Source organism: Lygodium microphyllum, chromosome 9 (genome assembly GCF_053477565.2).
Source record: "Lygodium microphyllum isolate KBCC chromosome 9, Lygodium_microphyllum_v1.1.10, whole genome shotgun sequence".
NCBI classification, from domain to species: Eukaryota; Viridiplantae; Streptophyta; class Polypodiopsida; order Schizaeales; family Lygodiaceae; genus Lygodium; species Lygodium microphyllum.
This window is the reverse complement of record NC_141143.1, coordinates 54,694,439-54,766,527: the sequence shown is the minus strand read 5'-3', so window position 1 is coordinate 54,766,527 and position 72,089 is coordinate 54,694,439.

The following is a 72,089-nucleotide window of genomic DNA, read 5'->3' as shown; positions in this document are numbered from 1 at the left end:
AAATATCTCAGGATATTAAAAAGTCCATGACAGCTGGAAGGATCTCAAGAAGAATACGTTTATCATGGTTTGTACCCCTCCATATCTTCGTGGCTTGCTTCAAAACAGCAAATTTACAAAGAACGAAGGTATCCTGGCTAAGTAGAAACTTTTCGGAAGAGGATTTGGACAACACTATAGGGATGCATTGGAAATCTAGAGAGTGCGACCATAAGGGTGATATCTTGAGGTGCAGTGCATGCCCTCAATCCTTGGCTTTGGCTTACAGTATCCCTCGCCAAACTCTTGCTTTGGGCTTTGATTACAGGAGATACAAACTAAGATTGGGTATTTGGGTTCCCTTGGATTCCAATACAGATTACACACCATATAAACTTGTGGTGCACGTTTTGCCGCATGAAGAAGTAAAGAAGGTGAATGTTACTTCCAATTGGAGTCTGAAAGATGTGAGGGATACCTTGGAATTGCTAGACAATACATCCCCTAGATATAAGTTCAAAGTGAATGGTGTAACAATTGGTAAAAGAGCCGAGCGCTCTTTCTTTTGTACGAGTTGTTTGTCTCCCACAATTGTGAGTTTTGAGCCTTGAGAATGAAAACTTGGCAGGAATTTATCTTAATAGACTGTCCTTAAGATATTTTTTAATGGGAACTCATAAGCTATCATGAAGCAAGTTGCCTTTCGAATGTGTATAAATAAAATGTACATTACATTCGATTTACAAGTGAAAATTTTCATTACACAATGAGGTACAAAAATTTCATATAAATGTACAAAGCCAAAATAATAAGGCTCGTGTATGCTTATGTTTGCTATTTTGATTCTTTATCGATTTCTTCAAAGATATTTTTTCTCACAGGGCCTTTCTTTGATTGTTGAAAAAATTTCACCTTTACAGGTAGTCTCTTTTCTTGGGGCTTAAGAGGGGATGGATCAAATTTCAGAGGAGAGAGCATTGGCATTCCTTTTTTCTTAGACTCTGCAGCAGTGGTCCCATTGCCTTTGCCCTTGCCCTTGCCTTTACCATTGCCATTGTCCTTACCCTTTCCCTTGCCCTTTCCCTTGTTTGTGCCCTTGGCCATTGAAGTTTTGGGAGGAAGAGGGGAGTCAGGATCATATGGTGTGATTGCCTTGTCCAGAATCAGCTCAATGCATCTCTCCCTTATCCACCAAACATATGATTTAGGATAGTCTCTACACTGTAAGAATAAATGTTATAAGTTAGTGAAAAGAAATCATGATAAGGGTTACACAAACATCAAATGAAATTAACTTACATTCACTCCTTCTATTTGTAACAACTTTGAATCCACTGTTCTGCAAATGTTTGAGATAACTCTCCATCCACAAGAATGCGCATCGCTTTGCAATGGAACTTCTTGTAGAAGAAAAGTATAAGGCCTTTGAGGATCAGCAAGATCCTCGTATGTTGTATCCAAAAATGTAGAAACGAGTCTACCAGCACTGCAAAAGGAAGCTATGTAAGTTCAAAATATTTTTTATAAATAAAATCAAAGTAAGTAATTTTCTTTCAACATACATTCATGCTTGACCATGAACACCGCTGAGAGAATTCATAAAGATAATTTCCCTTGAAAGACAATTAATGTAGATGAGACTCCAATGCCCTCTGCAAATTCATAAAAGAGGTGAATAGAAGGGTGAAAGCAAATGAATATAAATTTTCCTCTACAGAAAAAGAAAAATACCTTTCTACATAAGGGAAAAATATGTGGTAATTTGTAACACTATCGAAGCTACGAAAAAACGGTGAAATATTAGAACCAAATTTTGCAAATAGTTCCACAGAGAGAAGTGGATCAACAATATATATGGTTCTTCGGATATCGAGAGCGAGAGAGGAGACCAATGCCCTGCAGTCAATAGCAAAAGCTATTCAATACAAATTTCATCCAAAATATACTTGAACCTATAAGACTTAACTTACGCAAAAAAAAAATATATAAGCCTTACCTTATGCAACAAAAAACCACGGAGTCAGATAGTTGGACATCCCTTTTTTCCAACATGGGCTTGTCCTCGGGAGATATACTAAGATATTCCTCCTCAGGTTCCGCAGAAACATTCACAAGAATCTGCCCATACACTTTGCCCATCCTCTCGCTGTTGACGGGAGCAAGTGATGCGGCTTTCCTCTTGTAAACATCGTCTTCAGTTTCAAACACCTCCTGATTTTTTTCACTCAAGAAAGACTCCTGCTGGGTGGCACCCCTTGTAGAGTAAAGGTGAGTAACATCCTCAACATTTAGCTTTTTCTCTTTCCTGGACAATTTTGGGGGAATGTTAAGGATTTCAAGGGCTTTTTGATCGTTGGAAGGCAAGGGCCTCAGCACTTTGTCAAACCTATACCTGACTCTGCTGATGATGCTGAAATCTTTATTCATAAGGGTGATCCTATGAGCATGGGCGGCAGCAATGTAAGCATCGTTCATGAAATCAATAACAAAATCTTCTGCGGCCTCTTGCAGGGCAAGAATGGCTGAGAGTTGCCACTTCTTATTTAGACCAGAGACAGTTGCCACTTGAGACAATCTATCAGAGATCTCTTTAACGACCCTTATAAAAGCAGCTTTTGGAATGACATGCTGTGTAGCTCTCTGGGCTTTCTTGATCTCACTGAAACATCTCTGCATATAGAAGAACCTGGACTTCCTCTTTCTCTTTTGTGGCTTGGGAGGTTCAGTGGCTTCAGCAGATGTAGGCTCAGGTGCAATTGTAGGGGATGAATCTTTCACAGGGCAAGCCTCACCCTTTGCTTCCTCAACTTCAGGAGAAGAAACATTCATGGAAGATGTTAGGCCAACACCTGGTGTAGGGGGGATTTCTGTGGTAAAATGCTCTGGGGCCTGTGATGGCCCAGCTTCAGGAAACTTGGAAGAGGGCTCCTCCTCAGATTCATCAAATTTTAACTTTCTTCTACCCCCACTATCCTTCCCATCCAGATACACTCTTCTTGCAGTTTGCTTTGTCCTTGCCATCCAGAAAAGTAAAAATAACAACCAGAAGGACAATAACTGAAATAGCAAAAATCTGTAAACCCAACAGGCTAATTGGCGCGAAAAGGGATGAAATGAGCAATTCCGATACGGCGCGATATGAACAAAACGATGAGAATGGAACAGCGCCCTCGCTCCGTATTGGAGACCAGAATGCTGATACGGCGCGATATGGAGGAAACGAAGATAGCGTATGGACGCCCTCGCTCCGTATTGGCAATGACACAAGGGGGAGCTTACAAAACCTGCTCCGTATTGGCAATGACACAAGGGTGAGACCAAAATGCTGATACGGCGCGATATGGAGGAAAGGAAGATAACGTATGGACGCCCTCGCTCCGTATTGGCAATGACACAAGGGGGAGGTTACGAAACTTGCTCTGTATTGGCAATGACATAAGGGTGAGACCAAAATGCTGATACGGCGCGATATGGAGGAAACGACGACAGCATATGGACGCCCTCGCTCCGTATTGGCCGATATGACGCGAGGAGGAGGTTACAAAAGCCTGGAACGATGGTATTCGCTCCGTATTGGCACACCTCGTTTTGACTAGCGAATAAAGGACTCAGCCAAAAGACCACCAATACAACGCGAGAGATTAGAAACGGAGAAGACGCAAGACTTGTATCGCACCGTATCGGCAAGCAAGGCGGGAGAGCTCGAGAAATGAAAAGTGTACACGTAGGAAAAATAACCACGTATATACCCACGTCAATCATGACACGTGTCGGACACGTGTCCGACGCTGATTGTGCCACGTGTCTGCATTTATGGTCCGTATGCTACGTGCCAAGTAACGACCGGTCCACTTGTTTGCCACGTGGTTATCGGCCACGTGTTGGCCAACGGCTACTGCCACGTGTCGAAGACCAACGGATAGTGCCAGGTGGCATAATTCCGCGCCTACATAAGGGTGTGTCCCTTATCCGTACGGCTTTTTTCGGTTTTCTCGGGACCTCTGTTTCTTATCCTAATACAGCGCGAGAGCGACTGTTTGCCTTCTTCACTTTCCTCTCTTCGCGTCGTTTTGGAGGTTTTGCAGAGTCTTCTTTCAGCTTTCCTCCCAAGCTCATAGTGCCCAAGCTCGTGTGACCACCGTTGTGGCTCTCTCGCTTCTTGCTGGAATCACCGATACGGCGCGAGGGGGCACATCCATCTGAATCGTTTCTCTCTTATCGCGCCGTATCGGCAGAAGTTGTAAACATGTCTGAACCCATAGAATTCCTAGGATCCAAGGTTCCTCCAGGAACTGGTAAAAGAAAAAGGCTTTCAAAAGGCTCAAGGGCATCAACATGTGATGAGCCTGTGCATTCTTTTTCTTCTCCATCCTCTGCCACCAGTGTGAGAATGCCAAGTACATCTCCAAGGAAGCGAATGTCGGTAATGAGAGGTCAAGGAGTATCAGAGCTCACTGATATCACTCCATCAGAGAGGCTACTTGATTTTATCCTTCAGAATGGAATGGATCTCTCATTCTATGGAGTTGTGAAAAATGTGTTTAATCCTGATTGGGACCTTGACAAAGTTCTGAAATCTTGTGAAAAATATATTTTGGAGGACTTTTTGGAGTTTGAAAATCTTGCAGGTCCTTCTGTTGAAGTTGGCACAATTGAATATGTCCATGTTCCCATTGGGTCAACAGGAAATGAAAAGTCAGTATTTACTAAAAAGTGCAGTGCCCACTCTCTGGAGAGGTTTTATTCAAGAGACATATTTTGCTCCACTCGTTCCAAAAACTGCAAGATGATGAGAAAATTTGCTGCTTTTATTGTTTTCACCCTTGTCAAATACCCTGTGAAAGCTGAGGAGCAACAATTGGAAGGAGCAAAGTTTGCCAGCTTTTGCATGTTAGATGATCTGGTATATGAAAAGGAAACAGAGGAGGTTGTAGATACAAATTTTGAGGCTTCTATTGCTGAGAATTTGGATGTTGCTCACTTCAAAGCTGAGACTATCATTGAGGAGAGCCAAGGAGATACAAACCCTCAACCTGATGAGAGTTCTCACCATATTGTTTCTTCCCTACCATCTATACCTTTCAAGGACAAGGAGTACATTTTACTGTCAAATATTCAAAAACTTTTTAATCTCAGGGAAGATTATTGTCTAGCAATTATTGCAGAGGCTTCTGATGCTGCAAATGGGATAATTGACACAGAAAATGAATCAAAGGAAGAGATTCTCAAACTTGATAAAGAAACTCTAGACGATAAGTTTATTGATGCTGGTGAGGCCCTCTCTCTTTGTTTTGAAAAGGCCAAAGAAGCTGAGAAAGAGTTGAGTATTACTGATGAGGACTTCGATCGCATTCAAAGCGAACTCGGGATTTCCAATTTTGGAAGAGAGGAGTCTGAATATGTTAAAGAATTGACTAACACCAATGAGACAGCATCATCAATTAATTTATGGAATCCATTTAAATTGGAGTACGGTGAAAATCAAGTGGTAAGATAATTTTGAATTTGCTTTTACACATTGGTAGGTTTACATTTCATGCTCATTCAGTATGGGTTTTATTTGCAGTTGGAGATTGCTGATACAGATAACTTCTTGGGGCGTGGCAAAGGATCGAGAGCTGCTAGTAACACATTCAAAGACATTGCACTCGGCCACTACTTGGCTAGGATTGACCCTAATTCCTTTTTTGTACTTCATAGTAGTTTCTTAGAGGATGCAGCATGGCCCATACTTTGTATTAAAGCTCTTACAAGGCTTCTAGGTTTCTCAGGATTACAATATAATGCCCACAAAGTAATGTTTTTGGAAAAGACTGCAGCAATTAGGATTTTTGGCTACGGTCCAGGTTACTCTGCTTCTAGAGCAGGATACTTTTTGGCATTTTCATCCTACGCCTTAGCTGCAGACGGAACTGATGTAAAATCTATAGCTGGCTACAAGAGAAAAAAATTCTACGTTATAGAGGAAAGATTCCTGAGGAGGAAGAGAATGTGAGAGTTTTGGAAAACTAGCTTTGTATATATTCTTTCTTATATATAAAAGTGCGATTGCTCATGTGTCATTGCCATCTTTTATTTGCATTCTTTGAAGTTGTCGTCGAAAAAACCAGTTGAATAGCTCCTCCAAAGCATTGCTTTTTGTAACTCCTCCCCCATGCCTTGTGCTTCGAAAATAACTTGTGCTGCTTGATAGTGGGATTTTTCCATGCCTTGGTTACTATAAGTTGCTAAGGGGCCATGCTCCTCCACAAAGAAAGGTCCATGAATATGAAGAATATGCTGCAATACAAAGTAACACAAATTTTATACCAATTGAAAAACCTATCAAAATAAGCCCATATTAAATAATTATTACTTTACCAGATAAAAAGTGATATCTTTTTCTCCCCATGCCTCTTTTATCGCCTGAACAAGCTTTGTGATTGATCTTTTGAACTCTTCCACATATGTATATGTTGTCATATGTTGCCTGAGGAGTTTCAGAAAAACATCAAGGTGTATCTAGACCTCCATTCTAAGAAACGCAAGCCTCAGCGTGCTTGCAACATTTGTTGTGATCTCACATAGCTCTCTCCAACACTCCCAAGCCGCATTCACCTGCCTTCCTGAATGGTTTCCTAAGAATCATCTAGCTTTTGAGCATCCCATAGAGACATTGGCCAAGATATCTCTTGTTTTTCCTGAAAGTATTGGATCCTTTCTCAAGTGAACTTGGCCCCCATGAAATCCCATTTTCGATAGCAATGCCTCGCATTTATCAATACACTCATCTGATAAAGATAATGGCTTAATGGAATATGCGTAGTCAAGATGCAACCTGAGAAGCTTATCGATTATTCTAATCTCTGCATGCAAAGTACAAATATGAACATTCTTAAGAGAGATGGAAAGAATGGGATCCCAGATGTCTTCTATGTTTTTAAATTTACTCAAATCTATAGAGTCTCTATTTGGGGCTCTTCTTACTGGTCGCAAACTACTCCAATCTTTGGATCCAATACTTTCCATACAATAAATGCAAGGATATTTTGCATTTGCACCATTACATATTCCAAGCATACATTTGATAGTTTTCAAATCAGCACTCATATGCCATTCCACATTAAATTTACCAACCCCATCAACTACCAACATTTCGCCTTCACTTTGAGACTTAATGATATTTGGAATACCTGTATAGTTGAACAACCATTTCAACGTTTGATGATTTTCAATTGGTACCTGGGCTGCACCAATCCACCAAATCTCCATCTCGGATTGGATCTTATGCAATGGAGCTTTTCCCTCACCATTGCCATGGTCCAATGCCATGTTCATGAGACAAATGCTAATTCTTTCCATCTTCTGTCCCTTTTGAATCTGTGCTTCATCCAACTTCAAGGCAAACTTTAGAACACCATAACTTTCTTCTACTGTGATTTTATACATGTGAACCATTGCAATTTGCACCTTTTTTAGATCAACCCATATATTGTTAAACTCATTGTAATAAAAAATTGTCTGTTTTTTTGTTTTTCATAGGACATAGACCTTTCGATGTGAATGTAATCTCCAAAAACATGTGGAACCATAATCCAGAGATAGCATGATAACCTTTTCGACTTATACCCACAGTATCACATGTCTCTATGATTTCATTTGCTTTCACTGTGCCTTTTAAATCCTTCACTAACTCTCTCAGAGTTGGACCTCTCAAATCCACATTTTCTGGTGACTTAAGAATCCTCAAAATATCTTTCTTATTCATGGTTTCCTTCAAAAGTTTGATTCTTTCCTCATTCTCTCGGATATTTATGCCTAGTATGTTAGAGACATATTTCTTTGTAAGATTTAGTCTCCTTTTCTTTGCTCTCTCACACAAGCTGGTTATATTTTTTAATGGTCTCTTCCTCTCTCTAAATCCTACTGGAGTTTCTCTCATCCTGCAATGAATTGTTAACATTTTTCAAAATATCAATCTGACTTGTCAACTCTAAAATATTTGTTTGTGTAGTTTCTAGTGCTTTTTTCATTTCGTGCACTTGAGCTATATATGTGTAAGATGCAGAGTATAACCTCATACAATAGCCAAGCATTCCATTGTAACCTTCTCCAGCATATCTTATATAGCGAAGTTCGTACGAAAATCTCGAAAATACAAAATCTCTCGAGTTCCAAGACAATAAACGGCCGAAAAGGTGACCCCTGACCTGGATTAAAAGATGAGGGCAATTAATGGCCGACCTCTTCAATGAACCAAATATTCTCTCATTAATCACATCTGGACAACCAAATTTAGAGGTTTTATTCTTCCTAAACCTTAACTAATTAGCAACTTAATCATTTTCTTACAAGTGCCATTTTTGAAGCGTTTTTGGCCCTAATGAGAGAAGCAGTGTATGGAGCTATGCCATCCTTAGGTGAGCTCTGATACCATGTCAAAAACAAGGATCTAGAGCATGGCAAGATCTATGGAGGATGGAAGATGAATACACAACTCATGATGACATAGACTTAGATAGACTAACTATTTTACAAGTGAATTAGGTTCCAAGATGGAAGCTTGGACTCATAAACACATTCTTGTGTAAGATGGACAATGACATTGACAATGACTCAAACTGATAGTACTATTACTTGAAATGAGTGTCAACAAGTACATGCCTTTATAGTTTTTGGATAGTACCATTGTATCTCATTGTGCTTATGGGATTCTGTCATCTCTTCCTAGAGCATACATCATATGTCTATCTTCCATACAAAGCTACTTATGGGCAAGCCTCTTTTGAGCACACATTTAGCCTCTACGGGCATACAAATCAAGCATCATTTGCTATTCTCAACATCTAACTCCTTACAAAGTTAAATAAATGCTTTGAGAAATAGTAATTTTGATATTAAAATCTTTTATAAGCATGCATGTGAACGTTCTTTGTGCTTTGGTAATAATCAATAAATATAATCATGTAAATTTTATTAAATAAAGTGCCCTTTCCTCTAAGCTCATGTGGTATTTTATATGTTATATAAGGTGCACCCCCGAGCACTAATGCCTCCCCTTCTCTTCTTGTTTTATATATGCACATTGTCTCGCAGCTCCTTGATCTCTTGCATGTCCACCTACTCCCCTAATAATTAATGTCAAGTTACAGGAAATGCCCATACCATCATTTTGCATGTTTGAAGCTTCCTCTCAACCCTCACTAGAAAAAAACATCGTCTTCAAAACCAAAAGAACTATTAACACCTTTAGTATTTAGTTTGAGTGAGCCCCATTGTGCATTTAGGGGAGGCAAAGGTTGCAAAGATGTGGCAAATACCATGAAATTCTTTAATAAAGGGTCTTTAAGCCCACCAATAGTCAATAAATACCCACTTTCCATGACCTTCACTATATCTCATCCCAAAGTTAAATGATTATATGGAAATAAGAATCTCTCGTAGTTGAGAAGTCATGAAAGCTTCAAAATATTTGGAAAAAATAAATGGAAAAGGTGCGACATTAATCTCTTAAAGTAATTGGGTGGTCCTACATATGTTTGGATTCCAAGTTGAAAGACGAGGAATGTTGAGCATAAAGTTATAAATTATGTGCTCATTGCCTAGGCACATGAAAGGAAATCATGTAGATGCTACAACTCCATAATAGAGACGTTAAATTTTAGAAGACCTAGTGTTTTAAATTATTTAATGTCTTTATATGGATTTGATGATTTTGGTGTCGTGATATGGACCTCAACATGTTGCTATTTGTTAATGATAGAAATCATTGGCGATACACTCGATAGGAAGCGTGTTCTATATTAATTAAGCATTTTTTCCTAATAGGAAATATGTTATATATTGATCAATCATTTAATCTTCTAACGTCATTTGCAATATTGTGGACACAAAATGATATGTGTTTGCACATGACTTATGTGACTGGATATGCATAGATAGTGGTCTAGGCCATACATGGCCCCTAGGTTTTGTGGATTCTCAAGTATCAACTTGAACAATGCAAAAGGGTGGATAGATGTAGAGTTGATTACTAGAATGTGTGTGAACATGTGAGTCCTTGGAGAGAGGCTATTAAAAGAACCAATATGCTAACTTTGGTATGCCAAAGGAGAGACAAGAAAATGAAGTGGGTGATATTCAACAAAGATGTAGTAGAAGTTGAAAACATGTTATGGAAGGATCTTGAGTAATTGAAGTCCTTTTTGGTTGCCATTGACATGGTGAAGATACTAAATGGCATTTGGATGATGAAAAATGGTATGATGTGAGCATGTTGTCCAAATGTAGTTTGACAAAAAAAAAAGCTCATGATATATACCTTAGAAGTTTATGGTTGATATTTCCTTGACAAATATAATGTTTTTGTGTAATGTGAAATGGTATATTATCACTAGACTAAAGTATACTTATTTAAATTTGATTTAAGTCACTCACAAAAGCATAGAGAGTAAGGAATACTCATACTACACTTGGTGACAAAAATCATGAGATATACCACAACCACGATTCAAAATGTAATCTTATGAGTATAGGAAGAAGTTGGCATGTTATAGAGATGTTGATTGGGCAAGATGTGCCTACAACTAGAGGTGTGATGCAATGGCCTTGAAAATGGTGTATCCATTGGAGTAGTAAGGAGAAACTTAGATTTTTTTCCTACTATAGAAACTATATTTAAAAGAGCAACATTGAATCAATGTGTGGTATGATGGTTTAAAGAGGCTATTTCTTCATTTTGGAATATAGGTGGACATGCCACTCACACTAGTCATCATGAAGAAAAGATAATTAGTAATTCTGAACCATGTTGAGGTCACTATCAGTTTATCATAGAGAGGGTCCTTATTGAGAAGTAATACCTTGTTCATGTGAAGAATAAATACCACAAGTAGTAGATATATTTACTAAATCACTCCTAGATAATTAAGTAGGGATAGTTTCATGCATAAATTCTAGCTTTGATGCCTAGCCCCCAAATGTTCATATGGATTGGTCCTACTCAATTAGTATATGCCATGGGATAATAATGTGCCGCTAAAGGGTTACACTTCTAGAGCTATCACAACATTATTATAGGAAAATTTAGAAGCCTAGATCCTTTGGATGTATATGCAATTTGAGGGAGAGTGAAATGTATCCTCCATGTATCAAGAGTTTACTTAATGAAATAATATGTGTACATTAGATGTGAAATTAGTATGCCATATTTATATGTACTTTGCATTGGATCCTTCAGGGGTTTACTATATATGCATAGACTCTATATCACATCCATTCAAGGCCTACTTATAAATATCCTTATCTATAAAATTTCCCAGATTAAAAGATACCCCTTTCTATTCAATATGCAAATAAGCCCTTTATATGGGACCCTTTTGTATATAAAACATGGTATTTGAAAAACCCTTATATTGAACCTACACAATATGCATATATTTATGAGTGACCCAGTTGAGATCAGATCTTGAGGGATGCACCTTAAAACTTGTAAATGTACCACATACAAGAACAAAATGGATTTTTTTTTGAAACAAATTGAGAAATTTATAGGATATATTTACATAAGTGTATGTTTTATGATAATTTGGAAAAAAACCTATAAGTTTATTAAGAAAAATGAGTCATTTTATTGCCTTATATGATCTTGCACTAAAAGAAATAAAATACAATAGAAATGATTTTTTGATAAAATTCTAATAAATCTATAGGATACATTTATTGAATGGTATTTTTATTATAATTTGAAAAAAACCACAAGTTTTTAGGAAAATGAATCATTTTATTGCCTCATATAATCTCCCTTCATATTGTATGTGTTCAAAATATCCCTTAGAACACATGCTCAATATTGTATGTCTCTCTCAATCCCTCCCAAATTAAAAAATGGCTACCACCTCACTCCTCTCTTGCTATTTATCATGAAATTTCATCACATTTTTTAGAACTTCATAGAAAAATGAAGAACATTTCATTTACTCACATGTTTTGTTTATGTTCCAATGTGACATGAAGAAGAAGAGTATCTTTATTCTCACAATACAACTCAATGATGAGACTTGTGAATTGGGAGATTCACGATATGAAGTATCTTCTATTGCTAATTTTCTAAAATTTGGGAACATGCATTTGAATTTATCCTTTAAAATGATTCTAATTTTTCTTGAACTTTTGTTGATGCTCAACATTATTCTAACCTGGCCTTGGTTGTTTTATGGTTACATCAAATTGCAAAAGTGCATAACTAGACATACTGTCATAACAACATATATGAGATCTTGCACTACAAATACATAGGCCTATTGATGGGCTAAATTATGTGTTTTTTGAACTTAAAAATATCTATATGCGTCTCTATCAAAACATCTAGAGACCCACATTTCTATATATGTCAAGATAGTAGAGTAGACATACACATAGGTACACTATTTTCTAAGACTAAAAACATGGAGTTGCCAACTCCATTTTTAGTTACAAGTATGCAACTAGTAGCTCCTTGGTTTTATTTAATCCTAAAAATAATTATATCAACCACAAATGAGATATTAGAAATTCATTCATTGATGTCCACACACAGATTTTACACCCAACCTTTGCCTTGAATTGCAAAAAGAGAGAATTTACAATAGTAAAGTGTATCAAACACTTACATAGAACATTTAATTTAGGATATATAATGCATAAATTGAAGGGCTAGAGGAGAGGCATCATGAATGCACATGCCTTGTTAGTGCACATGGGGTTTACTCTCCAAGAAGAACATGTCGTAAAAGAGCATGTGGATCTCCTTATCAAGGGCTTTGCATAGTGTATGGTGCCGAGAAAACCTCCTCCCCATCAAAGTCAATTGTCCGTCACTAAAGTCATTTTGAGAAGAGTACTATGGAAAGAGAAGATATATAAGACTCAAGGAAGTTACTATATGTATATCCTCTACATCACATGCATTCAAGGCCTATTTATAAATATCCTTATATGTGAAATTCTTTTGAATAAAACATAACCCTTTTCTATTAAATCTATAAATAACCCCTTTATATTGCATCCTTATATATGTAAAAAAATATAAAAATGGTATTTAAAAAATAACTTATTTTGAACCCACGTGATGCACACATATATTCATGTAACTTACCCAAGATATAGATCTTGGAGGAGAATCACAAAGGTACATGTGGAGCTTGTAAAATATGGTTAAAATGATTTTAAAGTATATACTTAGAAGTTCTATTTTTACACATGATATTTTTGAGATGTGGGAAGTTGATGCTACTATAGCCAAGAAGACATGTACATTGTAATGGATTACCTTTCTAGGTGGATAGAGGCTACAGATGTCTATATGGGGAGTTGCATAAGGGAAATTAAAAGAAAGTAGGTTGAAAAAGTGTGAGTCCAAGATCATGACTATGGTGAAGGACACATTGATGGAAGAAGAGGACATTATAGAGGCACCTTGTTTGAAAAATGAGGAGGATTCCCTTGGCAATCTATTAGGTCTTTTTTCCCAATAAGAATGAATGCTCTTTTGGACCAAGGAAATGGCTACCTATTTGAGGGAATTTTCTTAAGGTTCTAAAATGGGACAGTAAAACTTAGGCTAGCGATGACAAGAAAAAACAAGCATAGCTTTTTTTTTCCCTAATGTATATAGGATATGGGTAGGAATTAGCTACTAGGATTTTTTGCTTTTCTAGGGCCCTATGAAAAAGTCTTTCCTATCCACCACTTAAGGTATTACCTAGCACCTTAAGGTTTTCTAAGGCCCTATGAGAGACACAGAGCCAATTGGTTGGCTCAATATTTCAGGACTAATAAATTGGCCTCAAATATAGGTATATGATCAATGTTTAGGATTATGTAGCATGAAGACCTATTGAGAAAAATGCTTTTGGTTTGGTTAGAACTAGTTAAAATGAATGCATGCATGATCTCTCAAAGTATGTTTCTTTCTTGGATGGAACCTCAGATGGAACATGTGGATTTTGAAGGACACACAAATTTATGAGGCCAAGCCATTAACACTAATAGGAGAATGAGATTTAAGAGATGATTCTTCTTAATGATGGCCAATCTTTATGCCAATATGATAGGGGTCCTACAAGCTTTGATGAGGTGGTAGAGTTATAACTATGATGGCATAGGCATCCACATGGTAAGAGGATGGTAAGCTAAAAGTCACATGCTAATAGTGCTTCTATGATAATAACACTAATAAAAATAGAGGTGGTTTTGTTGGATCAATTTTGACATCATGGTGGAATTCTAAAAACAACCAAATGTAGCATAGATGCAAGAAAGACATTCTTGCATATTGAGTTGCTTACAAAAATGTGTGGGTTCATTAATGCTACCAAGGTACATATAAATATGGTGGAGGTATTGTGGGGAAAGAGAGATGATTAGGCATCACCAATTGTGGAGGAAAAGGGTATTGCTAAAGATGATAGTAATATGAAGCTAAGGAGATATTGAGTAAGGCAAAGGAGCATAGACGCTATGATGTTGTATGGATGAGTTGGAGTGGGGTTGAATTTGAGTTGGTGTTCAGGTAGTAGAGCTAAAGTGGTATATCGTGTGTAGAAGAGGAGGTTGAGTTTGTTGAGGTGGACGTAGTGCAAGTCAACTGTGTTGGATAAGAAGGTGGTGGAAGCGAAGAAGAATGCACATATGCTTGTGTCAAAGACCCAATAACTTCAAGTGTATTCATGGAGGTGTGGAGGTAGTTTGTGGATGGGTAGCTACCTTTGCACCGCTACGAGATTTTAGAGTTTGAATCTCCTTAGGGGATTGTTTGAGAGCTTCTACTTGCCTACTAACTTTGAAGATTACAGAGGATGGTGATATTGATGCTATTAATTGGTAACTCTTGTATTGAAGCTTTCTCAAGATCAATGCTAGACTTGATTGAGTATCTATTATTTCAAGTGATTCTCTTGTTTTGGAAATGGTTGTCTCTCGCATAAACAATTTGTCTCTCGCACTTATCAATCTATCCATCCTTCTCTTAACCCCCATGAAATCAAGAAAAAACAAATGGATAAGATTGTAGTGACTTGCAAGCTCATCATCTTACCTTCTCCTTGATCCCACGATGCAATTCAAAAGTGGCTCTATGATCCATGTGGTGGTCCTTATCCATCTCCACTACTCCATAGCTCCCAACTTGATCTATAAGTTCTCAATCTAGGAAATGAGAAGAAGTAGAGAAGAAACCCAACCACTCCTCCAATCTAGCTCTCACCCAAAAAGAAGGGGGAAGAAGAGAATATTGTGAAGTAAGCGAGAAGCTTCACTTCCCAACAAGTGCCTCACACACACACACACACACACACACACACACACACACACACACACACACACACACACACACACACACACACACACACACACACACACACACACACACACACACACACACACACACACACACACACACACACACACACACACACACACACACACACACACACACACACACACACACACACACACACACACACACACACACACACACACACACACACACACACACACACACACACACACACACACACACACACACACACACACACACACACACACACACACACACACACACACACACACTCTCTCTCTCTCTCTCTCTCTCTCTCTCTCTCTCTCTCTCTCTCTCTCTCTCTCTCTCTCTCTAGATAAAGCACAAGTAGATGGAATATAGGCAAGAAGAAAAAAAGATATCTCAAGATTACATACCATAATAATGAGCTTATCCATTCACTTTCCAAAATTTATACATATAGATTTGGATTTGGGCTTCCACTCAAAATTGGGTGCCCATATCTCTTTTTTAGTTCTTGACCAATCTTTCTTGCTTTGCACATATGCTTTTTAATTATATTAATTGATTTGGAAAAGAAAATAGAAGCTACTATCCACACCCTTACCAATCTATAGATATTTCTTTTGGACATCAGAAAATATTACAATTTGCATGGGTATTGAATTCAACTCTCAAAACATTATTACAAATAATTATATGATCATGAAAGTTTATAAGAAGTTATCACATACACATCATGAATGATCTGGAAGGATTAAGTTTCAAAATAATTTTGGCATATTATACATTTGCTGGATTTACACTCTGATTTTTTTTTGTCTCCTTGTAATACTCTCCTTTGTTAGTTCTATTACTTTTCCATAGTATGCTTTAGCTTGCACTATAGATGAAAAACATCAAGACATTGGTGTGCTTATTGTGAGGAGAGTATTGTTTGTCATTGGAGCTTGATGTGGTTGTTAGAGTTGCATTACTAGATGTCAAGTAGGAGTGGTTATTGAGATTAGGTGGGGCCTTTTGAGTTTGGATTCTTCTATTGCTAGACTAGCCAAAACTAAATGGGATGGTTAAAGCTAGTTGCTATGGAAATTTTCATTTGGGAAAGAAGTTGCAAGCCACCATATGCACTTGTGGTTACAAGGGAAAACCTCTTGTGCTCACTTTTTAGGGGAGTGCTAGTTTTTTTTTGTATGCATAAGTCAATTTGATGGATGGGAGATGGGTCAAATTTCAAGTGAGCCTAGAGTATATCCTACACTTGAGGGACCAATCCATGTATAGATTGTGGTGTAATTACTACATGAGTGCACGTGCTTATATAGGGTACTACATAGTTATAAGACAAATTTATGGTTCTAGTTTTTGATCATGGATGAGTTAAAGCATCAATCCTTGAGCAACACGATCATGGACATAGTCTGTGAAGTTCACTTATGATTCCTAAATGAGTAAAACTTGTAGTCTCGAGTGAAACTATAGCATTGGGTGATTTTCAATGACTTCTTAGTCGTTTTTCTTCTAATATTGGTTGCTATGGTAGTGAGAGATTCACAAATGAACGAAAAACATTATGCCAAGTGATGACTGAAGGAGACAAGTCTCACCATAGGCAAGGCAAAACTCCTCGGTGGTTCCTATCCTTGATGTGCCCCGAGTTTTCATGGGGGAGACTAGGAAGGAGGGAGAGGGGGTTCGAGGTGAATTTGGCCTACCAAAGCCACCAAACATATCTAAGTTGAGGACCCCTAGGTGCCATGTTATGTTTGTGACTACACTTTTCTTTATGTGTTACAAATGTAGTACAAGATGGATTTCAACATCCATGAATATGATATGATTGTGGAAGTGAGGCAGGCTTAAGGGTCTCATAGTAAAGACATTAACCTTGGCTAGTGTTGAAAACGTAGTTTTATGGTAGTCCTTGGGATTGAAGGCTAGGCACCTTGAAAATTGATGCTTGGTCATGAAATATTTGAATGTCTTCATGGGAAGAGAGATGATAGCTGAGGGACATGCTTGCCAATGCCTACTTGCATGTAGATGATGATCTTTGTAGATGTGATCTTTGACGTCTTGTTTTCGGTGAGGTGTTTCACTTCAATACTTTTTTTAAAAAAGTGTAATAATTTATAGTCATCGCAACAATTGCTTTATGTCCGTGCAATTGGGCATTAGGATCTTCTTTCTTAATGGATCGAGTTTTGTCTACAATTGAAGGTAAATGTTGCTTGGAATACTTAAAGCCCTTAAACCTTATCCTTAGGCTTATTGTTTTTAGTAGAAGTGGTGTGGAGATATTCATGGTTTGGATTTGTGATATGTTTACTAACCTCTTGCTTTTATCCATGGGCTCCATTTTAGTGGTCCTTGTAGTTACTTGTATAGCTAATGTTGTTTCTTCATTTGCTTCCTCTTCTTTCTTTTTAGACAATGAAGCCTTAGACTTTGAAGATTTAAGGTCCTTAATTGGTATAATAGTTGCATTGCTCAATGTCTCGTTTGCATTACCTTTTAATTTTGTCTCATGATAGGATTGTTCTAGGTCATGCTAAGTAATATTGTTAGGTTGTGATGATTCAATAGCCTCTTGATTTGGAGGGTCGATTTTTCAGCCATTTATATTTTGTTAAGCACTTCATCCCTTGGTGTTGGCACTTGCAATTACTTATTTGTCAGCTCCAAGGCTTTTTCCTAGTTGGTCAAAATTTGCTTGTTCTTGGGCTTGGGGGGATCACTCATGAATACATGTATGTATCACGTGGGTTCAAAATAAGAGATTTTTAAAGTACCATTTTTATATATTTTTAACATAGAAAAGGATGTCATGCTCGGGGAAGCTACTATATGTATATTCTTTACATCACATACCTTCAAGGATTGCATCATTTAAAGAGCAAATTTTTTGTGTTCTTTTCTTATAAAAAATAGAAAAATGAAATTTAACATGAAGACACATCTAAACTGAGGCTTATCCCTCATGCTATAGCCATGACATACATTCACGAACATAAACCTTATTTTTTCCTAATTTTCTAGCGCAAAAAACTAAAATTTCTCTTTTTTTGCTACTAATCTTTATTTATTTCTTCATAAAAGTGTTATATTTTAGAATTATGATTTCTCACTGATCAAGGACACTCAGCATCATTTTCATATCAATTTTTATCCCATATGACCCTAAAACACTTAACAAAAACCCCAAATTCTATTATTTTTATCAAAACAACTTATGGGTTTCGCATGTTTTGCAAGAAATTATTATATCATCATATTTTCTAGTTTTCTTTCATATTTCAGAGAGAATGCAACATGGAAATCAAGAACAATCAAAATCAAGCACTTTCTTCAATCATTTTTTATAAAACACAAGAACTGCTCACTTAAGCATAGAAACCGCAATTCCAAGACTCGTATCTCGTAGAGGGGAGGTCGTTGATGCTTCTTATTTGCCACTGATGCACTCTCTCAACTCTATCTACGTACTCCATCGCTCCAATATCATCATTTGTTCTAGATTCATCATCACAACCCTCCCCCTTCTCTATTGAATTGATGCATATGAACAGTCGCTAAGAGGAGAGAGGAGAGAGAAAGAATAAATAACTCATATTTTTAAATCCTCCACTAAAATCAGCAAACTCACAGTCATCTTGTTCCTCTCTCTGTCCTAATCTCTCTCTCTCTCTCTCTCTCTCTCTCTCTCTCTCTCTCTCTCTCTCTCTCTCTCTCTCTCTCTCTCTCTCTCCAAACGGATGTGTATGGGAGAGGCACCAAGCGATTTGGAAGGGGTGCAAAAAAATTTGCGCCCCCCTTAGTTCGTCAAATTTTCATGAGTTTGTTAGAATTTTTTAAGCCTAAGGTTAAAACTTCAAAATAATCAGTTCAGCTTTTTTTGTGTTCACACTGTGCCTACAAGTGGATATTTTGATTTTGAGGGGGCAAACAGACTCAGATTCGAGATCCATCTAGACAAGTAGCCTCAAGCATCGAAATCTATAAAGATAGCCTTCATCGCGCAGTTTTCGGCTCTCGAATCTAGTAGCTACTTTATAACACCAAACCTTGTGGGGACTAAATGGGGGGTCAAACGACCTCCAATCGACAAACCGAGACTTGCGTTGGATTCTTGACATCGAAATGCATCTAGCAAAACTCAAGCTCAGCTATCTCCCATTGTTCGATTTTTCATGAAAATTTGGTCTTTGGTGCTTATTGGGTACTTCTTATTCAAAAAATGGCCTCAAATGCTTCAATCACGGCTCACAATTGGCTCCTAAAATCCAACTCTCAGCTTGTCATCTTCATGTTTGTATTTTGAGAGTGTTGTATCTTGCTTAGATTCATAACAAGGTGCACGTGCATTTCTACATAGTCTACTTGCCCTTGATAGTTAATGAGGACCTTTAAAACTTCAAGAAATCTATTTTCCTCTATTTGGGTCTGGGGTTCTCTTTTTTCTCAAATCCTATTGGCCTACATGTTTGTTTGACTTGCTTAAAATTTTCTCAATTTTTTAAACTCTATGAGGCCTAATTCTTGATTTTCTTACTTCATAGTAGCCCCTTAGATGTTTCTATGAGCTTGGCTTGCCTTTTCCTCACTTGCTTTTGGTGATGTGTTGGATCCTCATTTGGATATGTACTTTTCAATGTTTTTTCCTCACTAATGATTTGCAATTTAGTCCTTGTTTCTCTTATTTATTTTTCTAGTTATAGCCTAAAATTGTTTCTCTAATAGATGTTTTTTGATGCCGAGAAGTGCTTAAAAATAGCCAAAAATTTCAAATTTCAGGAGGAAAATAGACTTAATCGAAGGCGGTGGTGGCAATCGGTACGATTTTAAGCGGTAATGCCTGAAAGTGCTTAAAAGACCCACTAGGTGAATTTTCACAATTTTTTGACATGTCAGACGAGACTTGGGAGATGCCCTCGAGATGCCCAATAGTGCGGGACTTCAGGACGGATGCCCAGGATTTTTCGGAGTGCGAATTGGACATCGGACGTGGTAGAGGGAGTGCTTGGGAGGCCTGTCAAGATTGTGGGAGAGAAGGAAGGAGTCTCACTTGTAGCTTTCTTGCTTGCACAATGGGGGAATACACACAAGGGTGGAGGCTGAAAATAGTTTTCCTCTTCTTAGTTGTGTAAGCCAAAAGAACTCTAATACAAAGAAATAGAAGAACCCTATATATGGGTCTCAAACCAAACTCAACTAACTAAGGTGGCATACTAACTGAGCCACGAACTAGAGTAGATAAGGATACCTGTCATGTAGCTATTATTCATGGGCGGTGTACCAACCGTGTTTGCAACTGACAAGTCGGTGACATAAATACACAACGGTCACCCTGGCGTATCACGAGTGGAGCTCGATATCTCAACACTCCCCCTCGAGCTCAATCCCAATTCCTGCACACCAAGCAGGTCTCTGAACTTGCGCAACTTCTTTGCGCCCAATGCCTTAGTGAATATGTCAGCTACCTGATCCTCTGTGCTGACATAAACTAGATCAATAAGACCTAGTAAAACCCTCTCCCGCACATAGTGATAATGCACCTCAATGTGCTTTGTTCTAGCATGATAGACTGGGTTATTTGCCAAGTGTATACTACTCATGTTGTCACAATAAATGACAACTGGCCCATCTGTAGACTGATGCATATCATAAAGTAGCTTATGCAACCAAGCTACCTCACATGCAGCCATTGCTGCACCCCTGTACTCAGCCTCTATGCTCGACAAGGCAACTGTAGGCTGTTTCTTGCTGCTCCAAGTGACTGCAACACTCCCAAAAGAGAACACATATCCACTAGTAGATCGTCTATCAGAAATACTACCAGCCCAATCAGCATCAGTGTATCCATGCAACTGTATCTGAACCCCAGTCTCATAAAATAGTCCATACTGCAATGTGGACTTCACATACCTGAGTATGCGTCTAGCCGCATCCAAATGCGGTTTCCTTGGAGCCTGCATAAACTGACTTACCAATCCAACAACATAGCTTAAATCTGGCCTGGTAATAGTCATATAAATCAAGCTTCCTACTATGCGTCTGTACATAGTAGGGTCTTCCAGAAGCTCACTTGCATCTGCGCTCAGCTTCACATTCTGCTCCAAAGGAACTGAAATAGGCTTACAGCCTATCATCCCATATTTGGACAGCATGTCCAATCCATACTGCCTCTGCAAGAGCTGTATCCCACTTGGTGATCTAATCACCTCAATGCCCAAGAAATAACGCAGCTCTCCCAAATCCTTCATCTCAAACTTTTTTTTCAATAGCATTTTCACATGAAGGATATCTTCATCACTGTCACCTGTCATAATCAAATCATTAACATAAATGACAAGTAGCATAATACCTTTCTCTGTTTTTCTCACATAAAGTGAGAAATCTGCCTTGGAAATCTGAAAGCCAATAGTGACAAGATACTGTCCTATCTTGTCAGACCATGCTCTAGGTGCTTGCTTCAAGCCATACAAGGCTTTCTTCAACCTGCAAACAAACTCAGGATGAACAGCATGCACATAACCTGGTGGTTGCTCCATATAGACCTCTTCTTGCAAATCACCATGCAAGAAGGCATTCTTTACATCCATCTGATGTAAAGACCATCCCTTTGATGCAGCCATAGCAATGACTGCTCTTACGGTTGCCATCCTTGCAACCAGACTGAATGTTTCTTCATAGTCAATGCCATATGTTTGTGCATACCCCTTGACTACTAATCTTGCCTTGTATCTGTTCACAGAACCATCTGCATTGTGCTTCACCTTATAAACCCACTTACAGCCAATTGCATTTTTACCTTTAGGCAAAGGTACCAATTCCCATGTAGCATTTGCTTCCAAGGCATCCATTTCTTCATCCATGGCTTTCTCCCATTTTTCTTTTCCCATGGCTTGCTCAAAAGAAGTGGGTTCTGGTTCCTATATCACTTTGACCATATATGCATAGTGAATGGCTGTAAATCCATCATATTTCAGTCTATCCACAGGATACCTAGCTCTCGTAGACCTGCGCAAAGTAGGTTCACTCCCAGGTGCTCTCAAAACATCCCTGGTCTTCCTTACTCCAGGTGTAACAATAGAAGGAATACCCAACTCATCATCTATGCTCTGTTCTGAGCCACTGGATTCACCATCCACATAAGAGTGACCTGTATTCACATAAAACATGGGCTGATCAACCTTCTCTTTTCCTTTTCGTGATACCTGCATACCACTATCTGCATTACTTTGAGAAGATTCTCCTGATCTCAATCTGCCTGTCCATGGCGAAGAATGTGAACCACTACTAGAGGACGCTCCAGGTCCACTAATATTTTGTGACTGCTGCTGTGAATTCTGTGCAGCATTACCATTTTGTGCATCTACGTCATCAATCACATTTACTGGTTTATACCAGCTACTCATCTCATCAAAAACAACATCTCTGCTCACTGTAAACTTACGAGTAGAAGGGTTATAGCATCTATACCCTTTTTGCTGCAGAGAGTAACCAATAAAGATGCACTTCTCAGCTTTTGGATCCAACTTGGATCTCAACTCATCTGGCACATGTACATAGGCAATGCAACCAAAAATTTTCAAATGAGAAATATCTGGTTTCCTACCAGTATACCTCTCCTTTGGAGTCATTCCATGTATTGCTGCAGTGGGAGTCCTGTTCATTATGTAGACTGCTATAGCAACTGCTTCAACCCAATAAAAATCTGGCAAGTCTTTTTCGTTGAGCATGGCACGAGATACCTCTCCAATATGCCTGTTTTTCCTTTTTGCAATTCCATTTTGTTGTGGGGTATGACTGCATGAATATTGCTGCTTTATGCCATGCTCCTGCAGGAACCTTGCAAACTCATTTGAGAGGTACTCTCCCCCTCCATCTGACCTTAGGAATTTTATCTGCATGCCTGTTTCTTTTTCAACCATAGCTTTAAGAGTTTTGAAGTGCCCAAAAACTTCACTTTTCTTTTTCATAAAATACACCCAAACTTTTCTGCTATAGTCATCAATAAAAGTGACAAAATAATGACAGCCTCCAAGAGATGCAGCTTTAGTAGTCCACACATCAGAGTGGATTAATTCCAATGGCTTCTCACTCTCTTGAACATGTCTAGGAAATGGTTTCCTTGCCTGTTTTCCAAACTGACAGGCTTCACATACCTTATGCATTTCTGCAACCTTGAATTTGGGCAATCCTGCAACAATATTTTGGGCCTGCATTGATTTAAGTCACTGTACATTAACATGACCAATGCGTTTATGCCAGATATCAATATCTACAACTACACCGGTCCCATGTGCAAACATTGCTACACTCAATTCAGGCATGTCTGCATCCAACGTAAACATTCTGCCCTTCTTCTTTCCTTTTGCTATCAAGCGACCTTTATTTTTCATATCCTCAACAAAGCATCCATGAGGATTAAATTTGACCTGCAAGCCCTGCTCAACCATTTGACCAACAGAAACCAGATTCTTGGTGATATTCAGGACATGAAATACATCGGACAGGTATTTCTTTTTCCCATCCTGCATAGACAAAGGAATTTTTTCAATCTGCACAATAGGATGTGCAATATCATCACCAGTCTCCACAAATCCTGGTTTTTCCATTTTCCTTGCATCCTCCATCCATTCTGCATGACCTGTCATGTGGTTTGATGCACCTGAGTTAACATACCATACATCATTGCTTTCTTCTGCACTTTTCACAGAATTGTTCATGTGCTACACCATAAACAAATGCTCATTTCTGTCATCACCCTGTCTACTAGAAGATGCATAATTCCCTTGTTGCAGTTTTTCATTCATGATGTCATTCTGCTTTTTATAGCAGTCTTTAGCCATATGATCCATTTTACCACAGTAGTAGCATTCAACATTACTGTTTGCATTTTGGCCTCTTTGCCATCCACCACGACCTCTTTGGCTCCCCCTGCCTCTAGAGTTACCACGTCCTCCTCCATAGGACTGGTTTTCTTGAGTTTGCTGCATATTCTGATTTCTACCACGGCCTCCATATCAGCCTCCTCTACCTCTGCCTCTACCTCTTCCAGCATTTGAGTAGAAGACAGCTTCTTTTGAAGTTCCTCCTAAAGAAGATGCACCACCATTTCTCTGCTCCTCAGAAATTAGAAGAGCAATCAACTCCTCAAAATCAGGAAATCTTTCACGGACGGAAATGGATGTTCGGAACTGTGCATAATCCTTTCCTAGACCATTCAAGGTCACTGAGACTAAATCATCATCTTCCACTGGCGACCCAATGGAAGCAAGTGCATCTGCAATCTTCTTCACCTTCATGTGGTAGTGCTCATACTTTCTCTTTGCACATTGTGCAACTCTTGCTTGAGCTGCATTTTCCTGGCTTGCGTATTTGTGCTATACATTTTTGACAAAGTATCCCATGCCTCCTTTGGCGTACTTGCATTTTGAATATGCACAATCATAGAGTCTGAAATGCTGATAGACAGCCAGTACATAACTTTCCTGGCTCTCTCATGCCATGCTTTAAATGCCTGCATTTGCTGTTGATTGGGAACATCAGGAAAAACTGGTTCTTCTTCATTTCCTGCAACAAATTCCCAATATCCTTTTTCCATAAGGAAATTCGTCATTCTAAACTTCCATGCTTGGAAGTTGTTCTTGTCAAGCTTTTCAGTGACAATCTGTGAGAGAGAATCAGACGCCATTACAGAACACTGCAAAAAATTCTGTCACTGCAAAGAACATAGCTTCAGCCTCACAAAGGCAAATCTGCAAAACTGACAAGAGTGGTATTTGACCACACAGTCACTTCCTAGTGACGATTTTGCATCAACAAGCAACAGGGATGATTCTGTAACTCCCAATGTCTCTGCGCACAAGCATACGATGCAATTTCTACAGTAACTTTTCACCGACCTGTAGAACAGTGGCTGCACAGCATAAAACTGGGCCTTTTCCTGAGTGCGTACAGAAAACTTCCGCCTCCAAAACAGGCCCCGAAATGGCCTCAAATCAAAAAAACAAGTTCGCCGAGGGCTAAAGCCCTCGCCCGCAGCATATACTGCCCTCTTGCTTCACCGCGAAGGGCGTCTCAACCTGAGACAATGCACTCCTGCACTTTTCGGCTGTGCTACCTGTAGAGATTTGCTCCCAAAATAGAAAATGAAAGCAACACTGCTCCTCTTACCAGAACATCGCAAGCTTGGCTTGCTTTCTTGAGCTCCTTACCACGAACAAGGCTCTGATACCATGTCAAGATTGTGGGAGAGAAGGAAGGAGTCTCACTTGTAGCTTTCTTGCTTGCACAATGGGGGAATACATACAAGGGTGGAGGCTGAAAATAGTTTTCCTCTTCTTAGTTGTGTAAGCCAAAAGAACTCTAATACAAAGAAATAGAAGAACCCTATATATGGGTCTCAAACCAAACTCAACTAACTAAGGTGGCATACTAACTGAGCCACGAACTAGAGTAGATAAGGATAGCTGTCATGTAGCTATTATTTATGGGCGGTGTACCAACCGCGTCTGCAATTGACAAGTCGGTGACATAAATACACAATGGTCACCCTGGCGTATCACGAGTGGAGCTCGATATCTCAACAAGGCCAAAACCAAAAGTCAAGTGGGAATGGACTTCAAAAGTCCCAAAAGTTATGACCTTTGGGGGGGGACCGTTTTTCACACGCAAAGATTGAGAGGAGGCACCATCATTTCATTTGATGAAGGAGGGGCTATGGGGGCTGTAAGCAACCCCCCCAACCAATTGGATGCCTGAGATGCACTTAATATTCACTCTCCATCATCGTCTTCGGCTTTAGAAATGGCTACCTGGTTGTGGAGATAAAAAACCAGTCTTTCTCTCTCCTATTTCTCTCTCTTGCATAGAGGCACTTCATGTGGTAAGAATCAAGTAGAGAACTGGGTGATGGATGCTTGTCCGGGAGAGGCACTGGATTGTTCCAAGAGACTGAGGAGGCTAAAGGATGAAGATTTATGCTAAAATCCATGGTTGGTGGGTCGATACACAGTCCTAATTAAATATTCAAGAAACTCGAAACACGCAAAAAGGCGGTATGTCTATTTTATGAAATAATTTTACTTGTTTTTTATCGTTCATGGTCTAAATCGTGTGTGCATGGGCTGAAATTTTATTTGAATGTTCCTTGCATTATGTTTGAGGGCTGCAATCACTGTTATGCGGAACCCGTATTGATTTACAGTAATTATAAATTTTCAAAACCCGAAAAACACTAATTTTGATGGAAATTGATAGTTTCTTTGATTTTGAGTGGGAAAAAATGAGTGGACATGGGATAAAATAAGAAAAAATGCTAAGTTTTAGTTCCAATGATCATTCATCAGAAAAAACCAAAAAATACTTATTTTCTATTAAAAATAAATAGAAAAATATGAAAAAATAGAAAAAAAAGGGTTTTTGCATTCGAAAAAAATAGAAAAATAAGATCTATGTATTTAAATGTCTGACGAGGCTGAAGCATGAGGTTAAGCCGTAATTTGGTCCTTTTCCTTTGTGTTAAAGTGTGTATTTATTGCTTTTACATACACCTATGCACCGCAGCAACATTTAAAGGGTGAGGGGGAGGATGATGTTATACCACAGTTTAAACGCTGAAATGATAAGAAGTCTGATTTTTCTCTTTATGCATAACATTTAGGATGGGATTTATTTGAAAATAATGGATCTAGCAACACGAGATTTACCTTGGTGCTAGGTTCCTACAACGTAGCATTGTGTATTAGCGAAAAATTTATTAAAAGGGTTGTTTTTGCATGACACATAGGCTGATTTTAAACTATAATTGCTTGTGCACAATAAAGCATTCACTATTGCATGAATCATACACATTGTATTTATTCATGATATGCATAGCACTTGGTTGAAGTATAAATTACCTATGCAAGAGAGAGTTAGGCACCCAAGCTGTAGGTCTAGAAGGTGGGTCCAAGGGGACAAGTGAGGACTGGCACATTCCTGAAACGATATAATATTTGTACCAAGAGCAGAGTCTGTTTCACATGTGTTATATGTGTTAGCGACGCATCGAGGGGCCAATTCCCCAAGGTGTAGGAGGGTCGAAGTGGGGCCTGCCGAGGGGTGCCTCCTATGTTGTTGTACATGGTGAATTACACCAAAATGTGTAGGGTCTCCCTCTGGGGAGTCTGAGAAGGTTAAGGGTTGGACTAAAAAACACAATACAAATGCAAAATGTACGTACGATGGTAGGGCAATGAGTCCTGTAGACGCTCTTGACCACGAGGCCGTGGGGTTGTCTTGTGCATGTCAAAGGTCTGGCTAGTGCTATAGCCAGTGCCGGCCCATTTTAGGTCCCATCAGTGATGCATTTGTTGGGAGCCACCAACAAGTGGTGGTTCTCGAATCTAGGATTTTTAGGGACCAAATATTTGGTTTATGTCCTCGGACAAGGACCATCAAGCTGAAATGCAAAAAGCAGAACGTGCTGAGAGGGCTAGACGGCAGTTGGAGATTGTAAGACACTATTCTCCTCAAAGAAGCAGCCCGTTACGCATAAGTGGCACTGGTTCTAGTAACCTAAGTGTTACGAGTAGCTTTTCAAGTGCAAGTGGAAGTCTTAGTACTTCCCTACTTTCAATTAATCAATGCACTTCAAGTGGGGTAGTTGTACCTACACAAACTCCCGTTGTCAATCCGGTTGTAGCCATGGCACAACCCATCGAAATTCCAGCAGGGACACTGGATTTACTGACATTAGGAGCACTTTTGCCCATTTTCCATGGGTTAGCAAAAGAAGATGGAGAACTCCATATTAAGGAGTTTCAAATGCTCATATTCAACTATTGGATCCAAGACGAATGACAGCTAATGATGTTCTTCAACATGACATTAAAAGGAAGAGCGGCAGTGTGGTATCACGGTCTAGAAGCCGAAACCATAACCAGCATAGAGAGTTTGCTCTTGAGAAGGGTGGATAGTATTGGTTGCACGTCTTGAATGTAACATGTCAAGAACCAAATGAGAATGTCCAGGCCTATGCCAAGAAATTAAAGCAAGTTCTTCGCAAACTTATTACTTATATCCCCATTCCAGCAACTGCACAGTTGCAATATTTTCTACATGGATTGGATTTCAATATCCAAGTGCAGCTTAGTAGTGTTGCTTTGGTCGACATTGACACTGCTATTACCCAAGCAGAAGGGGTATAGTCGCGCTTGCAACCGGCTTATGCAGCAAGGATAAATTGGAATGGTAATAATTTGGCCTTGACCAATGGGAGTCAAGGGGACTCCATGTCAAATGCGAATGGGAGAGGGAGTATCATGCCCAATTTACCTATGTCACCTGCTCCTCCTAGCATGACTATGCCCATGGCTAGTCAGACAGGCCCACTAAGTGGTGGAAGCCAAACAATAAATCGTAATGTTGTCCTAGTAGGTCAACGGCCAATTCTTAATCAAGTAGTTAGGCCGATGGGACGACAGATAGATGATCACAGCTATGAGTCGAGTGCCTCTAATGTCCCTGGTAAAGTTAAGAACATGATGAAGCACTATACCGATATGATTTCTGAACAATATAGACAAATAGATGTGGATGTCAATTTTCTTAAGAAGCAGTAGAATTTGATAGGGAGTTGACGCCCTGAAGAGGGTGCCCCCTAAAGATTCAGTTGTAAGTGGTGTGGTGGCCAATACTTCCCTAGGAATTGTCCAAATGTCAAATGCGATATTTGCGAAAAGTCTAGCCACTTAGCTGCTACCTATTGGAGTAAGATTAGTTCTCTTCAACAAGGAAGTAAACAACCAAGTCTAGTTAACCATCGGGCACAGGGGAATAATCTCCAGCAAGATGAGGGACCAAGAAAAATACTGCAACAAGGAAAGGCTAATGTAGAGGAGTTGCCTCATGGCAGTGGAGTCAGCCTTGTTGAGGTGGTATGTGTCAATGATGCTGAAACTTCTAATCTACAAGCCATAACAAGAGGTCAAAAGATCAAAGAGGGTGATAATGGAATTGGAAAACTTGTCAAGGGAAGCCCTAAGCAAGATGCTAGGGAAAAGTGAGTCATGAATCCTAATATGGAAGGTGGACCTTTAAGGATAGTTGGTAGTAAAGTTGATCCCAAGAAGGATAAAGGATTGCCAAGAAAGAAGGTAAAGGATAAAAAAGAGGCACCAAAGCCGACTGAAAGACCAAAGGAGAGAATGGTTTGGCATGACAAGAGAACTTTGGCTAACTACCACGACTTTGACCTAGCAAGTTCTCTTTGCAAAGTTAAACCAGACGTAAATCTCCTACAATTGATTAAACTTTCTCCCAGGAGTACGCAAGGAATTCAAGAAAATCCTGCGTATAGGATATATTATAGAACCTTTGGGCATAGCTAGAGTGGGAGAATATTGGTTCAATCATGCTGAAAAGCATTGCCCTAGGGTTTCAGCGTATGTGGATGGAATATTAGTGGAGCACATTATCGTGGACACTGGATCCTTTGTCAATATCATGAGTTCAAATTTGATGGAGAGGTTAGGTCTAGAGATCCAAAAAGACGGCTCCACACTTCTTAGGATGGCTAATGATAGTCTAAGACAACCAGAAGGTTGCATCACCAAAGTCCACATTACAGTTGCGAGTGTGGAATGCTATTTGGACTTTAGGGTGATAAGGTTTGCAGGATGTCCTAGCTATCGAGTTTTGCTAGGCAGGCCATGGATTCTACGGACAGACTATCAAGTTGATATACTTGCTGGTCGGGTGATTCTAGGTCGATGTGCCCATCATGTAATAGTGGATGCTTACCCTGAGTCTCCTCGGAGTGAGAGAGCTCCATTATCCTCCATTGAACTAGAAACAGTAGATGATCCATCTAGTAGTGAGACGTCATCAGCGATGGATCTAAAGAAGGGTCCACTACAGAGGATATTTATCAGATAACCCTGAATGAGCCGATAGAGCCTCAAGGTTGAATAAGAGATGTGGACGTTATTGAGTTGGACCTTGGCATGCCTAATGATTTGCGGGCAATCAAATTAGGTTCCATGCTCAGTTCGAAAGAGAGAGAGGACTATGTGTCCCTGATTCAGGAGTTCTTGGGACATCTTTGCTTGGAGCTATGAAAAACTTAGGGTTATTCCTCCCAGTTTGGCTATGCATACCATTCTTGTAAAGGAAGGTACCCTCCCTGTACGTCAAAAAGTAAGGCATATGCCTTTTGAACTAAGGGATGGGTGGTTTGAAGAGCTTTAGAAGTTTCGGAAGGCAGGTTTGATCTTCCCAGTTCAGCATACTGAATGGTGTTCGCCAGTTGTGATTAGAAAGAAGAAGAATAATCAAATCCGTCTTTGTGTAGACTTTAGAGAGCTAAATAAACAGACTGTTAAATATTACTACCCGTTTTCGTTTATTGACCAAATTTTGGATCAATTGGCGGGTACGAAAATATATTCGTTCATGGATTGCTTTGCAGGGTATAACCAAATGGCGATTGCTGAGCAAGACAAGTTTAAAATGACATTTATCACTGTCTTCGATACCTTTGCGTACCATGTGATGGCATTTGCGTTATGTAACGCACCTGGTTTGTGGCAAAGAATAGTTAACAAGACCGTTGGTGACATCTTTCCAAAGGAGCTCAAAGTATTCATTGATGACCTGGGGGTAGCCACCGTAAGAGAAATGCAATTGATTATTTTGCGAAAGTGTTTCGAGCGTTGCAGATAATTTTGCATAGATCTCAACCCGCGGAAGTGTGTCTTTAGAGTAGCTTATGGGCTATTGTTAGGCCATGTGGTTAGTTCCGTAGGGATTGCGACTGACCCTGAAAAGATCAATGTCATAGTCACCATGAGTCCGCCACGTACTCCAAAGGAAGTGCATAGATTTCTCTCATCGGTAGGGTATTATCAAAGGTTTATCAATGCCTTGGCAGAAAGAACCTTGCCATTGACAAACCTATTGTCCTTTAATTGTCAGTTTGCATGGAGTGATGCTTGCAAAGTATCTTTTGATGATGTGAAGCAAGAGCTTGCCAAAGCACCTATTTTAAAAGCATCTAAAAGGGGCGAAATGTTCTATATATTTTTAGCAACAACCATGTACAGTATTAGCCGCCGCTGATTATCCCAAATTTGGGAGGAGAAGTGGTACCATCTGATAGCTTTTTCTAGTCGAAAGTTGGGCATATCGGAAATTAACTACACTTATATGGAGAAGTTGTGCTTTGCGATGGTATTTGTGACCAAAAAGTTCAGGCACTACATTCTTTATGAGAAGGTGGTTTTTTATACGAAGGCGAAAGGGCTTTGATTGCTGTTGAATAAGTTACAACCGCCTGATCATTTAGCAAAGTGGTTAATCACTTTGTAGGAATTTGACTACAAGATTAAGAGCAAGCCGCCAAAGCTTCAGGGCATTGTCGAGTGTCTCGTGGATTTCAGAGAGCCAAAAGAGGTATCGGATGAAGGAAGTGATATGGAAACTTTGTTTAAGATTGATACGACGTCTATTCCCTCTTGGTATGCTACTATAACACACTATATTTCTATGGGAGAGACTGGAGGTACTTTATCAAAATCAGAGAAGAGAAAAATTAAACAGCAGGCATTGAAATTTTCCTTGATCGCAGGAACACTATATCGGTAGGGTGTTGATGATATCTATCACCGATGTATGATGCCTGATGAGGTTCCATTTATATTGGAAGAGTGCCATGACTCCACTTGTGGAGGGCACTTTGTTGGGCAGTTAACGGCACATACAGCTTTAAGAGCTAGGTATTAGTGGCCATCCATCTTCCAGGATTCATTTAACTATGTCAAGAGATGTGATACATGTCAAAGACATGACATTAGAGAGAATAGGAAGCATTCACTTATGCAGATTATGGGTACCCTTCCATTTGAGAAGTGGGGCATCGATTTTATTGGACCTATTACTCCATCATCTACTACTCATAAAAGATACATTACAATAGCAAGTGATTACTTTACAAAGTGGTCAGAAGCATAGGTGACGAGGCAAGGCAATGAAAAAGAGACTTCTAGTTTCCTACTTGAGCAGATCATCCACCGTTTTGGTCTGCCAAAGGAAATAGTATCGGACCGTGGAACCCATTTTTTGAACAAGGTGATTAAAAGTCTAATTGAGGCATGGAAAATTAAGCATAACAAGACGACCCCCTATAATCCACAAGCCAGTACCAATAAGCAGCTTGTGGGTATCCTATCCAAAATAGTCTTCGAAAAGAAGTGGGACTAGGATACAAAATTATATGTGGCGGTTTGGGCGTATAACACGACGTTTTAGTGAGCCACTGGCCACACCCCATTCAAATTAGTTTATGGGGAGGAGTGTGTCTTGCCCTTAGAAATTGAGTTGCCGACCATAAGATTCACAATCAATCATTCTTTCGGTGATGAAGGTGCCCTATTTGAGCGGTTTATGACTATAGCCCACTTGGATGAACTTAAATTGCAAATTCTGTCACATCTAGAGGTGGCTAAGCATCGGATGAAGCGATTGCATGATCTAAAAGCAAAGAAATATACCTTTAAGAAAGGGCAATTAGTTTTATACTACGATGCGCGTAGGGAGCTATTTCTAGGAAAGATGGAACCTAGATAGAATGGCCCTTACAAGATAGTTCGGTTAGGTAAAAATAAGTCTACGATTTTATTAGCTGATCTACAGGGAGTAGAATATAAGAATAAGGTTGATCCTAATAAGATTAAACCTTATTATTTCTGAAATGCATTGCAGGTCTATGCTTGGGTTGATTTGAGACCTGCAGGAGAGCTTAAACTAGTTGATGGGGCGATTAATCCCTTATTTGGAGCATCCATATCTCGAGCAAAGATATCATCAAGGGAAGCTTATCTGGTGGAGGAAAGGATACAAAGTAATTCAGCAAGAAGATGGTGCCTTTGTGTGGGAGATCTAATTTTTCTGCCACACTGTTTACAAATTTTGACAAGCATCCTTGTTGAGTTTAAGGAAGAAGGTGGGATGGAGCCGTCAGTTCATCCTCTAAATATGTTGAATTTTGACTATCATAATTACGAATAGGAGATTTCTTGATGGCTGGCTGTGTAAACCCATTATGGACATACACATTATACTTTGATGGAGTGTCTCGGGGCCCTAATAAAAAAGGGAGTGTTAGAGTAGTTATCTGAGATCCCCGACGTAGAATTGCAATGAAATTAGCTATTTATCTCAGGGTAGGATTCACTAACAACATGGAAGAGCATAAAGCCTTGATTATGGGACTGAATATTGCCAAGAAAGGTGGTATTTAGCAGTTGTTGGTAAAGGGGGATTCCCAGATCATCTTAAATCAACTCAATGGGACATATAGAGTCCAAAATCCCATCCTTTGTATGTATCATTGAACTGTTATAACCCTACTTGATGAATTTGAGAGCCTATCTCTTTAGCTCATTCCAGGTTATTGAAATTAGTTTGTAGATTCCTTAGCTAATTTTTCTTATGAAGAGGACCTCTTCTTCAACTGTGGTCCTAGTCCAGATGTCGCTCTTGATAACAAGACAGGACCTGGTCGCTTGTGGGGAATGTTATTAGACCCATCTACCACTATTTTCCTGGACCCATAGGTTGATCAGACAGCATGTTATGTGTATGCCTCTTGCTATACATGTAGGAGGTATGGGCACAACTTGATGCATTTAGTTTAGGGCTGAGAGCCCTATTTTTCCCCTTGGAATGGAGCGTATTTTTGTATATCTACCTTCTTCCAAGGAGGGATCTATATGAATTGGTTTTCTTGATTTCGTTAGGCCAAGAGGGCCAATTGTTTTAAGGTTTTAATGATCTATTTCTTTAGGCCAAGAGGGCCAACTAGTTTGCAATGAAATGTGCTATTTCTTTAGGCCAAGAGGGCCCTATCTTTGTTTGGTGTAGGTATAGTTAATGGTTTTTGTTGTAGTGATTGCATTATACAGGTTGATGAAGTCGCTGGAGGGAGCCTTTGTTGCGAAGGAGGTTCTTATGGCCATTCTCGGTGGTTTCGTCACATTTTTGAGTCTTTTTCCTTAAGCAATTAATGATATATGTGCATGTAAGGGTTACTTTATTTTGTTTGTTGGGGACCGGCACTCGAGGCATGAAGTCCCAGGTTTAGGCTCTGTATGTTTGGGGGAGGTATGAGTAGTCATTGTCTCCTACAAAGGCATTGTCAAGCATTGAAAGACCTGTTTTAGAAGGCAATTCTAGTGAACCTGTTCTGCTGACCTGCTAGGCGGCCGTTCTAGGAGTTCCTATTAGTTGTGAGGTAGTTAGAGAAGCCTACTAAAATAATGATGGAAAGAGGAAAAACCCTAAACATCTGAAAGACATACGGAGGTGTGTAAAAAGGGGTTCTAACCCCTATAAAAATAGAAAAGGAAAGAAAGAAAAATCCTTGAGCTGTTGTTTAGGTTCCTGGGGATGAGACAAGACTCGAGGCTGATGCCTTGTCTTACTAGGGTGGCATCCAGTTGAGAAAAACAAAGAATAAAAGAAGGTTCGAGCAAAAATAAAAGTGAGTGTTAGAAAAGGATTCAGTGTCGCCTTGCAAGGGCTTGGTAGGTTCTTGGGTACCGAGATAAGACCTGAGGCTGATGCCTTGTTCTCCTTGGGTCACTACGCTCAACTCCCTCCTTTTTACACACCCGAGTATGGAAAATAAGAGGCTAAAGACCTAATGTGCTAAAAGATAATATTTGTTGATCAGGCTATAGGAGTTCTCGCCTAGTAGGAGCTCCTAGTTGTGTTGTCCTTAGTTAGGTATGTAGTTCAGACCACCACTTAGGATGACCTCTTTGATAGTTCTTTTTAGCTTGGCTGTTTTGCAGCAGTTGGTTAGTGACTAGCTTGGTTTTTTGTTAGATTATGCTAGGCCTACTCCTCTGGATTTCATGCATTGGTTTTGACAGGGGGTAGGGTGAGAGCTGTGTTGTGTTTTGTTGTGTATCTATTTTGTATCAGCTTGATGCTCTTTATGGTTGTGTTTATGTGCAGATCTGTTCGTGGGATTTGACGGGTTGAGTCGCTCTATCCCATGGTCACCAATGACAGATGTTTTTTGATGCCAAGAAGTCCTTAAAAATAGCCAAAAATTCTGAATTTCAGGGAAAAAATAGACTTAGTCGAAGGCGGCAATAGCAATCAATACGATTTTAAGCGGCAATGCCCGAAAGTGCTTAAAAGACCCATTGGACGGTGGTCGGTGACTTTTCACAATTTTTTGATGTGTTAGACAAGACCCTGGGAGATGCCTAGCAGTGTGGGACTTCAAGATGGATGCCCAGGATTTTTCGGACCGCGAATTGGACACCAGACGCGGTAGAGGGAGTGCCCAGGAGGCCAAGGCCAAATGTCAAGTTGGAATGGACTTAAGAAGTCCCAAAACTTATGACCTTTGGGGGCTCCCTTTGGGAGCCCCGACCAAAAATCAAATTGGGGGGGGGGGCGTTTTTCATGCGCAGAGACTGAGAGGAGGTGCCATCATTTCGTTTGATGAAGGAGGGGGCTATGGGGGCTGTAAGCAACCCCCCCAACCGATTGGATGCCTAAGATGCACTTAATCTTTGCTCTCCATCACCACCTTCAGATTCAGAAATGGATGCCTAGTTGTGGAGATAAAAAACCAATCTTTATCTCTCCTCTTTCTCTCTCTAGCATAGAGGCACTTCATGTGGCAAGAATCAATAAGAGAATCGGGTGATGGATGCTTGTCTGGGAGGCACCGGATTGTTGCAAGAGGCTGAGGAGGCTGAAGGCTGAAGATTTATGCTAAAATCCATGGCTGGTGGGTTGATACACAGTCCCAATTAAATATTCAAGAAACTCGAAACACGCAAAAAGGCGGTATGCTCTATTTTATGAAAGAATTTTACTTGTTTTTGATCGTTCATGGTCTAAATGGTGTGCGCATGGGCTGAAATTTTATTTGAATGTTCCTTGCATTATGTTTGAGGGCTACAATCAGTGCTATGCAGAACCGGTATTGATTTATAGCAATTATAAATTTTCAAAACCCAAAAAAACACTAATTTTGATGGAAATTGATAGTTTCTTTGATTGAGTGGGGAAAAATGAGTGGACATGGGATAAAATAAGAGAGAATGCTGAGTTTCAGTTCCAATGATTAGTCAATAGAAAAAAACCCAAAAAATACCTATTTTTTATTAAAAATAAATAGGAAAAATAGGAAAAAATGGGTTTCTTGTGTTTAAAAAAATGGAAAAATAAGATCTATGTATGTAAATGTCTGACGGGGCTAAAGCATGAGGTTAAACCTCAGCTTGATCCTTTTCCTTTGTGTTAAAGTGTGTATTTATTGCTTTTACATACAAAAAATGACATTAAAAACCCTCTAGACCTATGCACCGCAGCAACATTTAAAGGGTGAGGGGGAGAATGATGGTATACCACAGTTTAAACACTGAAATGATAAGAAGTTTTATGGTTCTCTTTATGCATAACATTTAGGATGCGGTTTATTTGAAAATAATGGATCTAGCAGCATGAGGTTTGCCTTGATGCTAGGTTCCTACAATGCAGCATTGCGTATTAGCGGAAAATTCATTAAAAGGGCTATTTTTGGACGACACATAGGCTGATTTTAAACTATAATTGTTTGTGCACAATAAAGCATTCACTATTGCATGAATCATACACATTGTATTTATTCCTGGCATGCATAGCACTTGGTTGAAGTATAAATGACCTACGCAAGAGAGAGTTACGCACCCAAGCTATAGGTCTAGACAGTGGGTCATCCAAGGGGACAAGTAAGTGAGGACTGGTACATCCCTGGAGCAATATAATATTTGTACCAAGAGAAGAGTTTGTTTCGCATGTGTTATATATGTTAGCGACACATCGAGGGGCCAATCCCCAAGGTGTAAGAGGGTCGCAGTGGGGCCACGACAATCACCGAGGGGTGCCTCTCCTATGTTGTTCTACGTGGTGAATTACACCAAAATATGTAGGGTCTCCCTCTGAGGAGTCTGAGAAGGTTAAGGGTTGGACTACAAAACATGATACAAATGCAAAATGTATGTACGATGGCAGGGCAATGTGTCTTGTAGACGCTCCTGACTGCGAGGCCGTGGGGTTGTCTTGTGCATGTCAGAGGTCCGGCTAGTGCTATAGCTAGTGCTGCCGGCCGATTTTAGGTCCCATCATTATCCTTTCATGTTTTTTTTCAACCTCTTTGTTGAATAGGTTTTCTTGAAAGATTAGGAGTATTTAATTGCAATTAAGTGCCCTAAGTATAAATTGAGCTTAGCTAGGCTTCCTACTTTCCAATTACTAGTGTGTTACGCACAAATAAATTTTTAGCACATTCCATTGTAGTATCTTTCTTCAATTCTAGGCATGATGTTCACTCAATTTAGCATGGTCTCCTTTGCTCCTCCAATCCTATTTGGGTGGGTCCTAAATGCAATGCAAGTTCCCTAAGGTGTTGTGTGGCTAGTCAAGGCAATGGGGTGTGATTAACTGCAATATTGAGGATATGAACATGGCTTAGGGTTTTATGTTTGTGTGTTGGTTGTGCGCTATGATGTGTGACTAAATGTGACCTGAAGGGACTCCATGTTAGTGTGTCTAAGAAGCAAGGCTCTCTAATAGATTCATGGGGTTTGTATGATGCACTTGAGCCTCTCTTTTGCAATTTCCCTACTAGATGTCATTATACACCTAGTAATTTAACTCCACTAGGATTTCCATGCTCAAAGGTCCACAATTCAACAAAATCTGATTGACCTCAAGTTATGAATGCTCCTAGGGGTTTACACTCACTTTGTATTCAACTAGGGGGTCATTATGCATTTGTGAGTTCTACCCTTTAGATTTGATTAGCTAGTTATGGGCATTCTCTTAAGTATGGAGGTAGCAATGTGGAGATTCTACGATATACTAAATGTGTCTAGCCTTGCTTCCTAAGATGCAAAGGAAAGATCATGAGCTCATTTTATTGTTTTTTCCCCTAATGCTTCAAAAGTGGCTTTTCAAAGCTAAATGTAGCCTATGAAAATTCTAGTTTTGCCTATCTTGAACTATTCAAAGGAACACTTGTGGATCCTCGAAGGATCTTTCAAATGTAAGGTAACCCTAAGCTTCAATACTACTTGTGGCTCTATCTAGTTGAATAGATCTAGGTCTGTGTGAGAAAGTTCATACTTTCAAGGTTCTATGTATAGTATTATGCTTTGATGGTCTTCCTTAAGTAATCATGACTAGGCTTCTTTCCACAATGTTGGAGAGCAGTTATAAACTCCACTCATGGACTACTAAAGAAAAAAATTTGGGAGTTATTTTGATCACTAATTGGAGAAGGAAGATGCCAAGGGCCTAGTTGGAGCTAGGCTAATGGTTCAACACCAAGGACCTAGTTTTACTGAGGGCTGACTTGGTGGTGGATCAAGGGCTGCGAGTACTTAAGAAAATGTTTATGGCATTCTCTTAATCCCTAGTTGAAGGAGGCCAAGGGAGTGTAGATGTGAGATGAGGGAAAAGTATTGAGTCAATTTTTAGTTATTTTGATCCTTAGTTGGAGGAGGCCAAGGCCGAGGATGGATGTGGGCTGAGAGCCTAGTTGCACATGGGTCGAGGGCCAAGGAGTAAAGGCCTAGTTGAAGGTGTTCCAAGGGCCAAGGGACAAGGGATGAGGGTCTTGGCTAAGAGTCAAGGGACTAGTTGCAGGTAGACTAACAATCAAGAGCCAAGGGTCTAGTTGGAGGTGAGGGCCTAGTTGTATGTGGACCAAGGGCCTAGTTGAAGGTGGACTAATAGTCCAAAGCCAAGGGCCTAGTTGGAGGTGAGGGCCTAATTGGAGGTGGAACAAGGGCCGATAGTTAAAGGTAGGCTGAGGAAGGAGGGCCTAATTGGAGGTGGGATGAGGTTGATGACCTAGTTGGAGGTGGAGGAGTCCAAGTGGGACGTGTTCAAGGCCGTTTCAAGGCCAAATGAAGGTGTTTGAGTCCAAGTGGGAGGTGGCCAAGTCCAAGCAAGAGGGTGGACCAATAAAGGTGGTTGAGGCCAAGTGGAAGGTGGCAAAGTCCCAACTGGATGTGGCCAAGTTTGAGTGGAGATTATCAACTTGACCTAATGTAATGAAGAGAAACTCTCGTCTCATACCTTTTGTTGATTTCTCTCATTGATTATGGTGGAAACAACCAGTCCCACCTTCTTATTCTCTTCCTATTGAACTCCCTACTTTCTTGGAGCTCACCCCACTCTTTTTCTTTTCAAATGAACAAAACAAGTATATTCATATTTTTCTCTAGATAACATTTCAAAAACAATTTAAAAACAAGGTGAAAAAAATTTGATATGAGCCCCTTGCTTCGATCTCACAAGTAGCCATCTTTTGTTAGAGTTGTTGATGGTAGCAGAAGCATCTTCTTCTTCTTCTTCTTCATTCATGAATTGGTTTTGGTGGTGGTTATTCTACATCTAGTGTGCTCTTTTCTTGTGAAAACATTCACTAGCTATATGACCAGTCTTACCACAATAATGACATGTCATCCGACTTTTGTTGTTGGTGTTGAATCCTCGACCTCTTCCTTTGGGTCCAATAGCTCCTTTGGTGTATAAGAGATTTTCCCTAGATGATGGGATACCATCTTTTGCATTCTTGTTCTTCTGTTTGTTCTCTTCATCAAGAAGAGAGTGCTCAATATCTTTAAGTGAGAGACTGGGAACATTACTTTTAGTGTTGAAACAAGGTTCTCATATGGTTCGTGATTAACACTAGCAAGTAGCACTGCTATTGCCTCATCTTCACCAATGTTCTTTTTGAGAGTCGCTAGCTAAGTTTAAGGCTCTTGAAATTATTGATGTGTACAGTCATAGATAAATGATCTTTTACATCCAACTTATAAAACTGCATAAGTAATTTTACCTTCAAGTTCTTTGCTTGTGTACCAAAGATCTTGTCAAGTTCTTCACATGCCTTCTTTGCATCCTTGATGCCAGAGATGTGGTGTAATATATCATTTGATAGACCCTAGGCAATAATACCTAGAGATTTTTTCTTCATCTTCTTCCATGCCTTTGTTTTAGGCCAGTCTTCTGCAGCATCTTCCTCTTTAGCATCTTCTTTCTTGTCATCTGCATCATCTTCTTCAAAGAGGTCCTAGAGATCTTTCCTCATGAGATGGTACATGGTTTTCTCCTTCCAAGCATGAAAACCTTCACCATTAAACTTTGCTATCTACTCTAGTTTAGTCATCTTAGTAGGAGGTCTTACCACGATAATTCTTGGGCAGTGTCTATCCTTTTACAAGAATATTTAGATTTACAAGGGATTTGATCAATGTGACTTTAAATCATTAAAAAATTTGAGGATAATCTTTGAAACAAGAATTAGAAGGTGAGTTAAGCTGAAACTCAAGTGCCAAGAAACAATATTTGAGTATCAATAGATACTATGTCTTGAATGAAGACCTTGGTGTTAACCTTGATGTTGATGCTTATGTTGATGCTTAGGTTTCTGAAACCTTCTCTTGTTGAAGTCTTTGCTAGAGACTGAGTTCAAACTCAGATCAAGGTGGCAGGCACTGGAGTGAGAAAAATGAGGAGTTTTATGAGTTCTTAGTGTAAATGAGCTATGGTGGAATTAGGGTTACACAGACATGCGATTGATTTTTCGATTGTGTAGCTTGTAGGCACCTTCATATCACAAATCCTCTGATGAGGAAGACATTATGACCCAAGCTTCCAAAGCTCTATGGTCTCGGTAAGAATCGTGCTACATATAGAGAGTACCAATATACGAACGATCAGTAGGCACATTTCAGGGCAGTGTGGCAAATTTTATCAATGCTGGATCCCAAAAGCAACAATGTCCCACTATGATGTACCATGTAGGAGCATAGGGAGTTCATAGACGTTTCTTCAAAAGAGATATTGGGGAGATATAGCCTATATGTGGAGATCCATCTCCTCCAAGTAAGGTAGGTGTTGATGTCCATAGACACACAGATAAGGCAACAACTTTGAAAACAGGCAATGTTGAGGCTATAGTTACCCAATGAAACTGATTGAGGTGCAAGGGAGGAGCTCTAGAAGCAGAGAAACACTTCTCCAGAAGGAAGTCTAGAGAAATTTGGTCTATGGAGATAGATATGGAAGCTTCAAGTTGACAGGGTAGTACTGGGTATGGGTGCCATGGAAGCTTTATTGAAGGTAGGAATGTAAATGAAGTTGGAGATGAGATCCAGCACTCAACATGAGCTGAGAAGAAATGGAGATGGGCTAAGCCATGCCCATCTGGGCTCTGATACCATGTTGAAGATCACGGATCTAGAGCATGGCAGCTATTGAGGTTGGAAGATGAAGACTATGTTCATGTTGTCATAGACAAAGAGAGACCGAGTGTTACACACGTGAATTAGGTTCCAATAGCTTGGACTCATAAAGACAATCTTGTGTAATGAATTGACACTGACAAGGTACTAAGTAAAAGTACAAAGTATCATAATATTGTATTCATTCCATAGTCAAGTATAATGCTTTATAGAAGTTGGGTTGTTCCATTCTCCTCATTGTGCATATGGGATTCAGGACATCTCTTCATCGAGCATACATCATTTGTTATTTCTCAACAAGATGATGCATTTGCCTATGATTTTTCCTTTTAGAGTTATAGATATCAAGCTCATCTCAGAGTAAATTGTACTATGGACATGCCCCTACTTACATGTTTCACCAATTATGCCTTAAAGACTATGATGTTATACTTGATTTTAGGTTACATTGATGTTGTATTGTCATTATATGAGCATTAACCCTTTTTTAGTTACCTATTGAGTTATGGTTATTTGTGGTTTTGTAGCTACTTATAGATGTGATAGTACTTTAAATGAGTTTCCTAACCTTAGAAAATGGATTTCTTAGCAACTATGGCCTAGCCCAAGTTTAGACTAAGCCTAGCTTAGTCTAGCCTAGCAAGGCCATTAGACTAAAAATATATCAAATAAATCTACTTTTTGACGTCATTATGAGAAATGCATCTATTTGCACTTCAAATAAAAGATAAAAAATGGTTCTATATACATAGCTACCACAATGTCATCATGATAGCCATAATTAGGGACACCCTCCATATGGGAAATTTAAATAGAAGCTCACTCTTATCAAACAATGGAATAAAAGAGCTTCCAAAATACTATAAGCAAATATGATAGCACTACCATTAAGAAATGAACATGCACTATTAACTTTTGGAAGAAAGTTTAAAAAATAAAAAGTTAAAAAGTGGAAAGAAGAAGAGGAAGAGGAGAAGTAGAACAATGCACTATTATGCCTTAAGAGCAACTCTTGTCTTCCTTTGGCACTACATGCAATTGTCCTTCACATGTCTCTCTTGCATTATGAAATGAAGTAGAGAAGAAAGAGAGGAAATATCAAGAACCTTTATGAAAGAAATAGGGAAGGAAGAAAAAGAAGAAGAGAAGAAAAAATAATTGTTCTTGTGAGAATAAGAAAAATAAACTTGTCCTTGAGTAGAAGAGAAGAAGGGTAGCTTATTCTAAAGAAGGAGAAGGAGAAGGAGAAGTAACTTCTTTATTATCTTGCCTTTGCAAATGATAGAACCTTGTTCTAAAAAAGGAGAAGTAAATTCCTCTCTTATCTTGCCTTTCCAAATGATAGCTCCTCTTGTGTTTGCAAAGTGCTCCATCATGCTCTTCTCTCTCCTTTCTTCCTTTGACATGAGGTGATAGGAAATTAAAGTAAATTGATGGTGTGTATATAGTCATATCACCAATAATGCATCCATATGTATGTCTATCAATGTTTCTAGGTTTTAGATTCTACATGCTTTTAGGTTGCAATAGGTGAAAATATAGTACCCATGTAAAAGTGCATCTGTAGTACATGTCTATTGCAACTTTTTATTGTAGTTTTGCACAAAGTTAATACTTTAACCTTGCAACGCTATGAGAGATGATTCTCCTCACATAATCTCTCTCTCTCTCTCTCTCTCTCTCTCTCTCTCCTACCAACACATAAATTGTTTTCAATGTGTGCATTCGAGTTCCAAATTTCCACTTCCTTTTTATTCTAGTTTTTTACATTGTAGATGATTGCAAAGATGCATCTTGAATCAAACCCAATAGCTCCATGTTAGCATGCATTTGACATATTGATCGCTTAATATCCCCCCCCCCCCCCCCACACACACACACACACACACACACACACACACACACACACACACACACATGCATGCATGCATGCATATGAGATATATACATTCATGCATTCATGTATGTGGGTTACAAGTTTGAATTTGAATATAAATTCAAAGTCAATACATGCATCATTAACAAGAGGATAGATAAGATAATTACCCAATTATGTTGGCTTTCAATGTTGAATGTGGTGGTACAACATGACATCAACAAGATCACTTTATGCCCATTAATTTTCTTTGATTGATGAACTTAGAATCTAACTTCTAAAAATGCATCCTACAATGGGAGCATGTGATATGCGAAAGAAATTTTGGAATCTCCTAGATGTGGATCACAAATGAATTATTGATATATAAATCTTATAGTTAGTCAACTATGATGTATGCTTGATTCTATGTAAGACAATAATTCTATTAATGTTTAAACTCTAGAAAACTTATATTCGCTACAATCGTGTTTATAAAAGTAATACGATAGAAACAAAAGATGGTGGAGGATGGTCTTTTGATCCCAACCAAATTCTCTAAAAGGAAGTCAAGGATGGATAGTCCAAATTAACTATTCGGAAACTTGTGGAAATGGTGCATCATGTGTAGATAGGCATATTTCCCTATTTCATTTTGTAAATGCTCATCACTTGTTTTTTTACTCTACCATATTAAAAATTTGGAAGTAATTTTCTAGTTTTAATTTTAGTAAAGGTTCCTTTCCTCAATTTTTGAAAGATGATAGTGATAGATAAAAAGTAAGGGGTCCCTCTACTATCAAATGTTTTATTAGGAGATGGGATAACAATAGTGTTCAACATGGATTAACACATGGACCGACAGTTAATAAAGGATATACAAAGCTTTAAATTACTATATCTACAAATAGTTTCTCTCCCATTATCGAGCATAGCCCTTCACTTTTTATTAACAAGCATGTCTATATATGAAAGCATACATTCACTACCTAGTAAAACATGAAACAAACGTTCAAAAGCTTCCCAATCACAATCATTGGTAGCATCAATATAAAGTTGTTATGGTGTTTATATGTAAAGAAGCAATAATTGGCCATGAAATTTTGCAAGCTTAATCATTGTTAGACACATTACAAGTTAAATAGTGTCTAATAAGCTACCTAGGTTTGTAAATTGTAACATGTGCCACATGTTGAATTGATTTAGCCTTTTTCATATGGAAGATATTACTATATTTTATCATAAAGAGTCACATGAACTTGTAACTCTATGATTGTAGAAATGCAACTATAAAATTAGAATTAATGACAAAAGCACAAAGCTTTGCAAGCTCATTCATGAGATAACCAAACTATAATTATAATAGTGGCTCATCAGAAAATTAAAACATGTGTGACATGTTAAAGCAAGTTGATTTTCTTTTTCACATGATAAAGCTAGTGTGATATATTCTCATGATTGCATCATTCTTTTCTCGTGTGATGCATAACTAAGTGAAAGCTACACCTAGTGGAAAACACATTATTATTATTGGAAAAATAAATTATGAAAAGCATGCATCTATAAATGGATTATTGAAAAGTTGAAATGTGGATAAGATAGCTAGGTAAGTTAAAGGTAATGTGGATGCGATAAGAAGGTAACCTTTGAGGTACAATGGATAAGATAATGTTAGAGGTGCTCTAGATCAAATATTAAAAAATGCATGTGTATAGTTGTATTAGATAATACTTTTGCATTGTGGGATTTAGGCTAATAATTATTTATATTTTACATAATCAATGGATATAAGAATTGGGATTTGGTACCCTTGCCTAAGGGCAAGAAAGCTATTGGTTATAAGTGGGTTTACAAAGTCAAGCATAATGCAGAAGGTTTAGTTAGTAGGTATAAGACTAGGTTGGTTGCAAAAGGCTACGCTCAAACATATGACATAGATTACAAAGAAACATTGAGTCCAATTGCTAGGATGGCAACTATTAGATGTGTGATTGCTTTGGCAGCAGCCAAAGGTTGGAGTTTGCAACAAATAGATGTCAAGAATTCCTTCTTGCATGGTGGATTACAAGAAGAGATGTATATGGAGTAGCCAGTAGGTTATGAGGATTTAGAGTATCCCACATATGTGTGCACATTAAAGAGGGCACTCTATGGACTGAAGCAAGCACCTAGAACATGGTCTGACAAGATCAAAGAGTATCTTGTCAATATTGACTTTTGTATTTCTGATGTTGATCCCTCACTTCATGTGAGAAGGGTAGATGTAGGTTTAGTCATCATAGTCATCTATGTGGATGATTTGATTATTACAAGTGAAGATAGTGACAATGGAATTGCTGAAGTTAAGGACTTCTTGAAGAAGAAGTTTGAGATGAAGGATTTGGGTGACCTGAGATACTTTCTTGATATTGAGGCGATAAGATGTGATAATGGTATATGGCTATCCCAAAGGTAGTATGGCTTGGATATGTTATCTAAGTATGATATGAGAGCATGTAAGCCTCTTTCAGTACCATTGGAGCAAAATGTAAAGTTGAGTGTTGACATTGGGGATGAGATAGAAGACCCTACTATGTTTAGGAGGATAGTAGGGAGTTTGATTTACATGACTATCACAAGGCTAGACTTAAGCTATGTTGTTGGCCTTGTTAGTCAATTTATGTGGATGCCTAGAAAGCCTCATTTGGATGTAGTTAGACGTATATTAAGGCATATGAAGTTCACTTTACATTATGGACTTTTTTATGAGGTAGGTAAGGATGTGTAGGTGTTTGGATACACAAATGCAGATTGGGCTGGTAGCATGTTAGATAGAAGATCTACTAGTGGATTCATGTTTTCCCTTGGTAGTGTAGCAGTTATATGTAGCAGCAAAAAGTAACCTACAATTGCTTTATTAAGTACAAATGCTGAGTATAGAGGTGCTGCTATGGCAGCATATGAGGTGGTATGGTTGCAAAAGTTATTAAGTAATTTAGATGTGTAGGGAGATGGTCCATCTATCATTCAGTATGAAAAAATGAGTAGCATACAACTAGCTAGGAACCCAGTGTTCCATGCTAGGACAAAACACATTGAGGTGTACTACCACTTTGTGAGAGATAAGGTACTTGTAGGAGAGATTGACTTGTTGGTATATGTCAACACATAGAATCAGATAGCTGATATTTTCACAAAGGCATTAGGTCCATAGAAGCTTTGAAAGTTTCGAAGTTTACTTGGAGTTGCAAAGATAGAGTTGAGCTTAAGGGGGAGTGTTGAGATGGCAAGCTCAACACGTGCAGAAATTGATGATCGACTGCCTGGCTAGATGGGTTCGCATGTCTATGCTTAGCACGTCAGTGGTTATTATGATCCTCAGATGACCCATTGACTTATTAATTATTATATTTAGTTTGTATAACTATCATGATTATTATCATCATCCAATGCATCATTACTAGATACATATCAATTGTTCATCTTATAAAAAATAATATACGTGCTCACTCTAAAATCACTTGTGACACGGATATAGCAATGATATCCTTTTTACACTAAAGAATATTAAATAAAAATACATTTTTAAGCCTTTGGATCAAGCTTCTTTTGCAACTCATTTGGCACATGAATATATGCAATATAGCCAAACACTTTTAAGTGTGATACATTGGGCTTCTTACCTATAAAGCATTCTTTGGGGATCATTCCATGAATTGTAGCTACATATATACTCTCCCCCTCCATTTGACTTCAAGCACTTAACTTTCAAGCCTATTTCTCTTTCAACAGTAACCTTGAAAGTTTTGAAGTGCTCAAATACATTACTATTTTCCTTCATGAAATACACCCACAACTTTCTTGAACAATCATCAATAAATGTGATAAAATATTTACTACTACCAAGAGATATGTTCTATGTAGAATCCCAAATATCTTTATACACAACATCAAGTATATTTCTACTCACATCTCTATCATGCAAAAAAGGTTTTCTTGCTTGCTTACCAAACTGACATGCATCACACATTTTATGAGAATTTGCAACTTTAAAGCAAGAAACCCTACAGCCACCAACACTTTGGACTACATTAATTTCAATCTTTTTACATTTGTATATCCAATATATTTGTGCCATATTTCAATGTTTGTGATCACTCCCTTTTTTTAAGCATACATACAAACATTCATGGGAGGATTTTTAGCATCTAAAAGTGAACATGCAACCAATTCTACTTCCTTTTGTGACCAACCTACACTTATCATCAAAGTCTTCTACAAGATAATCTTTTGCATTAAATCGAACCTGAAACCCTTGCTATACCATTTGTCTAACATATGTCATATTCTATATGATTGAAAGCATATCCGGCCATCATACAAAGATAAAAAAAACTCTCTAATATGTGAAATTGGGGCATGAATCATCATTCATCTACACATAACCTAGTTTTTGGTAAATCTTATATCTCCCCAAATCATTTAGTGTAATTGGACATATAATTGGATGCACCTGAATTAACATATATACATCATCATGTGTCCCCTTTTTTGCAATAGCATTCATTATATGCTGCATAACAAAGAGACACTCATTTTTTTTCTTCATTTTATCATTAAGACGATGCATAGTTTCCTTGTTATAGTTTACCATTGTAGATATCATCCTTCTTAGCATAACAATGGGCTACAATATGAATTGTTTTGCCACAATAATGACAAAGAGTACTAGAACTGCCAGAAAATTTGTTTTGCCATCCAACTCTTCCTCTAGAGCTCCCCTTGTCTCTAAAGTTCTCATGGCCTCCTGAAACTTGCATTTCACTAAACTACTAATTTAACTTCTTTTAGTGGTTATCATTAGTACATCCCATACCATGGCCTCTTGAAAAGGATCTACCATGTCTCCTTCCTGAAGTTGAGTAAAATGCTTGGACCTATTCACCACTTCTTTCAAATGATTCACCCTGCACACTTATTTAACTTGTTTTACTAGTCATCATCAGCATGTTCCTCCATATCACGGCCTCTTGAAAAGGATCCACCACATCTCCTTCCTGAAGTTGAGTAAAATGATTGGACCTATTCATCACTTCTTTAAGATAATTCACCTTGCATAGTTGGACCTATTCATCACTTCTTTAAGATAATTCACCTTGCATAGTGATTTCTTTGGTGATCATATGAGAGAACAACTCATCAAAAATTGCGAATGACTTCCATACATACACAGAAGTGACAAATGATTTCCATGCCTTCACATTATTAAGGCTACTCAAAGTAGATGAAACCAAATCATTATCATCAGGCATTGCATCAACAACTACTAAGGCATCTGCAATGCTTCTCACTTTCAAAACATACTCATTTATAAAATTCTTCCCTTTCTTTAAGGTATTCAAATTTTTCTTGAGTTGAATCTTGCGTGCCTTTGTATTTATTGAAAACATATTCTCAAAGATTAACCAAGCTGTATGTGAAGTTTCTACATTTTTTATATATCCCAACATAGTTTTTGTCAATGATGTTGCAGATAGCCAAGACATCACCTTTTTTCCATGTGCATTCCATTATTTCTATGCCTTTAATTCATCTATGGTCAAAGGGTTACTCAACTCAGGTTCCTTTTCTTTGCTTGAAATCAACTCATAAAGGCCAAGATTAGATCTCGAAGTCAAAAACTTGTAGGACTTCTATCCATATTCTTTGCCTTATATTAAGTTTTGGTTGGGTGAAGATCCATTTTAGGCTTTTATGATTGGTGATGAGGATAAATCTTTGACCAAGTCAAAACTTAAGGGCATGGATGACTACCAAAAGTTCTAGATCATGTGTAGCGTAATTCTTCTCATAAGGTTTGAGCTTCTAGGAAGAATATGCTATGGGTTTGCCTTCTTGGGAAAGTCTAATACATCCTATTGCAATAATATTGGCATTAGTGGACTACTTCAAATTCTTAAGAAAAGTCAAGAAGCTTTAATATCGGGGTAATGCTGAGGCATTCCTTTAGCTTTTCAAAGTTTTTCTCCTTTGTAGGGGTTCATACTATTCTTTTCTACTTTTTAAGAAGCTCAATAAAGTGATTGTGGTAATAAGGGTATAATCCTTAAATGAAAATGCAATACCAACCTACAAGTCCTAGGAATCCTTGAATTTCTCAAATAGTTTAGGGAGGTGGCCACTCTTGGACATCCTTCACTTTTGTAGGGTCAATCAAGACCCCTTCACTTGAAACAATGAATCCAAGATACTCAATCTTTTTCTTGAAGAAGGAGAATGTGCCCCGCTTTGCATAGAGCTTGTTTGCCCTCAAGGTATCAAGAACAACTTAGAGGTGGGTTGGATAAATCCCTCTTCTTTGGAATAGGTCAAGATGTCATCAAATAATACAAGGATGAATTTGTCAACATAAGGTCTGAAAATGTCTTGGACCAATTTGTTGAAAGTAGCATGTGCATCGGTCAATCCAATGTACATTACCATAAATTTGAAATGGCCATACCTCCTCTTGGAAGAAAATTATGGGATATCTTCATCCTTAATCCATATTTGAATAGGAGCTTGACCTTGGGTCAATTTTTAAGAATAGCTTTGCTCCTTGTAGTAGTAGCTTGTCAAGTAACTTTCCGTCCTTTCTCTTTTGAAAAAGTATAGGAGCACCCTATGGCAATTTTCTTGGTCGGATGAATCTTTGTTCTAAGAGTTACTTAAGTTATTCCTTTAATTCAATGGCTTCAAGAATAAACATTTTTAAGGCCTCTTTTTTACAAGTTCAATCCCTAGAGTTAATTTAATTTGGTGGTCTACTTCACAACTAGGCGCTAATCTAGTTAAATATATTGGAAACACATCAACATACTCACTAAGCAGTAAAGGTCCTCCAAGGTTCTAGGTGGATCCACTTTATTCAGTTTTATTAAATAAATAGGTAATCCCTTACTTAGACCATGTATCGACCTACTTGCTTTTCTTAATCAAAGTCTAGGTTTCCATGTATTTACTTGAGTTTCAACTAAGATTCTATTAATGTTATGAAAAGTGATTATCCTTTGTCTCCATACTGGATACTTGCCTAATTAGAATCTAGCTAATCCATACCTAGAAGACAATCATAGGTACTCAAGGACAGAACCCTAAAATTTTCTCTAGTATATCAATTTCCTAAGTATAAATTGATGTTAACACCATATTAGAGAATTTGGAAATTTTCCAAGTCTTAATTTTAAATAAATAATAAATATTTGACTGCATGGCTAAATCTTGATCCATATTTGAAAGTGAGATTTGGAAAGGTAACTTATATAGCATTTAAGGTAGACTCCACCTTTAAGTATGACATCAAGATTTGAGCATGTGGTCAAATAGTAAAGGTATTGGGGTTTCCCAAAGTGCATGGAAATTCCATAATTTCCTAATATAGTGTTTGTTTCTAATTATTTGATTTGAGTATACTCCCTTTCCATTTGCTAGTTTGATTATGACTTCTCTAGCAAGTTTATGATCCAGTTGTAGCTTCTTAATTTACTTAGGAGACTTAAATGAATGAGCAGCACCACAATCAATAAGGATTCAAAAGGGTTTACCTTGGTAATTTGTAGGCACTTATAGGATGATGAACTGGCATTTTTCCTCTTAATTATTAATGGCTCCATGGATAGTTCCTCTTTCTATTTTCATAGAGGGTAAGATCCTCTTCCTTTTTTTTATATGGGAAGGAAATAGGCACAACCACTCATTCCTCATCCTACTCCCCATCCTCACCCTCGATTGTTGAAGTTACCTCTTGTTAGAGGATTGCGAGGAGAGTTGGCATTATTTGTAAAAATTGGACATTGAGCCTTGAAATAACCTAATTGGTTACATTTCGGTAGTGTATGATGTACCTTGCAATACCCTAATGGGACACTAGATTTTGGTATCTTTTACAAGGCAGACTCGATGGTGCCGTTATTTGACTATATTGATGCACAACCAAATGAAAGGACAAGGACTATAGTCACAGGAAGGATGATAATAGAAAAAATTCTAAGTCTGGGGGGTGATGGAGGGGATAGGCACGAGAGGTTGAATAGAGGCCACAATAGGTTAGCATGAGAAGGATTGGGAGAGAAGTAAAGATAGAGTAGATAAGAGGCCCTAAAAGGAAGCCATTTGAAAGAGATATTAGGTTGGTTACACATCAAATGACATATGCCCACTTTGTAAGATTTAACCAATCAAAACACTTATTTAAGGGTTGGGCGTCTGTAGTCCTTGCACACTAGAGAGGACATGACCCTGTTGTTTACTTGGTAAATAGGTAAAGTCCGCACCACTTTTGGACGAGGAGTCTCCCCTGGTCACTTTGTAAAGTGGCAGACAAGGGTGCACTTTTTGCATTTGCAACCAATCAAAAATTTTATAAATTTATTATTTTTATTTTTTTACAAACTCGGTCCATTTGGTGTGTAAAGGTATGACACCCATGTCTGCACCCAGTTGCAAAAAGTGCATGCCCACACTTTGGGTGGTGGTTGGCCATCCATCACTTCGTGTGTAGCTAGCCTTAGGGGCTAGAGAGAGAGCGAGGAGATGATTCTGATCATGGGCAGAGGAGTAGTCATCATGATTTTTGGGCCTATTAAGGACATCTTATCGGCTGGCATTGAGGAAGCACTTATTGTTAGAAAACATATGAATCATGAGCTAGAATTGTAGCAATATCATTGGAAGAGGATGGTAGCCTATAATCTAAAGCATAAATGTTTTTTGAAAAAGATTTAAGGTAAAAGAAAAAATTTCCAAGTTATTAGAAAGCATATTGTGTTTGAGTATAAGACAAAAGCTATATAAGGCATAAGGTTGAAGGAATAGGGTCCTTTCTCTTACCAAATAAATTTGCTTAAGTGAGGAGAGAAGGGTCACACAAGGTCAAATCAAATTGTAGAGACTAAAGTCTTTTGTATAGAGCTTTGGTCCATTTGAGTTTCGAGCATTGTGGAAGTAACATGTTTTGGGGATTTGCAATTTTTTTGACAAATTCAGGTATGATGTTTATTTCTTGGATTGTTGTTATTACTTTGTGTGTTTGTATCCTGTGGCTACATGGGGCATAAGTGTTGTTGGTTTACTCGTGTTCAAGAAATTATTCTTGTTGAGTTCCATTCTTTAACAAAGTCATTCAATTTACTAGCATTACTTTTTCTCATATGTCTTCAGGTTGTGAGTGGGGTTTTCCTTGATCACCACTCATGAAAAAACTTTTTTGGTGCCCCCAGTTTGACTTTGCACTACTTCTCAAATCTCACAGCAATCTGAGGTTTTCACTCTACCTTGCTTTCAGTGCCTCCACGGGCACTATCCAAGAGAAAGAGTGGCAGAATGGGAGAGCTTCTTACCCGTTGCTTTCTTGCTCAAACCTTTCTTCTTTTCCTTCACTTTAGCCTTCGAAATCAGCCTATCTCAGTGGTGTGGCTCTGATACCATGTCAAGAATCGCATGGTGGAGGGACTTGCTTGAGCTATTGCACCAAACACACATTGTATATAAACAAGAGGAAGCTTACTCAAGAAAACAAGAAGAGAGATGGAGGCCAAAACGTTTTCTTGCTGATTTTTTATTCTTCTTCCACACACTATACAATGTACACAAAAAAAAGACAAGATTCAACATAAAGAAAAGTGGCCTACTAAGTCAAACAGTGCATAACAGACTATACTAATTGACTGGCGCTATATCTTTGCTAGCTATAGGTAGGTGTAACAAGCTAAATATAACAAGTGATAAGTCGATGGCCATATGAGTATCATAATGACCACCAACATGCTAAGTATAGACGTGCGGACCCATCTAGCGAGGCGGTCCATCATCAATGTCCGCACGTATTGAGCTTGCCATCTCAACAATACTTTCCGTTTTTAGTTAGTGTCATCTTTGTCATTGTCAATATCATACACAATGTATTATTTCCATGCAATAAAATTGAATTGGTTAGTTCAAAAGTTAGTTAGTCAACTAATAAGTTAGTAAGGTTACTAAAGTATTAAAATTTTTTAACTAATGTTAATAACTAACTAACATTAAAAATAAATAAATAAATAACATCGAGAGTCGTAATCCGATATTTTTCTGGGATTGACAAGGGTTGTAGCAACTCTTCATGGAAGTTACAACGTGAACGAGAGTTATGAGCTATATTAATCACTAGCGTTAATATGTATAGTATAGATGGTCTAAAAATATTAGATTTTTGGACAAGAATAGTATATTTTAGATATTTCATATATTATTTATTGTAAATATCCTAAAGAGATATGAAAATTTCTAGAACTGTATATCATGTTTAAAAAAAAGGCAAGTGATCTTTTAGTCAATTTTGGAATTTTAATTAAAAAGAAAGGATTGGCAAAATTGCACGTGTCGCGATCGTAGTCTACGACAAAAAATAATACTTCGAACATGGAAAAGAAGAATGAGTGATCTGAAATATTTCTAATTGTTTTACTCCCCTTTCGGAGCCAATGCAACCATCAGATTTATGATTTGAGCATCAGATCATTGGTTTTTCCAAGATCCCCTCCACAAAGAGCTCTTCTTCTCAGCCACAACCCTTCTTCTCTAATTCACTATAAATAAGAGGCATGGGGAGCAGTTAGAGAGACATAAGGAGATCCCAAGAGGATGCAAGAGAGAGGTAGAGACAGAGAGGTAGAAGGATACCCCTCCAAGAGGCTATGAGAAAGAGCTTGAGAGAGAGAGAGAGAGAGAGAGAGAGAGAGAGAGAGAGATGAATTATCCCACGGGGAGGGAGGGAGTTAACTCAATTCTCATGTCTCGGTCTTCAACTAAGCCATCTTCTCTCATGCTCTCTCATCTCAAATCTATTATGCCTTCCCTATCTCTCCAACCACTTGTGGATGATGGCTCTAATACAATGAAGTCATGGGAACCACTACAACCGGTCAAGTCATGGGTTTTGCCAGAGATACAAGAGTGCCCAAGGTTACTGAAGTTGCCACTATCAATGGAACATTGGGTGTGGGTAATGCAAGCACGAGCAAAGATAAAATTTCCAATGTCGTCATGCTGTCAAACCGGGTTATTCATTACTAGATTATTATTTTGCCACATAAAATAATGACATAAAATATTAGCTTCCATATTTTTCACTTACAAAAATTGATAACTCATCTAGAAAGCATACTAGTACAATCATAAACAATTAATTGTTATAAATTGTAGCTAGATTGATTGAGATTCTAAATCGTAGAATCATGTTGGAAATAATTGCCAGAGGTTATTGTACATATGTCTTTATGCGCATTCGATATAGTGATGGTCAAATGCAACAAGGTTACGTGTTGACTAATGCTTGTTATAAAAAATGAATGTCTATTTAAGAGTCTTATAGGCCATCTCCTTGAGTTATTGGCACAATATATTTCTTTAAGGAATTTCAATCATGTTGGGTAAGATAGCCCAAATGCAAAATTCATGCCTTGCTTAACATGTTGTAAGAGATGTACTCAACTCTTCTTTATGGGGAGGAGAATCCTCATTAGAATGTAAGGTTACCTTAGGATTATGTCTATCTTGGCTATGTGAAGCTGGGAGCTGCATGATGGTGTGATTATCATTGCATCATTTGATATACATTTGAAAGGATTTTTTGTGTCTGTTAGAATCTAGATCTCTTATTGAAATTATTGACAAATAGAGTAAAAGGAAGGATCGCGCTAGGCTACTGCCAAGCTAGCGGCGAGACCCTACTCTAAGGGGGTTATGGTTATCACTTCAAGAGCCCTAGATCGGCTCCATTAGCGAAAGGTCTGTCAGTAGGGATAGTCTTGGGCAGTAGGAAATGTGGGTGCCAGAGGGGGCTCTGGCTATAAATTGTGCATTGTTCCTAGAATATGACGAGTCCCTTTGTGACCCAGGATGGGATCCTGAAACCCTAAATACTAGTTACAAGGATGGAATCTTGGTGGGGAGAATACCCTTGTGGAATTTTTTGTATCTTCCGCTGGGTCGGAAAGGATGGAAATTGTGGTGCCATGTGATTTGGACCAGGTACTTAATCTACAGGGCAGAAGGGACATATAATTTCTCATGTATGGGTAGGAGACAAAGATTAACTTGAAGATAAATTAAGGAACTTCTTTGAATTTGTTGTCAAAAGGACTACTTGCTCTGTATTTGTGTCTGTGCTATAAATTATGCAAATGAACCATGTTTTCCAAAAGGTTAATTAAGGAATCTGATTTTAAATGTCACACATAAATGTGATAGGATGACTAAAGAATTCCTATTGAAGGAAGTGGGTGGGCGGAACTCCCGACGAGTCCTTCCTATGATAGGGTGGTCCCAAAGAACTAGGAGGCTTATCACAAGGTTTTACCATCATTCGCCCTTGGAAATTATTAGGGTAGAACCCCGATTTGTGCCATTTTAGGGGACTGGAATGGGGCTTTTCCCTACAGATAGAGAGGTTGAGTTGCACATCCCTCTCGTTTTCCATTGTCTTTGAACCAAGTGCATCATGGATCTACTTAGGCTTGGGTATCTATGCATAAAGTATGATATCCAAGACCTAACACTAGAATGCTGTCAGGAGATCTTGAACACTAGAAACCCAAATTTTAGGTCGATCCCAATGGGTTTGGCCGTGAATGTTCCATTGTGAGATGGACTCGAGAAACCCTAGGCAAAAACCCCATAATATTCCATGGGAGTGTCGGGTAGTGTCACTTAGATTCATCTCTCAATAAACCACTAAAAACATGCTTGGACAGCCAATAGGCGAGCACATTATAGTTGGTATCAGAGCGAAACTTCGTAATGATATGCGATTGATTAATTTATGGTTCGAAGACATATCTAGGTCAATTGTCCCATCAAGACTCGAAGAGAACTTGGACTTACAAGAAATGAAGTTGTACAAGCTTTAGTGATCCAGAATCTTGCATCCACAATAATTCCCAACGAAGCTCAAGAGAAAAGGAATCTTTTGAAGCTAGTCAAACCTCCAACATTTGATGGGAAAGGCGAGAATGTGAAAGCTGATGCAGAGATTTGGATCGAATCCATGGAAGATTATTTTACTGTTGCTAGAACTATCCCAGCCAATCAAGCCATGATAGCTAAGCTAAAATTAATTTGCAAAGCTCGACTTTGGTGGAAGTAGTGGTGTCGAGATCAAGGTGTCCATGAAAATACCATTACTTGGGATTTGCACAAAGAAGCTGTAGGAAGATATTTGCCTCTAGCTTATCACACCCAGAAGTTGAATGAGTTCTTTATTTTGAAGCAAATGGGACTTACCTTGGAAGCATATTACTCCAAGTTTATTTCACTTCTTAAATATGCATTGTCCATGGATATTGCTTAACAAGTGTCCAAGTTCTACAATGGGCTAAATTCTCCTTCGAACACTCATTTGGAATCAATGCGCCCAATAGACCTTCAAGATGCTTTGATTTGAGCAGCTCCTATGGTGCGAGAAGTACAATTAAAGCTTAACAATAATAAGTTGTGGAGCGACAATAACCAGAACAAAGGAGGATTCAAAGATCAAGCAAAAAGAACCCAAGGCCAATTTTATCAAGGTCAGAAGAAAAATGAAAAATCCAATGCAATTGGAAATTTAGTTCCTATGCAGGGAAACAGGGATGGCCTTAGGTGCTTTCACTGTAATGAGATTGGACATTAGGAGAGATTGTCCAAAGCTTGGTGGAAACCATCACTAAGGCCAATTTTGAGGTCAATGCAAAACTGCCCAAGACTGTGGTCAAATATTACCCTAAAAGAGACTAATAGGGAGGAAGACCCTACTATGGAAGAAGATATTGAAAGAGCAACTGTTCATGATGCATTCCATAGGAAAGGTCTAAATTTTCAATATTTGGTAATATAGACACCAGCTAGTCACTGAGGTAAATCATTTAAAGTTTTGATTGATCATGGAAGTACACACTCATTTATTTCACACAAGTGTGCTAAGAAGTTAGGAATATATACAGTAAATGCATCAAAACTGCTTGTGGAATTAGAAAATAGAAAGGAAGTACTTTCTATATAGCAAAATGCCAAGGTAGAGTTTAACCTGAGAGAAAACCTTTCAAGTATGAGGTTTAGATTAATGAACTTAAGAGCTTATGAATGTTTATAGGGAATGGATTGGTTGATTCCCAGTGATGCTTATATCCATTGTGGAAAAGGTCAAGTCGCATTTCAGGATTTGAATGGTGAAATAGCAATGACACAAGGTGAAACAGGGAAACCTAAAGTTCAATTAGCAAAAGATTCTCGAATTTTGAAAGGCTTGAAGAAGGGATTACATGTTTACTTGATCAAGCTTAACAAGATAAATCAAGATGATTAGACAAAAGAAGAACCATCCTGGTTAAAAGAGTACACCGACATATTTCCTGAAGAGCTAACAGAGTTACCTCCAGAAAGAGAAGTTGATCATGAGATCAAACTTAATCCGGGAGCTGCTCTTATGGCAAAGAGACCTTACAAAATGTCTATTCCTGAAGCCATCAAACTAAAAGAGAAACTCAAGTAACTGCTAGAACAAGGGTATATTTGGCCAAGTAGTTCACCATGGGGAGGCCTAGTATTATTCCAAAAGAGGAAATATGGAACTCTCCATCCTTGTATTGACTACCGAGGCCTAAACTAGGTAACAGTAAAGAATAAGTACCCGATCCCGAGGATAGACGAGCTACTTGATTGTCTACAAGGAGTAGTGATATTTTCTAAGATTGATCTTCGGTCAAGATATTATCAGATTAGAGTCAAGAATGAAGATATTCCAAAGACCACCTTCAACACAAGATACCGTCATTTCAAATTCATCGTGATGTCATTTGTGTTGACAAATGCTCCAGCTACCTTCAACAGGTTAATGCAGGACATTTTCAGACCTCATCTTGATGATTTTGTTCTTGTATTTTTTGATGACGTCCTAACTTATTCTAAGGAGGAAGAAGATCATGAACCACATCTTTGCATTGTCCTGGAGACAATGAGAGCACACAAGTTATATACCAAGAAGAAGAAGTGTGCCTTCTTCAAAACGAAGATGGAGTACTTGGGATTCATAGTATTTGCTGAAGATATATCAGTAGATCCTGCAAAGGTCAAAGATGTTCAAGATTGGCCATCCCCAACTACTATAAAGGAAGTGAGAAGTTTTTTAGGTCTAACAAGATGGTATAGGGTATTCATTAGAAACTATGCCCAAATTTAGCACCTCTTACAAACCTACTAAAAAAGAAAGTTGCCATTAAACTGGACGCCAATTGAACAATCTAGCTTTGAGCAACTAAAGCATAGTTTGGTAATTGCTCCTATTTTAAGGATACCTGACTTGAGCAAGGAATTTGAAGTATGCCAGCTCTCTTGCATTGGGATGTGTACTAATGCGAGAAGGTCATCCTGTAGCTTTCTCTTCAAGAAAATTGAAAACCCATGAAAAGAGATATGCCACTCACGACCTGGAGTTATTAGCTATGATTCATGCTCTCAAATTATGGAGACATTACTTGCTTGGAAATAAGTTTTCCTTAGTCACAGATCATAAAAGTATTAAGTGGATTTTTACTCAGCTTCATCTTAATATGAGACAATGATGGTGGGTGTCTACAAGAGTATGACTTTGAAATTAAGTTTAGACTTGGTAAAGAAAATATAGTAGCATATGCCCTTAGCCGTAAAGCCTTCCTTAATGCTCTTATCCCTAAAGAACCATCTAGGGTAGAAACTCTAGCTACAATGGTATTAATGCCAACTAATCCTATCATCGAGTTGACCAAGGATGAAGCAAATGAGGACCTAGACTATCAACAATTGTTTTGGAAAGTTCAGAATAAGGAACAAGATCCCAAACTCAAGACTAAGTATCAAGAATTCTGTACAGATGAAGACGAACGACTTGTTTATTTCAGAATGAGACTGCATTCCTTCAAGTCAAACTCTCAAGAGAAGGATACTTTGGGAAGCACATGATTCTCCTTTTTCAAGTCACCGGGGGTATGCAAAAACCCTTAATGCTATCAAGAAAAGCTATTACTCGAAAAAACTCAAGGGTGATGTCCTTAAGTATGTCACTGAATGTCTAAATTGCCAAAGGGTAAAATCTGAATGTATCAAGTTACCAGGAAAACTCTAGCCACTTGACATTCCCCAAATGAAATGGGAATTTATTAGCATGGACCTTGTAGTTGGGTTACCTTCTGTGCAAGGATGATATAAATCAATTATGGTGATAGTAGACATGCTAACAAAGATCGCTCATCTTATTCCATCAAAAAAAAATTACAAATCTTTAGATATTGCAAGAATTTTTGTAAATTTTTTTTAAAGGTTACATGGGTTACCTAAAAGGATCATTAGTGATCATGATTCTCTTTTCACATCACACTTCTGAAAGAGTTTATTTGAAGCCATTGGGGCCCAACCTTGTTTAAGTAGTACTTATCATCCACAAACTGATGGGCAGATAGAGCGAGTTAATCAAGTAATTGAGGATATTATGTGTGTATATTGCAGCAAGGAACCTAAAAGGTGGATTCAGTATCTATCCTTAGTGGAATTTGCTTATAATGTCTCCTATCATCGAAGTATTCGGATGACTCCATTTTAGGCACTATATGGTCAAGATTGTCGTATGCCACTTAATTTTTCTGATCCTACTCTAAGGGTAGAAGCTTCGAGAAAAATGTTAGAAGAAATTAATCAAAACAAGATTATCAAACAAGATATTCAAGCTGCCAACAAGGACCGAAAAAATGAATATGCTGATCTAAAAAGGCAAGAACGAATCTTCAAAGAGGAAGACATGGTCTTCATCCATGTCCATCCAAAGAAGAGTTCTCTGTCTTTATGAGAATTTAAGAAGCTAAGTCCAAGATATTGTGGACTCTATAAGATTCTCAAGTCCTTAGAACCAAGTACTTACAAGATACAACTCCTTCTTGAGAATATAAAGATCCACAATGTATTTCATGTTAGCTTATTGAAAGCATACATAGCTAACCCTAGCCATATCCTCGATGTTCAACAAGTTGTAATATCTAGCCAAGGAGTCCTTGAGCTACAACCTGACAGAGTGATTGATGTAAGGGAGAGAAAATTGAGGAGTAGAACCCTTAGAGAATACCTTGTCTAGTGGAAGGATTATCTTGAAGAAGATGCTACATGGATAGATGAGAATGCTCTTCATCAACAATACCCATGGTTTCTCTCGAGATGAGGACATCTCGATTTCTCTAAGGGGAGGAGGATGTAATATTTCCATGCAATTAAAGTTAGTTGGTTAGTTCAAAAGTTAGTTAGAAAATTAATAAGTTAGCAAGGCTACTAAAGTATTAAAAAAATTTAACTAGCGTTAATAACTAACTAATGTTAAAAATAAATAAATAAATAAAATTGAGAGTCATAATCCAACATTTTTCTCAGATTGACAAGGACCGTAGCCACCCTTCATGGAAATTACAACATGAACGAGAGTTATGAGCTATATTAATCACTAGTGTTAATGCGTATAGTATAGATGGTCTAAAAATATTAGATTTTTGGACAAGACTAGTATATTTTAGATATTACTTATTGCAAATATCCTAAAGAGATATGAAAATTTCTAGAACTGGATGTCATGTAAAAAAAAAGGTAAGTGATTTTTTAGCCAGTTTTGGAAATTTAATGAGAAAGAAAGGATTAGTGAAATCGCATGTGTCGTGATCACAATCTACTGTCAGAAAACAACACTTCGAATAGGGAGAAGAAGGAGTAATCTGAAAGATTTATAAGTAAGTGTCTTGGGGGTTTACCTCCTTTCAAAACCAATAGAACCATCAAATTTATGATTTGAGCATCAGATCACTGATTTTTCCAAGATCCCCTCCATAAAGAGCTTTTCTTCTCAGCCACAACCCTTCTTCTCTAATTCACTATAAATAAGAGGCATGGGGAGTAGTTAGAGAGACACAAGGAGACCCTGAGAGGCTATGAGAGAGACATAGAGAGAGAGAGGTACAAGGATACCCCGCCAAGAGGCTGCGAGAGAGAGAGAGAGAGAGAGAGAGAGAGAGAAGAATTACCCTAAGAGGCTGCGAGGGAGGGAGCTAGCTCAATTCCCCTGTCTCCATCCTCAACTAAGCCATCTTCTCTTACACTCTCATCTCAAATCTATTCTGCCTTCCCTATCTCTCAAACCACTCATGGAAGATGGCTTCAAATAGATGAAGTGGAAAGACCATGGGAACCACTGCAATCAATCAAGAAATGGGTATTGCCAAAGATACATGAGTGCCCGAGGTTGTTGAAATTGCCACTACCAATGGAACATCATGTGTGGCTAGTGCAAGCATGAGCAAAGACAAAATTCCCAATGTTGTCATGTTGCCAAACCAAGTTATTCATTACTAGATTATTATTTTGCCACATCAAATAATTACCTAAAATATTAGCTTCCATATTTTTCGCTTACACGAATTGATAACTCATCTAGAAAGTATACTAGTACAAGCATAAATGATTAACTGTTATGAATTGCAGCTAGATTAATTGAGATTCTAAATCGTAGAATCATGTTGGAAATAATTGCCAGAGGTTATTGTATATATGTCTTTACGCTCATTTGATATAGTTATGGTCAAATGCAACAAGGTTAAGTGTTGACTAACACTTATTATAAAAAGTGGATGCCTATTTAAGAGTCTTATAAGTCATCTCCTTGAGTTATTGACATAATATATTTCTTTAAGGAATTTTGCTCATGTTGGGTAAGATAGCCCAAATGCAAAATTCATGCCTTGCTTAACATGTTGTAAGAGATGTACTCAACTCTTCTTTATGGGGAGGAGAATCCTCATTAGAATGTAAGGTTACCTTAGGATAATGTCTATCTCAGCTATTTGAAGCTGTAAGCTACACGATGGTGTGATTGTCATTGCATCAATTGATATACATTTGAAAGGACTGTTTGTGTTTGTTAGAATCTAGATCTCTTATTGAAATTATTGAAAAATACAATAAAAGGAAGGATCGCACTAGGCTACCCCCAAGCTAGCGGCGAGACCCTACTGCAAGGGGGTAATGGTTATCACTTCGAGAGGCCTAGACCGGCTTCGTTAGCGATAGCGAAAGGTCGATCAGTAGGGATAGTCTCGGGTAGTAGGAAATGTGGGTGCTAGAGGGGGCTCTGGCTGTAAATCTTGCATTGTTCCTAGAATCTAACGAGTCCCTTTGTGACCCAGGATGGGATCCTGGAATCCTAAATACTAGTTACAAGGGTGGAATCTTGGTGGGCAAAATACCATCGCGAAATTCTGTGTATCTTTCGCTGGGTCCGGAAAGGATGGAAATTGTGGTGCCATGTGATTTGGACCAGGTACTTTTGCGGGGTAGAAGGGACATATAATTTCTCATGTATGGATAGGAGACAAAGATTAACTTGAAGATAAATTAAGGAACTTCTTTGAATTTTTTGTCAAAAGGACTGCTTGCTCTGTATTCATGTCTGTGCTATAAATTACGTGAATGAACCCTGTTGCCCAAAAGGTTAATTAAGGAAGATGATTTTAAATGTCACACATAAATGTGATAGGACCTAATTAGATAACTAAAGAATATCTATTGAGGAAAGCGGGTGGACGGAACCCCTGAAGGGCCTATACTATGGCAGGGTGGCCCCAAAGAACTGGGAGGCTTCTCGCAAGGTTTTACTGTCATGCACCCTTAGAAATTGTTAGTGTAGAACCTTGATTCATGCTATTTTCGAGGACCGGAATCTAACTTTGCCCTATGGGTAGAGAGGTTGAGTTGGGCATCCCTCTAGTTTCCCATTCTCTTTGAACCAAGTGTGACATGGATCTGCTTCAGCTTGGGTATTTGTGCGTAAAGTAGGATATCCAAGACCCGATGCTAGAATTCTATCAGGAGACCTTGACCACTAGAAACCCAAATTTCAGGTTGATCCCAGTGGGTTCAACTGTGAACGTTTCATTGTGAGGTGGACTCGAGAAACCCTAGGCAACAAACCTCATGATATTCCATGGGAGTGCCACGTAGTGTCGCTTAGATTCGTCTCTCAATGTGCTGCTAAAAGCATTGGGCACATTACACACAAGATTGTCTTTATGAGTCTAAGCTTCCATCTTGGAACCTAATTCACTTGTGTAACAATTATCTACTCTTAAGCCTATGTCAACATGAATCTAGCCTTCATCTTCCATCCACCATCACTCCTGCCATGCTCTAGATCCACGCTTTTCACAAGTTTTTGGTTCGTGGTCATGATAATAAGAGTTACTCAAGTAGAGTCTTGGGAGTTAATGACCATGTGGCTTTGAGTAGTGATAAGTGGTCACTTAAGTGACTTGTTTTGTGGGCTATATGGTGGAGAATGAAGCATGAGATAAAGAGGGAGTGTTAGTGTTGATTTGGGGTGCCTTTTGAATACAAGGATCTACTACAATCATGGCCATCAAAGTGGAAGCTCATGCCATGCTAACTCAAGTGAGAGTAAAAGGAATGGTAAAGGATCATCTTAGGAAGGAAAATGTGACTTTTGTTTATGCATTGGAGGGTGGTGTGGAGTCTATGGTTGGCTGTATGGACAATTTTTTGTAGGAAAAATTTGGGTTAGCAAGTCTTATTATTATAGGGTATCTCCCTCTGAGCCTTTCATGGGTCTATGACTTGATTCTTGTTCCCTTTAACACTAGGGAATAGCTTGTGGATCACAAAACGTATTCTTTGAGTGGCTTAAGAGATTTATGTGGACTATTATGTGATAAGGAAAATAGGGCAGTAAGATATCCTTCATCTTTATCTCTTTCAAGCTCTTTTATGTGGTCTATTGATTGAATCTTGGTCTCGTTTAGTGGGGGAAGCTTTTTGGATATCAAAGAAGAGTTTTGATGGGTTTATGATTTTTATGTAGGTGTTTTGGAGTATGCATAATAGTAAGAACTAGGGAAGCATGTTGAAAATGGGGTTTTGAAGCTCCTATATGGTTTCTTTGAATGTTGAAAGCAAGATATATGGTATTTATAATTGGTAAACATAGTCTAGCTAATAAATACCAAGTTTTTCTAGGATTTGGCATGGCATATGTATCATGATATGCTATTGTAATGAAACTACCATTACATGATTGAAGTGCTTCTAAAGGCTTACATAGGGCATTTACAAGGTTTTATGCATTCTTCTTCACATGTTTGATCAATGGGGGATACTACCTATTGTCTATTGAGATGGAAGATTCATGCATGTATGAGAATTTGATGTGAAACTTGTAGCTATCGGATTATGTTTAGTAGAGATTATTCATGTATCAGTGTGCGTTCTATGCCATAGACTTAGTTTTGTTGGGTTGTCATCCCAATTGTATGTGTCTTCCTTTGTCTTGCTATGAGATGTATCAAATGAGTTGCAAGATGACTGCTTTGTTGAGGTTATGAAATGAAAACAATGGGATTCACCTCTTTTTGTCTCAATTGATTCCCCTCATCTTCTAAATCTTCTGTGTGTGTGTGTGTGTGTGTGTGTGTGTGTGTGTGTGTGTGTGTGTGTGTGTGTGTGTGTGTGTGTGTGTGTGTGTGTGTGTGTGTGTGTGTGTGTGTGTGTGTGTGTGTGTGTGTGTGTGTGTGTGTGTGTGTGTGTGTGTGTGTGTGTGTGTGTGTGTGTGTGTGTGTGTGTGTGTGTGTGTGTTCTATATTTGAATCTCCCTATACTCTTCTATCTCATACCCCTATGGTAGACCTTAAATCCTACACACTTCCACATTGGTAAACCTGACATGAAGGTTGGAAGAAGAAGTGTAGCCATGGAAGATATGTCAGGTTTTGGATCAAGGAATGTATTGTAGCAACAAGTGGTATCATTGTTGTTATAGTTGTAGCAACAACAATATCAACAATTGTGAAGAAGAAAAGAATCTGAGCAGATGCTACAGCCGTGAGTGCTTTGTAGGCAATGGGACATGAGATGAAGTAGCTAATGGGTAGAATGTATGTATGTATATATATATATATATATAGGTGTATGCAAGTAATGTGCATTTTCATGGGGTTCCATAGTATGCATGGAGTTTGTATTTTGCATGCCTTGTTGAGCAGGCTTTGTAGGATTGATTGGTAGAATTGTATAAAAGAGATGTAGATTGGGTTGTCTTTAAGAAAGCTCTCAAAGAGGTGGTTTTCCTTGAAGACATAGGATTGGTCACACTGAAGACTTTTACAAATTTGGTAGAGTGAGCTAGCAAGGGTCTTATATAGCTACAACCTTGTTACATGAATTCAAAAGCCAGTATGCACAATTGGATGTAGATGACCAATAATCATTGGAAACTTAGAAGTTTGAGTTGTTCTTGAAAGCTATAGATCTTGTGTTGCGAGAGAAATTGACTAACCATTTGGAAGATGAGGCCTCAAAGATAGGCCTGAAAACTAGTTGGGTGTATATTATAGATGATGTAAATATGATGATGAAGTGGGAAAGGATGAAATTGAGGTTGGGAATAAGATCTATGCATCTAGTTTTTGTGAAGCCTCTTGAAACACTAGCAAAGCCATCTATTTCTATGGTTGATCAGCCTATCATGCCTACTAGTCTAACTCAAAAAGGGGCTTTGGATGAGATAGTGAAGGGCTTATGTGACCTTTACTTGAATTTTACAAACCTTCACTTAAAGCTTGTAAAATTAAATGAAAAAGTGGAAGAGAAGGGGTACATAGTAGCCCAAAGTCCTGTAAAATAAGGGTCTAAGAGACATTTTATATAGTGTGATAGTTTGTAGCATGAAAGTTCTCGAGATTACATGGCTTATTGTGATGTGGAGGCAAAGAAATTGGTATTTTGGAAAGATGAAAAAATTCATATAACTAAAATAGGATTGCCCCTTGAGCTAAATTTTGATGAAGGGGGCATGCAAAAGTGGTTGGAAGAATTGGCAATAAGAAGAAATGCATTTGTAGCCATAGATGCTATCACATACAAGAGGTTGTGGATTGGAAAATGTTGAATGCAGAGATCAAAGGAGTGAAGCTGTAGATGTAGGTGAGAGAGAGAGACAATGATACAATAGTTTTGTGGTACTCAAGAGTACTAAATAAAGTTTTCAAAAAAGTATATAAGTCTTGTACAAGCCCAGCCCCCTTAGGGCGGGCATGGGCATACTGCATTGGTCTTTGCCTTTTATCCCAACAAAAATCTTATGCTTCTCTCTTTATTCTCTTAATGCATGTAAGACTGATACCAAATTTGAAGTATGGCTGCATGCTTTAGATTGTGCAAAGAAGGGAAAGACAACAAAGGTTGATTTGATATATACTAGTTAGAGAGTGCATAGTATGATTAGATGGGATACTCTAGTCGATTCATTTACTACCTATGCATATTTGGCTAAGATGTATAATATGGATGCTATTGTAGATGAAAAGAGAAGAAGAGACGACATATGATTTTTGACGCAGAGAAGTGCTTAAAAATAGCCAAAAATTCCAAATTTTAGGGAAAAAATAAACTTCGTCGAAGGCGGAAGCTGCAATCAATACAATTTTAAGCGGTAATGCCCAAAAATTGCTTTAAAGACCCACTGGATGGCGGTTGGTGAAATTTTATTAATTTTCGGCATGTTAAACAGGACTTCTAGAGATGCCCGACAGTGGGGGATTTCAAGACAAATGTCCAAGTTTTTTCAGATAGCGAATTGGAGGCCGGACGATTGAATGGGGTGTGTGGAAGGCCAAGACCCAAAAATCAAGTGGAAATGCACTTTAAAAGTCCCAAAAGATGTGACCTTTGGGGGCTCCCAACCAAACTTGATTTTCATGGGGGGATCTCGGTGCAGTACAGGGATGGAGGCACCATACTTCACGCCATTTGTTGGAGGGGCTAGAGGTGCTGCAAACAACCCCCCCAATCGATTACATGGTTGATCTACACTCTTTCTTCACTCTTCATCGCTAATCTCCGCTTCTCCAATGGCTGCCTAGTTACTGAGATTAAAAAACAATCTTTCTCTATCCTCCCTTTCTCTCCCCTTAAGAGGTAGTTCATGCCCATGCAGAAGATTGAAGATCCATTGAAGATTGCTTGTCCGGCATGGTACCGGATCATTCCTGGATTGGTGGAGGGCTAGAGTTTGCTATTCGGAGGTGGGCTGAGCATTGAATGAGGGATGATCTGCAGTCCCACATCAAAATTTAAAACTCGTAAAGAAGGAAAAAACCAGTAATTCTATTTTACAAAGGAAAATTGCTTGTTTTTTACATTTGATTGAGTCAATGTCGTTCTTATGGAGTGAAAATAGGTAGAAATGTTGTTCACTATTTGTTGTATGCTTCCATGGTGAAAAAACAGAAAATATAAAGTTAAAATGCTGAAAATAATTTTTAGAAACCCGTAAAATATGATTTTTATGAGAAAATGGGGTTTTTGGTGTTTTCGGGTGGAATAAACCAATACACATGGGATAAAATGGTGATAAAATCTATATTTCTATTGTTCTAAGAATCAATATTCACAGATCTAAAAATATATCAATTTTTAATTGGGAAAAATATAGAAAAATAGAGAAAAATAGAAAAAAATAAGAAAAAAATAGAAATATAGCTTAGAAAAATATGAAAAATATAATAAGTGGTTGTGGATGTATGGTGGGGCAAAGCATGAGGTTTGGCCTCAGTTTTCCCTATCTTTTTGTTACAGTGTGTGATTTATTGCTCTTTATATACTAAATCATGAAAAAACAACCTCTATACACCTATGCAACGAAGCAAAACTTAAACGGTGAGGGGGAGTAGAATTTCGTACAACAGTTTGAGGGATAAGATAATACAAAATTTGATTGTTTTTTCTATGCATAGCATTTAGGAAACGGTTTGTATGGAAATTAGGGATCTAGTAGTATAAGGTTTGCCTTGGTGCTAGATTCTTACAACGAAACATATAGACATATTAGTTGAAATTCAAGGAAAGATTGTTTGTGTACTAGCACATAGGCTAATTTCGAAACATAACTGTTTGTGCACGATGAGACATCCACTATTGCATTAATCATACATGTGGTGTCCACTCCTGGAAATGCATAGCAATTTTTTGAATTATACTTGACCTATGCTTGAGAGGGTGAGATTCCTCTTGCCGTAGGTTAGTCGTTTGTTTCTTGGAAAAAAATATTGGTAAGAAACATGGTATCACTTGGATCTCACTGAAAAGAGAGGAGTCTTGTGCGAATGTGTTTATATGTAAAAGTAGCGCATATAGGGACCAATCCCCAAGATGTAGGAGAGCTGCAGTGGGATCACGGCAATCAGCCGATGGGGTGCCTCCTATGTCTCTGATACGTGGCACTTATTGCCAATATGTGTGGGATACCACCCTTTGAGGGGTTTTGGGGAAGATGTCGTTGGACTCTTATTGAGCTACAAACACAATATTAGAAGTATCTAGTTTGCATTTAGTTATTACAAACGCTCCTGGACTACCAGGCCGGGTGGTGGTGGAGGTGTTTGTTGTATGCATGAGGTCTGGCTAGTGCCATAGCCAGTGCTGGACCATTTTTGGTCCCATCAGTGATGTGTCTACCAAGAGTTGCCTCAAAGTGGTGGTTTCTAAATCTAGGGTCTCTTGGGACCTATTTGTTAGTTGATGTCCTTTGAAGAGATCTGTTAAGACGAACTCCAAAAATAGGAGAGAGCCAAGAGGGCTAGATGGAGAGCCAAAATCAATAGGTGTTATTCTCGTAAAAGGAGTAGTCCTAAACCTATTAAAGGGCAGGGTCTTAGTAACCTTAGCCTGAATCAAAGTCCGTCCAAGAGGTGGAAGTTCTAGTACTTTCCCCCTCCCAATTAATCTACCCACTTTGAGTGGTGTGAAAACTTTTCTTGTCCTGATTCCGTTAGCAAATCTGATGATTGCCATGGTGCAACCTATTGCAATTCCTGCGAGAATGGTGGATTTTCTAGCCTTAGGTTTCCCCCTACCCATTTTTAATGGGTTAATGGAAGAGGATGCGGAGCTTCATATAAGGGAGTTCCAAAAGCTGATGTTTAATTGCCGCATCCAAGAAGAAGGGCATCTAATGATGTTTTTCAATATGACCCTGAAGGGAATGTTAGAATATCAAGCTCTTTCATATGTGTTTGACCGAATGAGCTAGACACAGCTAGTCTAGCTATATTAGTCAGGTATATTAAATAAGTCGGTACTCTAGTCTTTATGGTTGGTGTGAATGGTCCTTCTAGACTTGTAAATACTTGACCTATGTGTTTTCAGTAAATGAGTTGAATGAGAGAGGAAGCATGTTGCTTCACTCTGTGTGTTGCTCTCTATCTGCATCCATGAAAGCTAACATGGTATCAGAGCCATTAATGGGCTCACTGGTGGAATGCACTAAAGAAGAAAACTTGAAGATTGACCTGAAGGGCTGGAAAAGGAAGAGGACTGATAGTCATTTCCATCAATGGTCACACAGAGGTATGCATTGTTAAGCATTGGATTATCATTGCCTAAAGGAGGAGTTGTGGCTTGCTCAGGAGTCTCCCAAGGATTGGTTGAGCACTAGTGAGTGCTTCATCATTAAAATAATCAGTAAATCGTGCAGCAGCAGAGGTCAGTCCAGCCAGAGTGATTGCGCCTATTTTCTAGGCTGAACTCCATGGCTAGGATTTAGTATATGGACTGCTCACCAAGGCTCCATTGAGCATTAACAAGTGTGTGGCTTGTTTGGAGACTCACCAAGGCTCCATTGAGCATCAACAAGTGGGCATTCATCATCATCACCATGAAATCTGATCTGAATATACTCTAAACTATCTGTGTGGACTGTGCTTGTGAACAGGCTGCTCTCATTGGCAGAGATTCAAGGTGAATAGCACTTGTCAAGTGGCATAGAGCATGGATGCATACCAAAGAAGGTTCTTGAAGGATATACTTTGCTATTGAACCTGTGGGAGCTCATGTCTGAGCTGTAATAGAGTTGTACAGATCTAAATACATAGGGCTGAAGTGTTATTGGAGTTACAAGGACATTATACACTTGTGATGTCTGCATTTTGGATGCTCTTTTGCATGTACATTGAGCTTGAATGTAGCACTTGATGCTTGGTAGAAGACATGTCATATTTCTTGGGTATTTTGACATAAACTTGGAGCTTGGAATGGCGTGATCTGAGAGCTTGTGACAGGCTGAAAACTGGAAAAAATTGCAGACATAAAGCACTAATTGGTTACTCCTGAAGAACTAGTTGATTTGGTTAGTCCCACAGGTACTTGAAGACTTGGTCTGTTAACTATTAAATGCTTGAGCATTGGAAACGGAAGTGATGAAAATGTTTTATGGTTTTTTGGGACTGAAATCAATCCCTGTTGCGAGTGCATTGGCTGTTTGAAATCTGGGAATGTATTTATGACATTCATATATGCTGGTTATATACTGTTTTGTGTTTCTATGCCTATGTACGGCTTGACACATGTACTAGCAGCAATCTATGAAAGTTTGGGACATGTATGACATGTATACCACTCAGTTTTGGGCTTGAAACTACTGCTGGTCACTCACAGAATTATAGTTTTCAGACTGCATGTATGTACCCTGCCAGTGAGGTTGCAGGAGTTCAAACCGAAGTAAATACATAGCATTTGTACTGACTGTTTTACCTACATGTTAAGCCACTTGTTTGTGGGCTGTTTTGGGTTGTCAGTGGGCTGAAATACCATGGTTTTTTACTGAAATTAATTGCAGAAAACTATCATAAACAGTTCCAGGCTGAAGTTGAACTATTAAGATCTTGGTTTGCAGGTAGTCAGGCAAGGTCTACAACATGGCAAATGCTGATAGAATTGATAATGTAACCCATATTGTGGGAGAAAATCTTGATAGCAACAATTATGCAATATGGAAGTTCCGCATGGAGAACTTTCTGATAGGCAAAGGATACTGGGACTTACTGACAGGTGTTGAGGCTGAACCTGAAGTTCCAAAAAGGAATCCTACAGCTGATCAAAGACGAGCGCATCGAGCTTGGACTGAAAGAGCTCGCAGGGTTTTACATTGGCTATCATTATGTATCTCGAATGCTATGGTGATGCAGATCATGAACTGTAAATCCCCAGCAGATGCATGGAATATATTGGTCAAATACTATGGCACAACCACAAGTGCCATGAAGATACAATTGAAGCATAAATTCAATAACATGGAGAGGAAGAGTAGATCCATACACGATTATGTCACAGAGGTTAAGACCATAGCAGATCAGCTGGCATCTGTTGGTTCACAGGTTGAAGATGAAGATATGGTTGCAATGACTTTGAATGGCTTGGATCCTGAATACAAGTCTTTTGACACTTCAGTGTCTGTGCGGGCTGAAATGCCTAACTTTAATGAGCTGGTTGCATTATTGATTCATGAAGAGGTGAAGCTTGGCTTAGCTACAGGATCAAGTAGTTCAAAGAATAAGGATGCAGTTTTTTACTCGAATCGGCGTGGCCGTGGTAGCCGTGGTAGGGGCTATGGATCTGGCAGAGGAGGCCAGCAGAATGCATCCTATGGTAATAGCAATCAGCCGTCATCAAATGCAAGAGGTGGTGGATACTTTCGACGCAGGGGGAGATCTAACTCCCGTGGCAGAGGCTCATGGCAGTAGCAGTAACAGTCGGACAATCCAAATAA